Below are 58866 nucleotides of genomic sequence, written 5' to 3'. Positions count from 1 at the left end.
CCCCTCCAGCAGTCCACTCAACATACTGCAAAGGAACTAACATGCGTAAAAATGAGCATTTAGTGGTCCAGTTTGTGCTGCCACTTTGAGCCCCTTGCCAACAGCACCTTGGTAACCCTTGATCTGTCATGAGGTTAAGCTCAAGCCCTAGACATCCAGAGACGGCTATACACACACAAAGAAAAGCTTACACTTTCTTAAACCAGAAAAAACTCCCAACACACAATTTAAAGGAAAATGCAACAAGTTGAAGACTTTTGTTTTGAAAGAACTGGAAGTGCAGTATTGGGAAAATGCTGTAATTCCTGATGGTAATGAAAATTATATATTGTATCTTGTTTGCATTCAAATAGTCTGGTTCATAGGGTTTCATTTGTCACATGTAGCCAGTGAAAGTTTGACGCATACAAAGCTTGACCCATGCATTTGTTCTTTGTTCTTTAGCCAAAGGTTTATGTATTTCGAAAACTGACCCAAATATTTCCACAAAAAAGTGTAGATACATTTTGCGTAAAACTATACAAAAAATTATAAATAACTTCCCCTGAAATTAAAATATTTAGATCATAAACCCCAAAATACTTGTGATTATTTGTCATTATTTGATGAAGCTGTTAGGGTCATTATATGAAAATGGAACATTGTCCATGTAGTTTAGCTTTTTCCTGGCATATATAGCACAAAGAAATCTCCTCTGGAGGAAGTGTTCAATCTCTAGGTGAATTTACATCCTGTGTGCTCTGAGATATGAGTGTTATCACAATTTGGATGATAATTTACTTGATTTAGGAACTTAGACTCATTTGTGTTATAGGGAGGTGGTCATATCAGGCCAATGTACAACTATTGAGGCTCTCATGTAGGTTTTTTCGCCCCACTGCAAACATTTTGTAACATTGCAAATTCACCGATAGAGGGAGATCCCGTTGGATTCACCTTTCACCTGTTCTGATCTAGAGCTGGGCAATATGGACAAAAATTCATATTGTGATAAATTGCCCGAATTGATGTGATAATGATAAATAGAACGGGTCCCAGGTCTATTCTGATCTATATCCTTAAAAATGGGTCATAACATCAAGCTTAAAGTTCAAATAATGAAATACAAAACAATACATCTAAAAATAAGATCAATCAAACAGGTGTATTTTTGGGGGGAGGATACATTTTTTTGGATAAATTGTCATAACATTTGACATACTTCCGCAGATTTTAGAGCTCATAAAGGTTTAAAATGATACCAGGACGAATTTAATTGTTGCAGATGACGGGACGTAAGGGGACTGCCCATTTCAAAATCAAGAATAAACTCCCTCCTCCATCCAGGAATCACGGTGAAAACCAAATGCAACCTACCATGTGGAAATCCACCATCTCCAACGGTTGAATTCTGGACCAAGAACAGGTCTGGATAATCAACACATTCGGAATTCTATAACATTACAAACAATTCTAAAACTGATCAGCTGATGAAGGTGAAAGCAAAAAAAATTAAATAAAAAAAAAATTGGCAAAAATTGCTGATCCAGCTAACCTTGACATTGTCTGTAGGATGCCACGCCATCTTTTTTGACATGGCTGCCTCCTCAGTCTCTCACAGCTGAGTACAGCACATTCAAACTTAGCTTTTTCGTTTTTTACACCCATCTTATTATTTTGAGTGCCACTTCTTCCTCCTGCATTTTTAAGATATGTATAATTTATAAGTTAGGCCTACTAGGATTACCTAAAGAAACACACCTGACTTTCTATCTCATGATACAATTCCGTGTATCTGACAACATTATTCCAGCATCTCAATTCAAAATAGAAAACTTTATTTAAAAGAATGCAACTTGATTGATACAATATCCTTCAAGTATTATTTCTTCATTTGAAATATATATCTAAACTGGTCCAATCACCCGCAGCAGAGACGCATGTAAAACTATAGTTCGTCACTCTGGAATTTGGTGCCTTTACAGTGATCTGAAAATGAAATATTGACAAAAATTAGTCCGCCATCTTGTCAGATGGCCTGTTGAAAATAACTATCAATATTTGCAGACATCCAGTAGGTGACACACCATTTACTGCAATGACACTCGCAGAAAAACAAACTACATCATATTGACAAACATACGAGATACGAGCGGTGGTTTCTATTCAGATGATAAATTCCAAATAACTCATACATCACATAGCACATTCAAACTATCGGCCTACAACCTCAATCTTGTTAAACAAAAAATGGTCTTTTGCTCATCTAATAGAGTATCAGTGTCATATAAGTCCACAACATCATCCTCCAAGACTCTATACCGATTCAATAACAAACTGTTAAAAATGTTACGCTGCTCTGTTTCAGAACCCTCACTTAACAGGGTTGAAACAAAATGGCGGATCAAAGACGATAGTTATGTAAGGGGGAAATCATGACACTACAAATAGATCTGTTTTAAATGGTAATTGTCTGGATGTATCCATTTTCATATTCTATTTTAGGATGCATAATAAACAAAAGTGGTCATGTTTGTATTCCCTGGTAGGCACACACGGTACTCATCTAAACATGTTTGGGGTAGCGCCATGAAAAATTGCGATATTAAAATGTTACGATAACCAAATTGAGTATTCGTAGGGCAACTGTACTCTGTTCTTTACAAATCAAAGCTCTCCAAAGCCCAAACACCCAGATACTATTTTCTATTAACAAATAATCATTGTAAGTCATTTAAATAAATTCATATAAAAAAGCTAATCAAAACCCAATGGTGTTATACATTTGGGTAATAATGTTAGTAATAACATAGTATCTACGCAGAAAGGGGCAAACAGGAGGCCTGGTGAGTAAGAAACCACAACATGTCTGAAACCGTACCTGATACTTCATTGCATAACTTCTCGACCACATGGTCTGTCTCTTTGGCAAAAAGAGAGATGATATCATCTTCAAATTCCTCCACAATGCTTTCACACTGTAACAGAAGAGAGGGGATGGGTTACCACACAACAGACAGCACACCAGGTCCTCCGCACATGAGAGGTTCACAAGCATGTAGTTTCACACAATAGTGGGCACAGCAGTGAGTGAGACTGCCATTTTTCCTCTCGCCATGCTGTTCAGCCATCTTAGATGACTCATGTAACATAGATAGGCAACACGATTCCAAGTTAGCGATTCCACACACACATCTTTGCGCATCATAAGATTACTTGCTTGTGGTGCCTAACTTGATCTTAAATATGTGCAATTTACATGCAAGAGCTCAAGATAATTGTAAAGGAACAAAGGAAAATACGTTATCGTCTGCATTTTGGGTTAACCCCTGGCACGTCTCCAGAATGAATAACTTCAACACTGAATGTTACTGTAAAACAAATTATAATCCTAATAATGACAATTTAAAATGCAAGCTTTAATACACATATTTCCAGATGTATTGTCTTTCTATATTACAGACTACGGCGCATGCAATATACCTTAACCAAAGTAAAGTGGAAAAACAATATCAATGTACAGTTTAAAAAGTTACCTGCCCAATTATCAAGAACGTAACTGGATTTTCAGATAAAATGAAGCTGTGATATCAACGACCAAGGCATAACATTGACTTCTGTGCTTTCAAAATTAAACCGAAGTTTACCTCAGTTAACCAAACATAAGAGGCAGTTACCCACCGCTACCAATATTTCAATTCATTTTGAAAGTCTAATACTTGAAAAAGTATGTGGACATGCAAAACATAGGAAATCATTTAGCTACATCACATACTAATCTGAATGTTGTATGAAAGCATGACTAAAAATAAATACATTAATATGTGAGTAAATTAATAAATTATTGCCAAACTAACCGCAAATTTTAGGGCATTGGATCCCTCTGGGCCATCAAACTTGAAATTGTTAAAATCAGGAAAATCCCCGGCATCAGAACTTCTTGGAGCAAATCTTTTGTATTGCTTTTTCTTGGTGTCTGGGTCCACATGAAGAGCATAGTCACTCATGCTACCACAAACTCCATCCAGAAGCTCACTCAAGTTGGTCTCAGATCTAGCAAGAGGGACCTGGTGGATAAAGACACAAAAGTATAAAAAAATGTATCAGGTTTAATCTAAATTAAACTTAATTGAGTCCAGTTCTATGACGTTGCTTAGGATCCGTCTGGGTCATGTTGGTGACCCCTAACTACTATTCCCATCACACAAACAACCCCTACTTCCCCTATGCTGGAACTATGACATTTAACCTGTAGAAGTATACCCCTTCCCCTTGGAAACAGGACAAAACATGCAATAGTGTCTAGACAGGTCAAGGTGCACTATGCTCCCGCCCCCGTGGCCTCCCCAGAAGGAGAGAGGGGAAAGGGTGACTGGGTGCAGTGAAAGGGCCAGGGAGGGGGGCTGAGTTAAGGAGCAGGGGGAGGCCTAAACAGCAGCCAAGTGCAGGGTAAACAGTTCAGTCTCATCCTTTGGTCTCTTTTGGTGGTTCATCTTCTCCACCCTCGAATGATCAAAGCAGGAAGTTTTCCTTGTCAATCCCGGTCAAAAGATGCTGGGTGAGGGGAAGGGGGGGCATATTGCAGATGAACTGAATTTTGTGCAATGTAGATATATCCCTGACCCTATTGTCCCCTTTCATCCTCAGTATGGACCCTTCCGGACCCACTGATTACATTACAGAAGCATTTCCCCCTCCTCCTTTTTTATATCTGACTCTTAGTGACACAAAGGGGCTTCCATGGCTCACTGCCATCTGCTCACAAATAAGATAAAAAGGTCTCAGGGAACTGCCTGAACCCTGCCACACATTTTTCTCCTTTTTCAATGTAAAGGGCAGGAAGCTAGTTGAATGTAGAGAGAGAAATAGTTTACATTGAGGATGGTCTATCAAAGAAAACAAAGGTTTGACGACTTCAACATTAATGTTGAACTGTTAACTAATAAGTTATTGCAAAACAAAAACCAAACAAAGTGGAATATCAAGTGTGCACTGCATTCAACCATAACAGCAATTATTGGGCTAAAGATGCTAACATGCAATTTTGATATTCTTAGTTTCTATATTTTTATTTTACACCATTAGTGAATTTTATGAATATGTATGATGAGATCTTGACTTAGTTGTTAAGAAACATCTACCTTAAATGTAAAAAATATATAAATAAATAAAAACGTCCAGTATTAAAAAAAGTCCAACCTAAAGCAGAACCTTATCAAGCAATCCTGAAAATGTTGTGGAATTAAATTCCTTCCTTACCAGTATGAGGGGTTTGAAAGGGACCAGTCAATCACACATTTCCTGAAGAATGAGGAGGGGACTAGGCAGGCCTGGCAGAGAAAAGGCTTCTCAGGGATGCTATCCTCCATTGAATTCCCATTGGAAAACCAGCCATTATTGTAACACTGAGGAAAGGGGCTTTCAATTTCTTGTGAGAATAATATGGACCAATGAAAAACACAAATTAATAAAAACTAGAACCTATTAATGCCACCATTTACAACAATGTGTAACGTTGTTATAGTCTTCAGAAAAGCGATTGCCACAGAATGTACCTTTATCATGACAATCCAGAAATTGAATTTAATGAAGAGTGACAGCAATTTCTCTCTATGGTCCAACCAGAATCATTAAAAGCCATTCATTGAGAATGAATAAATGAATGAAAAAAAACTAATATATATGTACAGAAAAAGGTAAGACATTAACAACTTCCATCAACTTATTCAATTAAGTTTAATGTCTTTGGCTTAATGATTCATTGTTGTAGGTTTAACATTGTGGTGTGAACCTTGCCTTCAGGGAGCCCCACTGGTTGCTGGAGAGCAAAGGAGACTTAAGACCAGCTAATCTCGTATGATGGAATCTAAGCTTGGACACCCCTCCCTCCTTGATTCAGACAGGGTCAAAAGCCGGTGGGGTGGGGGAGGGTTTCTTTGATTTATGCCCAGAAGTCAAAACAAGCCATTGATTAGCGCAACAGGTAGGCCTACACTTCCATAGGGCAGTTAGTATAGAAGTTGATCAGCCATCACTGTCTGTTGGCCGTTTCACTTCAAGGGCCAATCAGCAGTTAAAACAACAACAAAGTGTTCTCCCCGCCAGCTTGAAGTAAAAAGCTGAGGGATGGGGCTGGAGAAATGTAATCACTCAAATTCATACACAGAGCTATGGATGGTCTGACCATCCATGATATCAAAATTATAGTTTTAACCATGTTGAGGATAAACAGTGTTTGTTTACATTTACTTTGTTTCTAAACATTGGAGTAAAACAAGCTTTTATTTGGGGTTCTGATGAGTTACTACAGTTCAACTAAGCTCAAGGCATTTTTATGTTATATTTTTCAAGAATCAAATGGGTACATATCATTAATTTATAAGTCCAAAAATGGACGTAGCAACTGCTGATTGCCCCTTTAAAAGTCAGTGTGCTTACTGTTCAGAGCACGGAAATACCAAACTACTTAAGTCATTACTTAACTCTTCTCTTACGAACATTCATTTTGATTCAGTAATTATAGTTGCGCTATATCATTGCATTCATACACTCTCTCTCCACAAACAACAACAGGGGTAATGCAGAGGCACACCCCCACAGCTTGAGGGCAAACAAAATGGAATATGAACCAAGACTCACATGGGTATAGGAACTGTAATTAGCATTTTTCAAACGAACCCTCTTTTAGAAAACACTTAATGAGAGTCTGTGAATATGACATACACAGTTGATCCATAGATTGAGCATAATGAACAGGAAGGAATGAGACAATTTGATGTCAAGAGAAGATCAAAACAACTAACATCTTTATAATACTATGCCTATGGAATGTTTGATTACATTCAAACCAACATGAATGAGAGAACTGGATTTGTCATATTAGGAAATATGTCATAATCCCTTTTACTTGAAAATTAACTTGAAAATGGCTAAGGGGAAGAGGAAAACATGAAGCAGCCTAGCTAAATAAACAGCATGTTATTAGCTATCAATTACCATCAAAAGGGGATTAACCCCTGAGATCAATAGGTGAGCTGACCAGCTAATGACAGTCCCTGGACACAAGGGATATGACACTGGAACACTACCAGGCCTGACCTCTTCACACTACAACAATGCTTGGTTAGGAAAAGAGGAGAAGACAGTGGTTTGAATTTCCAGAGGGTTAACCAATAAGCAAAGCTTCTGATTTTGGAAATGTAGGTGAAACACTGTGATAAAGCATTTACCAATGCTTACAATGACACAAACTGAAATGAAGTTACATACTGATCTTACTTTTCTTATTTTCTTCTGCCGGTATATTTCACAATACACTAAATTCCATTTCTCAAGGTACGAGATCCAGGAAATCGAGCCACGTAATTACCAGACGATTACCGCTGCGCGGCGAACATTCATGTAAGCTCACAAGATTAGGTGGCTTGCGAGGCTACAGGAAACCAGGAACTACTATAAAACCACTAGGCCTAGCCTATGTTTTGTCAAGTATTTTAACTATAAATATGCATTCTATATGAATGATGCATCTATCCAATCTCTAAATTCATAAAATATTTTATTTCCAGGAAGTTCAATCAATAGCTGTATGTGTACTATGAGATGTTTGTCTTCAGTGGAGCGCACTTTGGCAACAAGCTTTTACTTAGGTAGCTACCTTTTTATCAGCCAGGCTCCCATCAGGCTTGAGTCTGAAGGCTCCCACATTGATGGTCTTCTTCGGATCAATCTGACGGATTGAATAATTGAGCTCATCAACAATAGCCCTGCATGCTAAAAGAAACAGATATAGGTTAGTACAATATAGGTCAGGGATATATACAGTTGAAGTCGGAAGTTTACATACACTTAGGTCAGAGTCATTAAAACCTGTTTTTCAACCACTCCACAAATGTCTTGTCATTTTTCCAACAATTGTTTACAGACAGATTGTTTCACTTATAATTCACTGTATCACAATTCCAGTGGGTCAGAAGTTTACAAACACTAAGTTGACTGTGCCTTTAAACAGCTTGGAAAATTCCAGAAAATTATGTCATGGCTTTAGAAGCTTCTGATAGGCTAATTGACATAATTTGAGTCAATTGGAGGTGTACCTGTGGATGTATTTCAAGGCCTACCTTCAAACTCAGTGCCTCTTTGCGTGACATCATGGGAAAATGAAAAGAAATCAGCCAAGACCTCAGAAAAAAAATGTAGACCTCCACAAGTCTGGTTCATCCTTGGGAGCAATTTCCAAATGCCTGAAGGTACCACGTTCATCTGTACAAACAATAGTACGCAAGTATAAACACCATGGGACCACGCAGCCATCATACTGCTCAGAAAGGAGACGCGTTCTGTCTCCTAGAGATGATGCGAAAAGTGGTGCGAAAAGTGCAAATCAATCCCAGAACAACAGCAAAGGACCTTGTGAAGACGCTGGATGAAACAGGTACAAACGTATCTATATCCACAGTAAAACGAGTCCTATATCAACTTAACCTGAAAGGCCGCTCTGCAAGGAAGAAGCCACTGCTCCAAAACCTCCATAAAAAAAGCCGGACTACGGTTTGCAACTGTACATGGGGACAAAGATCGTACTTTTTGGAGAAATGTCCTCTGGTCTGATGAAACAAAAATGGAACTGTTTGACCATAATGACCATCGTTATGTTTGGAGGAAAAGGGGGAGGCTTGCAAGCCGAAGAACACCATCCCAACCGTGAAGCACGGGGGTGGCAGCATCATGTTGTGGGGGTGCTTTGCTGCAGGAGGGACTGGTGCACTTCACAAAATAGATGGCATCATGAGGATGGAAAATTATGTGTATATATTGAAGCAACATCTCAAGACATCAGTCAGGAAGTTAAAGCTTGGTCGCAAATGGGTCTTCCAAATAGACAATGACCCCAAGCATACTTCCAAAGTTGTGGCAAAATGGCTTAAGGACAACAAAGTCAAGGTATTGGAGTGGCCATCACAAAGCCCTGACCTCAACACTATAGAAAATGTGTGGGCAGAACTGAAAAAGCGTGTGCGAGCAAGGAGACCTACAAACCTGACTCAGTTACACCAGCTCTGTCAGGAGGAATGGGCCAAAATTCACCCAACTTATTGTGGGAAGCTTGTGGAAGGCTACCCGAAACATTTGACCCAAGTTAAACCAGTTAAAGGCAATGCTACCAAAAACTAATTGAGTGTATGTAAACTTCTGACCCACTGGGAATGTGATGAAAGAAATAAAAGCTGAAATAAATCATTCTCTCTACTATTATTCTGACATTTCACATTCTTAAAATAAAGTGGTGATCCTAACTGACCTAAGACAGGGAATTCTTACTAGGATTAAATGTCAGGAATTGTGAAAAGTTTAAATGTAATTGGCTAAGGTGTATGTAAACTTCCGACTTAAACTGTAGATCCATAGTATGCCCACAGATAAAGAAAAGTAAAACTGTTCAAATAAAATAAGCTTGACAGACTGATGATTAACAGAATGACAGCAACATTGAGATACTACTAGAAACACAAGTAAATAAGCAATTACATTTACAGAACTGTTGATAAGAAAACATACAGTATTTAGCTCAAAATATGATAACATTTTTAATAAAATGTTACTAAAATGCTACTTTTGTTACTTTTCCATTTAAGAAAAGTCTTAATACTAGCATAAGCATCAAAGGAAATGCAAAAACATGACTAGAGCCATGCAATATTATTTTGTATACTGAAATCTCCTTATGTGTCCACATTCCACACTCTCGAATCAGCTATCCATTACAATTTATTCAAGACCATTTCAATTATTAAGTGTTACGATCAAGCAAAGCTCAATTCAATGAGTATGTATGAAAACTGCTGTAAAAAGTGTTAAAGCCTCGTCTTTTTACGAGGTCCAAATAAAATTTATATAAATTATATCAACACCAAAGTAAATGAACCTCTTACCCCTGAGAATGGTTAAGTTAGATAGCATCCAGTCACTCTTTAATTAAAAATGGAGGCTTTGGTCGTTGTTTATTTATTTTAATCAGACCTACAATTGGGGGTAATGCTTCACTAAGAATTGTACAGGATTTTCATGCCAGATGTCAGACTGTGCCTGGAGGGCTTCTAACAGTTCTTAAAATGTCATTGATACTATGATGCACAGTAGGCTACACTAATGGCGTACTGTGCTGAGAGTTTGCATTGGTAGCTTGACAAGTGTTACAGTCATGCAAGGATGACTCCAAGGTTTGTTAAGACTAGTGTTGGTGTTGCTGTAGTGTTCAAAGAAAGAAAATGGCCATGTGACGAGCTGCCTTTCACCAAGTTTAATTTGGCTTTGTAAAATAAAATTACTAAAACTATGTATTAACTGAAAAAGTTGAGTTTTCCATAGTGCTCCTTTTATATTTTTAGATAAAGAACATTGGAACTTGTCTCTGTCATTCGTACACTTTTGAAATTCAACAGAAATATTTTCAAACTGCACAAAAAAAACACTTCAAATTAAATGATTGTCCAGAATTGTATGTGTAAATTGTGTTTAGCAAAGGTTAAAAACTAAACGGTTGATAATCAAGAAAACGATCAAATCTAGAATAGGAAATTGCTGCCCTGGCAGGTCAAATGATATGAAACGAGCTTACAAGACATTCGTTTCTTGAGTCAACTTTCACAAAAGTTTATATTTTATGACAATACTTGTTCACTATGCAAATCTGTAGTCTGCATTGGCTATAAATAAGTATTGCATTACATGTACATCCTGAAAACCCCATATCTAATAGGTAGAAAAGGATGAAGTGGACAAATAAACATCCCAATTTACCTGAACAATACAGCACCTTGTCTTTTTTCCCTTCAGTAGTTTCGATTAAGATACTCATTGCCATCAAGGCAATTTTTATAATCCATGATGCCATATTTGTTGCCTGAGGGAAAGAGATATGTATAAAGCAAACAAGCAAAGCCAATTCATTATACGAATACAAAAAAGGTATTTGCCATTCATCGCCTCTCCCGCAGTCTATATAGAAAGTCATATTCTGAAATCAGTTTGGGAGGCAAATAACTGTAAAAGTTGCCTTTCTTAAAAAAGAAAATATAAAAAAATAAAGGATTTTCACAAACTGTCTAGAAAAAAAAATAAAAAAAATGTTGCGCTTCAATGTGTTACTCAATCTGTGAAGGGGTATAATTGTACAGAGGCCGAGTATAAGTAGGTTTAACATGGGCCACAAAACTGACTGCCTCTCCACAAGTGTGTCAGGGGATAGCCACAGCTTGGCCAAGTTGGCCAATCTTTAGACAAAATATTCAAACAGAACTTAGTCTACAACTTCAAGCTGGTAGTGAAAAGCAGGCTATTGAAAAATAGCGGCACTGGAAGAGAGTGGCCATGGATGTAAACAAATACTGAATATAAAATAAAATGGTTATTTGTCACATGCGCCGAATACAACAGGTGTAGGTAGACCTTACCGTGAAATGCTTACTTACAAGCCCTTAACCAACAATGCAGTTAAGAAAATAGAGTTAAGAAAATATTGACTAAATAAACTAAAGTAAAACAATTTTTTTTTATAAATAAATAAAATTTAACACAATAAAATAACAATAACGAGGCTATATACAGGGGGTACCGGTACAGAGTCAAATCAAATTGTATTGGTCACATACACGTGTTTAGCAGGCTGTATCACATCCGGCTGTGATTGGGAGTCCCATAGGGCGGCGCACAACTGGCCCAGCGTCATCCGGGTTTGGTCGGGGTAGGCCATCATTGTAAAGAAGAATTTGTTCTTAACTGACTTGCGTAGTTAAATAAAAGTTACACACATTGCGGGTGTAGTGAAATGGTGGTGCTTCTAGTTCCGACAATGCAGCAATATCTAACAAGTAATATTCAACAATTCTACAACATATACCCAATGCACACAAATCTAAGTAAGGAATGGAATTAAGAATATATAAATATATGGACGAGCAATGTCAGAGCGGCATAGACTAAGATACAGTAGAATAGTATAGAATACAAATATACATATGAGATGAGTAATGCAAGATATGCAAACATCATTAAGTGACATTATTAAAGTGACTAGTGTTCCATTTATTAAAGTGGCCAATGATTTAAAATCTGTGTATATAGGCAGCAGCCTCTCTGTGTTAGTGATGGCTATTTAACAGTCTGATGGCCTTGAGATAGAAGCTGTTTTTCAGTCTCTCGGTCCCAGCTTTGATGCACCTGTACTGACCTCGTCTTCTGAATGATGGTGAACAGGCAGTGGCTTGGGTGGTTGTTGTCCTTGATGATCTTTTTGGCCTTCCTGTGACATCGGGTGCTGTAGGTGTCCTGGAGGGCAGGTAGTTTGCCCCCGGTGATGCGTTGTGCAGACCGCACCACCCTCTGGAGAGCCCTGTGGTTGTGGGCGGTGCAGTTGCTGTACCAGGCGGTGATACAGCCCGACAAGATGCTCTCAATTGTGCATCTGTAAAAGTTTGTGAGGCTTTTAAGTGACAAGAAAAATGTATTCAGCCTCCCGAGGTTGAAGAGGCGCTGTTGTGCCTTCTTCACCACATTATCTGTGTGGGTGGACAATTTCAGTTTGTCAGTGATGTAACACGCCGAACAACTTAAAACTTTCCACCTTCTCCACTGCTGTCCTGTCGATGTGGATGCTCCCTCTGCTGTTTGCTTTAGTCCACGATCATCTCCTTTGTTTAGTTGACGTTGAGTGATAAGTTATTTTCCTGGCACCACATTCCCAGAGCCTTGTCGCCGTTGTTGGTAATCAAGCCTACTACTGTTGTGTCGTCTGCGAACTTGATGACTGAGTTAGAGGCGTGCTTGGCCACGCAGGCATGGATGAACAGGGAGTAAAGAAGGGGGCGGAGTACGCACCCTTGTGGGGTGCCAGGGTTGAGGATCAACGTGCGGGGATACAGGTTAGTCGAGGTAATTTGTACATGTAGTTAGATAGATAGATAATAAACAGCGAGTACCAACAGTGTAAAAACAAAACAAATGCAAATAGTCCGGGTGGCCATTTGATTAATTGTAGAAGCTGTTTTGGACCTTGACTTGGTGCTCCGGTACCACTAGCTGTGCGGTAGCAGAAAGAACAGTCTATGACTTGTGTGACTGGAGTCTTTGGCAATTTTTAGGGCCTTCCTCTGACACTGCCTAGTATATAGGTCCTGGATGGCAGGAAGCTTGGCCCCAATGATGTACTGGGCTGTACACACTACCCTCTGTAGCGCCTTACAGTCGGATGCCGAGCTGTTGCCATACCAGGCAGTGATGCAACCGGTCAGGATGCTCTCGATGGTGCAGCTGTAGAAATTTTAGCATCTCGGGACACATGCCAAATCTTTTCAGTCTCCTGAACGGGAAAAGGCGTTATCGTGCCCTCTTCACAAATTTCTTGGTGTGTTTGGACCATGATAGTTTGTTGGTGATGTGGACACCAAGGAACTTGAAGCTCTCAACCTGCTCCACTACAGCCTTGTAGATGACAATGGGGGTGTGCTCGGTCCTCCTTTTCATGTAGTCCACGATCATCTCCTTTGTCTTGCTCACGTTGAGGGAGAAGTGGTTGTCTCTGACCTCCTCGCTATAGGCTGTCTCATCGTTGTCGGTGATAAGGCCTACCACCGTTGTGTCATCAGCAAACTTAATGATGGTGTTGGAGTTGTGTTTGGCCATGCACTCTTGGGTGAACAAGGAGCGCAGTTGGGGACTAAGCACTCACCCCTGAGGGGGCCCTGTGTTGAGGATCAGCGTGGCAGATGTGTTGTTGCCTACCCTTACCACCTGGGTGCGACCCATCAGGAAGAACAGGATCCAGTTGCTGAGGCAGGTGTTTAGTCCCAGGGTCCTTAGCTTAGTGATGAGCTTTGTGGGCACTGTGGTGTTGAACGCTAAGCTGTAGTCAATGAACAACATTATCACATAGGTGTTCCTTCTGTCCAGGTGGGCAAGGGCAGTGTGGTGTGCAATTGAGATTGCGTCAATTGTGGATCTGTTGTGGCAGTATGTGAATTGGAGTGGGTCTAGGGTTTCCGTGATGTTGATGTGAGCCATGACCAGCTTTTCAAAACACTTCATGGCTACCGATGTGAGTGCTACGGGGCGGTAGTCATTTAGGAAGGTTACCTTTGCTTTCTTGGGCACAGGGACTATGGTGGTCTGCTTGAAAGACGTAGGTATTACAGACTCGGCCAGGGAGAGATTGAAAATGTCAGTGAAGACACTTGTCAGTTGGTCCGTGCATGCTCTGTGTACCCGTCCTGGTAATCCGTCTGGCCCTGCGGCCTTGTGAATGTTGACCTGTTTAAAAGGTCTTACTCACGTCGGCTACGGACAGCGTGATCACAGTCGACCGGAACATCTGGCGCTTTCATGCATGCTTCAGTGTTAATTTCCTCGAAGCAAGCATAAAAGGCATTTAGCCCGCTGGTAGGCTCATGTCACTGGACAGCTCACGGCTGGGTTTCCCTTTGTAGTTTGTAATAGTTTGCAAGCCCTGCCACATCCGACGAGTGTCAGAGCTGGTGTAGTAGGAGTCAATCTTGTGTCCTGTATTGACGCTTTGCCTGTTTGATGGTTCGTCTGAGGGCATAGCGGAATTTCTTCTAAGCGTCCGGATTAGGGTCCCACTCGTTGAAAGCGGCAGCTCTCGCCTTTAGCTTGGTGCGGATGTTGCCTGTAATCCATGGCTTCTGGTTGGGATATGTACGTACGGTCACTGTGGGGATATGCATGTCGTCGATGCACTTATTGATGAAGCCGGTGACTGAGGTGGTATTCTCCTCAATGCCATTGGATGAATCCCGGAACATATTCCAGTCTGTGCTAGCAAAACAGTCCTGTAGCGTAGCATCCGCATCATCTGACCACTTCCGTATTGAGCGAGTCACTGGTACTTCTTGCTTAAGTTTTTGCTTGTAAACAGGAAGTTAGAATTATGGTCAGATTATTTAATTGGAGGGTGAGGTAGAGCTTTGTACACATCTTTGTGTCTGGAGTAAAGTTGATTTTGTTTTATTCCCTATGGCTACACATGTGACATGCTGGTAGAAATGAGGTAAAACGGATATAAGTTTGCCTGCATTAAAGTCCCTGGCCACTAGGAGCGCCACTTCTGGATGAGCATTTTCTTGTTTGCTTATGGCCTTAATCAGCTTGTTGAGTGCGGTGTTGTGGTGGTAAATATACGGCTACAAAAAATATAGATGAAAACTCTCTTGGTAGATAGAGTACCTCATGATTAGCTGTAGACCACACTACCTCAGGTGAGCAATACCTCGAGACTACCTTAATATTAGACATTGCGCACCAGCTGCTGTCTTGCCGATGCACGGAAAACCCAGCCAACTGTATATTATCCATGTCGTCGTTCAGACACGACTCGGTGAAACATAATATATTACAGTTTGTCCCGTTAGTAGGCTAGTCTTGAACGGAGCTTCTCCAGTTTATTCTCCAGTGATTGCACGTTGGCCAATAGAATGGATGGTAGAGGCGGGTTACCCACTCGCCGACAAATTCTCACAAGGCACCCTGATCTCCGCTCCCTGTATTTCCTTATTTTCTTCATGCGAATGAATACTACCACAACGTGGTCGTTTTGCACCTTGGTCTAGCAAAAAGTTAAGAGTGTGGTCAATGATGAATGTTTGTAGAGTTTGTGGATAAACTAGTGGAGTGTAAATAGACCCTTAAACTAGTCACACCAAGTCCCTCACTCCAGTGCAAAATTCTATATTTATGTCTTCGGTGATGTATTTTGAGTGGATGCTGAAGCTGAACAACGTTTGAATGAGAGAAAACATAATTGTAATCTACCAGTGTTGTTATGGGGTTGTTAGCCTAGATCTTTTGGAGGCCTGCAGATCAAAATCTCCCGCTCATGCTGTAAACACAGTCCAGTTCAAAGTAAATGGCACAGATCTATATATGGCAATGGTCTATTTGCATATAGGCCTACTGCAGCTCTGATTGTTTATGCCGCACAAGTCTGTGTAGAGTACGGACTGAGCCGTGCATGTCAATGCAATAGAATCCTACTCCTATGCGTTCTGTCTACAACAAAATCTCTTGAATAGTTTGTTTTGTTTCAGTATGTTGCATTGAAAGTGGCTAATATTGTGTTGATTAGATCACAATTGCCACAGAGATGTTGAGTGTTAACAGGGAAAACTCCAGAACAGTGGTCACCAACCTTTTCTGAGTTAAGATCACTTTGAGTCTGAACACATAAAAAGCGTTCAGACTCAAAGCGTAAGCCTATACAACATTAACCAATAAAAAACAGCACTGTAGCAATGACGTTTGTCAGTAAGCTATAGGCCCAATACATTATCACCGCATTTTGACTTTACTTGAATTGCCCTGCCAATGCATTGCTGTTCTGACATTTTTTAAATTATATTTCAACATTTGAGTTAGGCTGTATGATCACACCAGTGATAGATCCATTGTTGTATTACTTGTGAGGCACAGCTGAGTGAGCATACATTTAAAACATTTGCTTTTTATTTTACAGGGCTGATGGTGCATGCATCTGATGGTCAGTCTCAGTGGAGGGAGAGAGCAGCATCCCTCCGCTCTCCCTTTCCTCTACTGACACTGACCAAAAAGGAACACCGTCTTCCAGCTGATGGTGAAACTCGAGTCTCACCACATTATTTCTGCCTCACGCACAAATTCATGTTGTTACTCCTATGAACAGAGAAAGTGAAATATTCCTTGATATTAAAAAAGACCCAAGTCGCTAATAATTACAACAACGCAAGCCTATAGATAAACTTTCCTACTCATTCATTACTTCTGAAGTGCTTGTTGTAGCGCTGAGTGGAAATAGGAAGAACGCACATTATGGCTTATAAAAGTGTTGAATACAAAGTATTGACACTTCTGAGTAAGAACTTAAACATGAAGTCACTCATAAAAACAGCAGCTCTTCGCTGTATTCGTTGGCTCTCTCTCTAGTCGTGGTTTTTAAACGTTTTGAAATCTCACAGTATCAACTTTGCTGTAGCTTTCTTTGATGCCTGCTACGTTACTGCAGACACGGTAATCTGAGCCCATCCGATTGGCCAGCGGAAGGCCTATAGTGCACTTGATTTGCCCTCTGGGCCCGCTTGGAAGGCAAAGTTTGTACCTTCAGACACACGAAATGGTTCGAAATGGTTCAAAATGGCAACAGTTGCCTACCCAGCTTAATCACCAACAGCCCGAGACGAAAATAAAATAAAATAGGAACACAAGGCTTTCTAGTTTTGTTTTTTACAGAAATGTTTGTCAAACGACTACGAAGGCCTTGGCTATCGACCGGTTGGTGACCCCTGTTCTAGAAAGTTGTGTGAAGTTCGATCTCGTGCTTCTCTCTGTGGGCTAATATGTGTTCTGCACAGCAGTCCCGGGGGAGCTGTGCGGCATTATCGAAGCTACTGCATGCCTTTGCACAGCTTAGAGGGAACATTGATTATGACCCCTCTATGGAAAGATGAGACACTCACGAACAAGACAGTCTTCTCAGTTTTTGCGGTACAGCTGATCTGCCAACTTCTGTCTGTAGCGGCCTGAACAGTTTGGGCTACACACTAACATGATCCATCTGTGTAAAGGTGAAACTCATGAACACGTACATCAGTCGTTTTGCTTTAGGATGCCCACAGGCCTCACAAGACTCATCTGAAGGTCCTCCATTACCAGTCAAAAAAGTTATGTAAGTATATATGAAGACTGTTCAGTGACAAAAAAATGGGTTTGTAAGGGCTAATAGCAGTAAGGCCAAATAAAACATTTCATCAAATACATGTTTTATATATATTTTTGATACTTTAAGGGGTTTTACAATTCAAAATCAAATAGCAAAATGATCCTTGGTATGACCTTCTTAAAACAATTCCATTTAGCTTAGTACAACCTCCCCGGCTTAGACAGGGCTAAAACTGTTTAGTGCCAAAAAAGAAGAGGTTAAATTATTATATCTTTTATAGGACACACACACTTCAGAACAAACTTCCTTTAGATTTTTTTTGGGGGGGGGACTATCTGTTGCTCCATGTAGTGAATCTGTTATTGACTGCGTTTGTATGGGCTAATAGCAGTAAAGCCAAACATATTTTTCATAAAATAAATATTTTGGGATACTTCAAGGGGTCTTAAAATTCAAAATCAAAATGATCCTAGGTATGACCTTAAAACAATTCCATATAGCTTAGTAGTAACCCCAAGCTTAGACAGGGTTTAGACAGAAATATATATTGTTAGAGTAGACGACCTTGTGCATTTCTGGTAAAATAACAACCCAATGTTTATATCCCAGGACAAATTAGCTAGCAACAGCAAGTCAGCTAAATTGCCATATATTATTAATGCTTTTCGACCTGTCCCCAAATTAATATAGTTGGTTCAGAGTTCGTTTTGATATTTCAACCTGCGTGTCCTGATCGCGTCAGGTGTTGATGGACAAAATAATCATGCGCGCGATGGACGCACGCCCGCGAGAGGCCACGCAGACGCGCGCGAGCAATGTGGGTGCAATGATTGAATAACATGTATGTGTACATTTATTTTGTGACGCAAGCGGTGAGGCCTATACATACTGATCAACATGTCACTGGCGTCCAGTCGACGTTTTGAACGCGTCAAAATACGAAGACTGCGTTGAATGCAGCATAGAGCCAAAATAAAGTTGTCGGGCAGCCTTTTTTCATGTAGCCTTCGTAGGCTAAAAACATTATGAAGACAGACCAAAAGCTATCCTGACATGAACGAACAATTCCATCAGTCAAGTAGCATAATAGGCGACTAGCTTGCAATAGACCCTTGGCTAGACGTGAACTTACCTGTTTCAACGGTCAGGTAAGTGAGAATGAGGAACAACTTTTCAGCACGGTAGGCTATAGCGGTGAGTCGGACTTCAGACCCCTGGGACAACGTTGTGGATTCTGACTGAACATAAAACAAACGGCTAAAGTGAAGTTCTTTTTTTATTATTCATCTGTTTTGAATGAAACATGATCGTCTACCTTAGTCACTGACAGTGTATGCTTTACATGCTTGTTCCAGGAGTTGCCACGTTCAGCTAGGAAACAACAATGACATCTGAGTGAGCCAATGGTATTGTGTAAACTCAGCACATTATAGCCAATGACTGAACGCTGCCTCTTGAATGAACATGCTGAGAACACCGGCGTCTAGTTGCTCTGAGGTTTGTTCAAGATCGACAAACAATCACATGCTTTTGAGCTAACTTTAAATTGATGCTTGTTCGTGAGGGAGTCATTAGCTAGTCATAACCCGCAGTCTCCGCGGTTATAACTGACCGGGCAGAAAAAGTCAACGTCAATCCAAGGAGGCAAAAAGGACAGTTTCTGAGTTTAATTCAATAAAAGAAAATCTGCGAAAGTAGATTTGAAAATAAAGAGAAGGTTGGGCAAGAAAAGTAATGTTTAAGATGTACTTGGTGAAGTGGTAAACAATGTTGACACCCCTTGTCAAAAAATTGTTCTGCTGTATTTGACTGTAGCCTATAGTGCATTATCTTTATTTGCGGGTTCGGTTCGGGTACAGGCCTTAGATTTTCACTTCATCACATAGCCTGTTAGGGCGGTTGCAGATGGGTTATTAACAATTACGGGCAGGTGCAGGTAAACAAACCTAACTTGTAGCAGTGTCATGGATGACCTGCCTGACAATTTTGGGGCGGGAAACAGCTAACTTCCTACAATTCTACACATTTTGCCATGGGGCAAATAGAAAACTGTACAATTATATATACAATCTCATGCTATTCTACACATTTTGCAATGAGGCTGAGAGAATTTGGAATGTTTAAAGCTAATTTCCTGCAATTCTTCACATTGCCATGGTGCAGAGAGAAAAATGTGCAAAATTCTGTAATTCTAAATATTGTTGCAGTGCTTATTACCTGTTCATATGCTATCTGGGGGGGGGGGGGGGGGGCTCCAGGCAGCCCATGCCCCCTCCCCCGCCCCCCACCTTGTGGGGGCTGTGGGGTGTGTTGTTCGTCAGTGAGTAGCTCCTCAGTCAATAACAATAACACAATTTCAACAATGTGCTATAATAGTTTGTTTACATCTCCTTATAAACAAATAATTAACAGTTTATAAACTTTATATTATCCCTTTATCATTCATCCTACAGGTAATGGTCAATACCGTAACCCTACTTTATTGTATAATAACCATGGGGGTGCTGGTATCATTCTTCCTTGCAGGCTTTTAGGATTTCCCTTTCACCCTAGTCCATTCTATTAGAAATGAACAATTAGTTATGTTAGCTTAGCTTAATTGTGGTCCTATGATAAAGGAGATTTCATTGCTTGTGTTGATTTAGACATCATTCTTTTGCATTAATGGACAAAGTGATGATATCATGGTGCTCCTTTTCTATACATAAAAATGTTTTGTCTCTTAATTGTGGTGGTTAGTAATTCAAAGTAGTCAAGCACTATCAGCAAACTAGAGGTGTGCTAGAGTGACTGTTGGTTTCACATTGTGCCTCCAGCTAGTGACAGGTGGTCCCTTCACAGGGGAATTCAACCTGGTTTTCTGGTTTTCTCACCAGTAACAGCATATTATCCACAAATCACCTTCTCTTATGAATGGGGAGTATGTGTACATTGAGAAGTCTCAATAGAAATGAAACATTGTGATATGATTGAGTTGGTTCTTTATTCTGAAAGAGAATAGTATTATTACTCAAGTGTTAGTTGAAATAGACACTTTTGATATATTTTTATCCATCAATGTGAAGCTTTCTACAGAGCCCCATAGAATGGATCTTGAATTGCATTTCAGCATATAGTGTGTAAAAATGGCTGATAGTGATATAATTCTGATGGTAAATTATTATCTACTTGGTCTTCAGTAATGACTGATAGTGATATACTGATCGTAGGTCTTGCTCCCCAGAACTGTGCTGGTATGTCATATGAAGAGCTGAATGATGACCTTTAGCACAATGGGCAGGAGGCCCAAACTAAGAGGTTGGATGAACTTTTCCCCCATCTGCAGCCGTCAGTGGTAAAGGTAAGCATTTAGTTTAAAGGTTGCTTTTTGATGTCCCAGAGAGCTTCTGGATGAGAACAAGGTCAGAGTAAACACACAATACGATGTGTTATCTACTCCTGACAAATCAGCAAACAGGGATTACGTGACTGCGTTGACCAACAGGAGGAGCATGCCAGTGCTCAGTTTTCACATGGATTGATAGTATTTTGGGGGGAAGTTAGTGTACATCACTGGAGTTGAATTACAGCATAATGAACAGGTGTCAGTGATGTCCCCCCTCTTCTAGCCATGGCCTAACAGTAGGCCTATAGCCCACCTTTGGTCTTCATAGGACCCGAATAGGAACCTTTGGGGGACACATATTACTAGATGTCTATGTGAACTAAAGATGGGAAGATTCTGGAAAATACTGAAGAATATTGAGATGCGAGGACGATGAGGCAGAGGAGGATGGAGACCATACTACTCACACTGAAACACAAACTACAAACTACTCACACATTCGGAAACATAATGTTAACTTTCACTGCTATTCGGATGACACACAGCTGTACATTTCGATGAAACATGGTGAAGCCCCAAAATTGCCCTCCCTGTTTCAGACATAAGGAAGTGAGTGGATGGCTGCAAATGTTCTACTTTTAAACTTGTTCTAGGTCCCAAGAAACAAAGAGATCTTCTGTTGAATCTGACAATTAATCTTGATGGTTGTTCAGTCGTCTCAAATAAATCTGTGAAGGACCTCTGCGTTACTCTGGACCCAGATCTCTCTTTTGACGAACATATCAAGACTGTTTCAAGGACAGCTTTTTTTCCATCTATGTAACATTGCAAAAATCTGAAACTTTCTGTCCAAAAATGATGCAGAAAAATGAATCCATGCTTTTGTCACTCCTATGTTAGACTACAGCAACGCTCTACTTTCCGGCTACCCGGATAAAGCACTAACTAAACTTAAGTTAGTGCTAAACACGGCTGCTAGAATCTTGACAAGAACCACAAAATTTGATCATATTACCCCAGTGCTAGCCTCTCTACACTGGCTTCCTGTTAAGGCAAGGGTTGATTTCAAGGTTTTACTGCTAACCTACAAAGCATTACATGGGCATGCTCCTACCTATCTTTCCGATTTGGTCCTGCCGTACATACCTACACGTACGCTACGGTCACAAGACGCAGGCCTCCTTACTGTCCCTAGAATTTCTAAGCAAACAGCTGGAGGCAGGGATTTCTCCTATAGAGCTCCATTTTTATGGAATGGTCTAGCTACCCATGTGAGAGACGCAGACTCGGTCTCAACATTTAAGTCTTTATTGAAGACTAATCTCTTCAGTAGGTCCTATGATTGAGTGTAGTCTGGCCCAGGAGTGTGAAGGTGAACGGAAAGGCACTGGAGCAACAAACCGCCCTTGCTGTCTCTGCCTGGCCGGGTCCCCTCTCTCCACTGGGATTCTCTGCCTCTAACCCTATTACAGGGGCTGAGTCATTGACTTACTGGTGCTCTTCCTAGGAGGGGTGCGTCACTTGAGTGGGTTGAGTCACTGACATGATCTTCCTGTCCGGGTTGGCGCCCCCCTTGGGTTGTGCCGTGGTGGAGATCTTTGTGGGCTATACTCGGCCTTGTCTCAGGATGGTAAGTTGGTGGTTGAAGATATCCCTCTAGTTGTGTGGGGGCTGTGCTTTGGCAAAGTGGATGGGGTTATATCCTGCCTGTTTGGCCCTGTCCGGGGGTAACGGCCGATGGGGCCACAGTGTCTCCCGACCCCTCCTGTCTCAGCCTCCAGTATTTATGCTGCAGTAGTTTATGTGTCGGGGTACTAGGGTCAGTCTGTTATATCAGGAGTATTTCTCCTGTCTTATCCGGTGTCCTGTGTGAATTTAAGTATTCTCTCTCTCTCCCCCCTCTCTCTCTTTTTTTTGAGCCCTAGGACCATGCCTCAGGACTACCTGGCCTGATGACTCCTTGTTTCCCCCAGTCCACCTGGCCATGCTGCTGCTCCAGTTTCAACTGTTCTGCCTGCGGCTATGAAACCCTGAGCTGTTCACCAGACGTGCTACCTGTCCCAGACCTGCTGTTTTCAACTCTCTAGAGACAGCAGGAGCGGTAGAGATACTCTGAATGATCGGCTATGAAAAGCCAACTGACATTTACTCCTGAGGTGCTGACCTGTTGCACACTCGACAACCACTGTGATTGTTATTATTTGACCCTGCTGATCATCTATGAACATCTTGGCCATGTTCTGTTATAATCTCCACCTGGCACAGCCAGAAGAGGACTGGCCACCCCTCATAGCCTGGTTCCTCTCTAGGATTCTTCCTAAGTTCTGGCCTCTCTAGGGATTTTTTCCTAGCCACCGTGCTTCTACACCTGCATTGCTTGCTGTTTGGGGTTTTAGGCTGGGTTTCTCTACAGCACTTTGTGACATCAGATGATGTAAGAAGGGCTTTATAAATACATTTGATTGACTGAAGGACAAATGTCCAAGCCAGGGTGAAACCCATCATATATGTATTAACCCTAGATGACTGATAAGGTGTGCTGTTTTGAACCTACCACATAATTTTTTCGTATTGGCTAAAAAAAAAAAAATTCTGAACCCATTTCCGTTTGTTGGCCAGCTCAATTAGTGTTGTAACGGTTGTCGTCGGGAATGGAGGACCAAAACGCAGCAGGAATGTGGATGCTCATCTTGTATTTGTTTTAAAATAAAGAGAACAACAAAACAGTCTTGTCACGCTCACACAGGCAAACCAAGAAACAATCTCCCACAACACTACACCAAACAATTACCCATATATAGGACTCTCAATCAGAGGCAATGAGAAAGCACCTGCCTCCAATTTAGAGTCCAACCCCCCATTAACCTACACAGAAATACCACAAACCAGAAAGAACATAGAAATACAAAACATAGAACATAGACCAAAACCCGGAAATAATAAATCAAACACCCTACTACATAAATCACCACCCCGAACCACATAAACAAAATACCCTCTGCCACGTCCTGACCAAACTACAATAACAAATAACCCTTATACTGGTCAGGACGTGACAAGTGTACATTTTTCGGAAAACTAAACTAAAATGTCATAAGTTGATGAGGCAAATGGTACGGAGTACTAAACCGCAAACCAATCAAAATGTGTTTAATCTTCGTGTGACCTGGAGTCTGCCAATCATATTCGTCAAAACAGGATGTAAACAAGCTCAGCGAAGAAGGAATTAAGTACTTTCAGGTAAGGCGTTTTAGGATCATGTTCCATCATTTTAGTATTGAAATATGATATAAAAGTTGTGTGTACAGTCTATGTAAGCAAGCTGTTTAATGCAGTGTATTCAAGAGTGTGACCGAGGAGATAAAGGAGGTCAGGGAAAGATGAGTGCCTCCCACACATGTCAAATGCTGACTTCCAGCTGCTGAGGAATTCACCAGGGTTTGAGCACAATTTGTTACATAACGTTTCGGAATGTTACATGTTGGTAACTTTATGTTTGTTTGCTATTAGTAGTAAGTTAATGGTAGGCCGTGGTACTAATATTATGTAATGTAACCTTATATTCTATGTCAGAATGCTATTTTCTCTGTAGGCCTACATGGTAAATACAATGTCACATCACTTTTTATTCTTCAAGGTTCTCTGTATATACAGTTGAAGTCGGAAGTTTACATACACCTTAGCGAAATACATTTAAACTCAGTTTTTCACAATTCCTGACATTTAATCCAAGTAAAAATTCCCTGTCTTAGGTCAGTTAGGATCACACACTTTATTTTAAGAATGTGAAATGTCAGAATAATAGTAGAGAGAATTATTTATTTCAGCTTTTATTTCTTTCATCACATTCCCAGTGGGTCAGAAGTTTACACACTCAATTCGTATTTGGTAGAATCACCTTTAAATTGTTTAGCTTGGGTCAAGCATTTCGTGTAGCCTTCCACAAGCTTCCCACAATAAGTTGGGTGAATTTTGGCCCATTCCTCCTGACAGAGCTGGTGTAACTCAGTCAGGGTTGTAGACTTTGCTCGCACACACTTTTTCAATTCTGCCCTCAAATGTTCTATAGGATTGAGGTCAGGGCTTTGTGATGGCCACTCCAATACCTTGACTTTGTTGTCCTTAAGCCATTTTGCCACAACTTCGGAAGTATGCTTGGGGTCATTGTCTATTTGGAAGACCCATTTGCGACCAAGCTTTAACTTCCTGACTGATGTCTTGAGATCTTGCTTCAATATATCCACATAATTTTCCATCCTCATGATCTCATCTATTTTGTGAAGTGCACCAGTCCCTCCTGCAGCAAAGCACCCCCACAGCAAGATAATGCCACTCCCGTGCTTCATGTTTGGGATGGTGTTCTTCGGCTTGCAAACCTCCCCCTTTTTCCTCCAAACATAACGATGGTCATTATGGCCAAACAGTTCTATTTTTGTTTCATCAAACCAGAGGACATTTCTCCAAAAAGTATGATCTTTGTCCCCATGTGCAGTTGCAAACCGTAGTCTGGCTTTTTTATGGCGATTTTGGAGCAGTGGCTTCTTCTTTGCTGAGCGGCCTTTCAGGTTATGTCGATATAGGACTCGTTTTACTGTGGATATAGATACTTTTCTCCTGTTTCCTCCAGCATCTTCACAAAGTGCCTTGCTGTTATTCTGAGATTGATTTGCACTTTTCGCACCAAAGTACGTTCATCTCTAGGAGACAGACTGCGTCTCCTTCCTGAGCGGTATGATGGCTGCATGGTCCCATGGTGTTTATACTTGCGTACTATTGTTTGTACAGATGAACGTGGTACCTTCAGGCGTTTGGAAATTGCTCCCAAGGATGAACCAGACTTGTGGAGGTCTACAATTATTTTTTGAGGTCTACAGGGTTTTTCTAATGATCAATTAGCCTTTTAAAATGAAAAACTTGGATTAGCTAACACAACGTGCCATTGGAACACAGGAGTGATGGTTGCTGATAACGGTCCTCTGTACACCTATGTAGATATTCCATCAAAAACTGCAGTTTCCAGCTACAATAGTCATTTACAACATTAACAATGTCTACACTGTATTTCTGATCAATTTGATGATATTTTAATGGACAAAAAAATGTGCTTTTCTTTCAAAAACAAGGACATTTCTTAGTGACCCCAAACTTTTGAACGGTAGTGTATGTGTGTGTGTGTGGATATTCCTGGAAGGTACTGCTTGTTTCAAGTGCAGACCTGTAAGGGCCCAGTTCCATGTGAAGGCTGGGGCTTTGGAGAACATGATCAGATAGTAGAGACATAATCCACAATTTTGTAAGTAGTGTAAAATGTATAATTCTTCACTTGCCTTACCTATGGTTGACCAGACATAAATTATAGTGGAACAAGTAACATATAATTGAACAGAAGTTTGTCAACATCATTTTCCTATTCAAGAACAGATCAACTTTGTCACTGTCATGTGATAAAGGCTACACTTCGATGTGCAGTTTGCACAGTTCACACAAAGACACATATCTGTACATGGTAGCTTGTTCGATTTGCAGGTACATCTCCCTTTTACACATTGAGTTTTCTTGCAGGAGCAGTGCACAAGCTCCAAGATGCTAACTGGGGCTGGAGGGAGTGTTATCCAGTTGATCACAAAGAAGTCTCTCTCAATCTTCCAGCCATAGGCCATTGGTGGGGGGATGTCTGGCTGGCTCTGCAGGCTTCTCCTGTGTATGCCTGCTTGGTAGTTTGTCCATTGGATGTGTTTATGCAAGGAGTCTTTGTTTGGTTGTAGACTTCTGTCTGAGCGTCTTCTGTTCCTGAACATCTGACAACTTTCTTGATTTACATCCCTGCATTCTTTTTGATCATACAGGTCACACGTGAAAGCTTTTATGGATTATTGGTCTGGTGGCTGTTGAAAAGCTGTTCCCAACTATATGAAGGTAGAGCAATGTTCATGGCTAGAGAGTAGTGTATTTGCTGCCTTCACTTTGCCAATGCCATGCAGAGCGCTAGAGCACTCACTGTGCCACAGCCAGAGAAGCAGTGGAGATCGATCAGAGCATTAGACTTCTTCATCCAGGTGGTCGTTTGTCCTTTGGACATGTATAGTGTGTGTCTTTGCCCCTTTCCCTGTGTGGAGTACAGGTTTTCTCCAACCTTGCAGAAAGTGACTGCCAGTACAAACACATCATTGTCAGGACTCTTGATCACTACATGTGTGCTGTACTGTGATGCATGCGCACAATCCAGTAATAGCCAAGTGACGGCCTCTTGTATTGTGAACAGTGCTGGCAGTGGTAAAACCTCAAGATATGTGCCGCTGCTGTTCATTCTGAGCGCATGGCACTCAGATCCATGTCCATCTATTAGGGTAATGTCCTCAATCAGATCTTTCCTGGTCTTGGATCATGTCACAAAGACCAAATGTTGCAGACATTCTTTGTTATCGCCACACAACAAGAATTTGGACCATTGTTTGGGAGTTTTTCTGGTCGTCCGAATATATTTTAGTCACCTGACACCCTTTTGTTGCTCAACGACCTCCTTCAGCGTTCTTGATGTCCATTGTTTTGTATGTGTCTGGGACAAAATGCACCACTTTAGATTAGCTGGCTATGTCTGTAGTTATCAGGAACTTTAGTGCCCTGTTGGCAAACATCCCAAATGTATCTTGCTGTTTCATAACTTGAACAAGTGTCATTGCATCCCACACCCAGGTTGAGCCATCAGGGATGCTTTCAACTGTGGCTGGTGGGTTTACTGATCCCTCTAGAAAGTACATGAACTTTGCTTTATCAGTTTTCACGAGGGAGCCATGCTTGTTGGCAATTGCTGCAGGCAAGGGCCCCAGACTATTAGATGAGCATTTCACTGTTGATCTTTCTCACTGTGCCTACCACAATGAGCCTTGCAAAAAGATCTCGAGGAACAGTGCCCGGGAGGAACAGTGCCCGAGAGGAACAGTGCCCGAGACCATTCAATAAACCTATCAGCTAAGCGGATCCTGTCATGTGTCAAACAGCCATGGCTAATGAGGAATGCTTGGGTATGAGCCATCTCCCTTTCATTATGAGATTCATAACATCCTGGCAAGTTGTATACAATCTTCTGACTCTCCTCCTCTAACATTCACACGTACATTGTCAGTAGAGGGGTCTGTTGTCATGCCTGTTGTCCAGGCAATGAAATTTAAAAGCTCATTTGGGACCAGATTTGAGGCAGAGAGAGATGAGGACTGTCAGTTCTTGTAGTAATGCTGCCACAGTTGTATAATGCTAATTTAGTCATCTAGCTCTTAATCTGCAATGGTTTTTAACTTAGAAACTAGTCAAAGTAAGGAATATAATAGCTATTGAATATCTTTATTCGTTCTTTGTTCATAATAAAATATGATTAGCAATTTACACTGCAGGATGAAGACATTACCGAACATATTTTTTATAAAGTGCAACTGTAAAAAAAAATTTGGCTCTTGTACAATACAACAGTAACACATGCAAATGTAAAAAAAAAAAAATCCTGGTTAGGCGATATGCTATTGCTTGCTTTTTCTATGATGTAGTGTACTAGAGTTCTGATTGGATCATCGGATAGTGGTGGCATTTAGCAGTACCGGGATTTTGCCTGACCAGACAGATAATTATAAGATATGTTTTTAGATAAATGTGCACAAACTAGAGGTGCCAGCATATTTTACAAGTCTTGTAGAAATTATTTAATGTCATATACAAAAAAACAGCTCCTCCACAGATCGATCGACTTCACTTTTTTTTGGCCTCGGCCCACCACCGAACTCCTCCATTGTAAAAAATATATATTTTGGAAGCTATAGAAAGATATTTATTAATGTCTACACTCGTTTTTGACAGGTATATTTTATTTCAGACACCTTACTACATGCTTTTACATTATGTTAAGTGAACTGAAAATGAAAAGAAAACATTAAAAAAACATATACAAACATATTCCTTGAAGTTTTTTTTTTTAAAGTCTATAAGAAATAAATACTTAAATACATTTTGCTGAAATACTGTAGAATTCCATTAATTCCTTTGGAGGACTGCTCTTTCTGTGGAGTACCAATATGGCCTCCAGTGGCTTCAAAGCCTCGCATTGGCCAATACATAGCATCAGCAATCCAGGATTTATACACATCATTGGGTGAAATCCACATAGATGACATCAAAATCAATGACTCAAGGTAATGAATTTCAAGTAAGTATTCTTGTCTTTTGTATCACGAAAGATAACATTACATTGGATTTTTATAGAAGGTAAGATTTCAGATCTATTCTAATCCCTGGGGAGGGAGGGAGGGATGGAGGGAGGGAGGGAGGAAGTGCTGGGTTTGGGGAGGGGGACGATCACATCTATTATTACTATCTAGCAGTTTATTTGTCTATCTGTGCCCTGACTGACAAAGTTTGTCCTGACAGCTTGTTTGGCAGGAGCCGACGTTCCTCTGTCGTCCTTCTTGCTGCTTTCCGCACTGACCTTGGGAGCTGTGGCCCTTTGGAGAGAGATGCATTGTGCTGCAGAGATTCACTGCCAATTACAAGTGACAGGTAATACAATGGCCTCTGTCTACACTAAGACTAGATCTGATAAAGATCTTCACTGGATAAAAGAGTATCGACCTCTTTAGATGGATGTAATGAGGATAATTGTTGCTCCTCTGACTTTGTTTTTACATTCTCATGAGACACTAGATTACCCCGCTGGTGTCAGAGTGATACCTCTCCAATGTGGTCGATGTTCTGTTACTCGCATACGATGTGGTGCAAGGACACTGTAGAAATCCCTCTCTCAAACTCTCTCTCTTTATCTACACCATGGATAAAGATGTGTCGCTTCCCATAACACCAAGATAAGATGTCACTTTTTCATTCGCGGGATACTGCTGCAAAGTGTTGTAATGCTTTTTGAATCCTTGCATGCAACCAGATAATAAGGTATGACTTATATTATCACTTTATATTTAGCTAACTGTCCTGACCATAGACTGTATCTTGACATTCTGTAGAATTGAATCATACACAGTGTCTATGATGTTACCCCTAGTTTGAGTGATTCTTTTCTTTTTTATGAAACTGCCAACTCATGGTCTCCAGTCAATCTTTAAAAAATATTTTGTTACTCAAAGTTGGACCTCTTTTAGTGACAGGCTCTAGAGTCCTGATAAACATGTACAGATCGCTTCTGCAGTGAGATCTACAGTGTGGGCGTGCAGCAGGCTCTATGCTAAGCTAGGTTGCCATCATCTGTAGCAGGGAGCCACGTTGTTTGTGTCTGGAGTGGGGAACAAAAGGGCAGGGAGAGGGGGATTTTGGGGTGGGTGAGAGGGGTTGGTGGTTCATCGAGGGAGGGGGGTAGTAGGGAGATTGGTCGCTTTACAAATGTGACAGGCACATTGCTGTAGTTGATGTACTCTGTCATCTTTACTTTTAGGAATGCCATCAATTTTTACACTTCTGTTAATAAGTATTTCAAAAAAGTGGGCTGACTGTCACATATCTGTTTAAATGAAACCCAGATGTGTCATTTTTTGTCTGAAAAACAGGGGCACCTCTCTGGATGTAGGCAGCTGAGACATAGTGTTAACTCATGATACAACCCATCTTAAGAGGAGCCAAATTCACTTTATGTGACGGGTTTTTTTATCGGTTGGAAGCATTTCAAGCCTACTGATTTGAAGATGTCATCTGAAATCATCTTATTACGTAGGGTGGTGGAATTAATCTTGACATTTAGTATCAGAGAAATACTTGTTGATTCGCAGTATTAAAGAAGATTGCCTGTCAGTTTAAATAATATGCTATGTTTTTGCTATGTATTCAAGCTTCCATCTATGATTCCGGACCTATTCCCATTTGAACCAGGTTATTTTCATAAATTGTGTTATTGATTTGAACCAGTACTTCTAGGGAATATTTTCTCCTCAGATGCTGATTTCTGAAATGTTATAAGCACTTCTCTTTTTCCATCTTTTTGTTACAGTATTTTAAGAATGACTATTGGTGTGTGAAGCTGCAGGAACCCATATGGCAGGGTTCCCCAGTAGGCTGCCCGCGGGCGATTCTATTTGGCCCCCTGAGTTTTTTAGGCCCCAAATTGTTTTACTTTTTTATTTTATTTTCGATGTTGGACATAAAAGACTAGGAAATCATCTAAAGTGGTTTTAAATTAGGAAATCTGTTTCCAAGTATTCCCACACATAAATACAGGGGCATAGTATGTGATTATGCCATATTATGTGATTGTATCCCAGTATAATCAAGGTTTGAAATTACTCTGTTTTTGTCATACTTTCTCAGTTTGGGCTTCTTGTGATCATTTTGCAGTGTACAAATGATTTATAACTATGTTCCGGCCCCCGACCATCCGCTCAGCCTGCGGATGAATGTAATTGCCCTATGGGATGCCCTTCAATTTTTATTTCAACCATGTTTATATAGAGGCAATGTTTGCCATCCTCTCAGAAGTATTTTTTTTTTCAGGTAGCTTCTACCCTTCTATTGACATGTCCTTGTGGGTGTAGTGTGAGTTTGCTTTAGAAAAAGACAATTAAACCAAGTAATTTCCTTCTCTTATCCATGTTGATACATGGATTATATTAGATGACTTGGCAATCGTCCATTGTGTGAGCACATGACATGAAAGGAAATGTGTGCTTTGCCTGTGATTTAGCATATTCTTTCTTGTTTTTAGGATTTTAATGAAATATCTGTTAGAGCTAGGAATATGCTCGTTTGAAAACTTTCATGGGGTTTAATTAAGACAGTTGTCTACCATAACCGGCTTAAACATGTATACGATTATGATACATTTCATTCCCATTCCATAGTCCCTTTAGTCATACTCTGAGTTTTCAGGTGGTGTGTAAAAGAGGTAGTCTTGCAATAGCAGAGTCAAGTGGAGGAGGAGCAGCATGGATGAACAGTCAACATCTGTATTCCCTGTTGAATAATACTGTACACTCGTTTACTGTGGCAGTTCTCAGTCTGATGGCTACTTGTATGTGAAGTATCCAGGTACATGAACAATATATGGAGCATGTCAGGGTTGTTGGCTTTCTTCAGTGCTCCAGGTGATGTTCACTAAAGGGATGTCACTGGATATTCAACTGTAGGCCTGCAGTCATTGATCTTTACACCACTGCTGTACAAGGTATAGCTTCCACAGACAGTGACATGTTCATTATAATGTTGGCCAAAAACAAGTCAAATACAGCATACAGTTTCACAAAGAATGAATATGCTGCTCCATTCCAAAATGAAGCTTTGCTTTGCGATGTATTTCACTAGTTGCCCATTCTAAACAGCTGTGTTGTATGTGTAGTATCTGTCCCTCCGTCTACAGTTTGTGTCTACGCTGATGGTCCACTGATGAGTCCTTATGATCAGTATTGTCCTGCTCCTGGGTTCAGTTCAGGGCTAATATCCAATCACAGCTTTAATATACACACACAGCCGAGGGACTTGTTCAGCGCGTCAGACCAAAATATACCCCCGCTCCTTCACCCCTCGACTGGCTCAATTTAAGCATGGGGCTGTGTTCTCCTCCTATCTGCCCTGGGGTTTTTTACATATCTGATGTCCTATGTGTTCCTTGGTTTAATGTGTATGATCTGAGTGTGATCGTAACGGTGAGGAATAACATGTGTGCTGTTATTTCACCAACCAACACAGCACACAGGGATCAACTATTTATGTGAAACGTGTTTTGGGAAGAGGTTGTGTGGGATAGGGTTTAAAAGTGAACAACGAATATGAAACACCTAAAAATGAACGCAAAGGGACAATATTGAAAAGATATTGTAATGTTGAGATATTTAATAAATATAATTAAGTGCTTTCTCCCCAACACCTAGTTTGCACAGCTCTGTTCCAAAACAGTGTTACATTTACAAACCTATAATGTATAAAGACCATTTATACAATCAACATTTTCATCCCATGTTACAGTACCCTCTGCCTCAGAGGACTGCACGTCCTTGGCTTACCTCTATCTCTCAGGTGAAATGGAAGATGTGTATCTAGGCCTATAGCTACTACAGCCCGTATACTTTACAGAGAGAGAGAATGTTCTGTTCATTGTATCTATAAAGATCTCTTCCTCTCATTGGTGTGCCCTTGATTTGCTCACAAAGCAAACCCAGGCCTGCTGTGGGTCCCCAGAGACACCCAGAGAGTAGCAGCTGCTCGCTCTTTCTCCAAACCAACATGGGCAGCACACACATGGGGTGGGGGGTGACGGATGAGGGGGTACTATTTAACGCTCCGCCATGGCTAAACACTGTAAACATCGATAGGCATCCTTGCACAACTGGAAATGTTTGATATGAGCATCAGGGATGTAATTATTTATTTCATTTAGAGGGCAAGGGGCGGGGGCTTAGTTTTGCTGTGAAGGATGAAGGATGCACACTCGTGGGTTTAGCATATCAAGGCGTACCCCAATGACGGAAACTAAAAAGAGGCTCTAAAAAAGTAGTTGTTTTGTATCACTCTCTTTTGGTTCTCTGCCTATAAGCTTTTCCATGTATGTCCAAAAAGTGGTGTGATCAAAGTTTGACAAAAATATATATTATTGAGCTTTCCCTGGCTCAGTAAATTAAATTAATTACAACCTTATAAAGAGTCTAAATGGGCTGTGGGGATCTAATGTCTAGCCCCCTCCAGCGTGCAGTAGGCTAGGCTGCATTTCCCTGGTATCAGGTGGCTCTGATTGACACATTGTGGGGCAAGCTTATTAATGCCAAAGGGGATGGAGAAAATTTGATTCCAGTCTGTGTCACAGCCAGGCTATGTATGCCAAGCCAAGTCCAGGCACGTATATTTACACATATCAGGGAAAAGGGGATGCTTCCTCATTTTGAGTGTTTTATTCCCCCTATGAATGTGAGTGAAGCGGGTAATACATTGACTGTATGTTGATTCCACAGTAGTGAAAGGAAGGCAAGACAGGCATTTATTGCTGTCTAATCAGATTGTGAAATTAATTATGCAGACAGCATCAAGCTCAATTGCAGTTCATTTCTCTCCAATTAATTGTAATGCAAGCCAATTTCAAGATGTGAAAGATCTGAGAGCACTAACAGAAACTGTCCTCTCCATACAAATTGCTTGTGTTTCCACTCTGCCCATCCCACACCTCACCCCAAAGAGTCCCATTGACCAGATTTATATTTTTGTAAATGGGGGGGGATTAGCCATCAGGAGGGCATGCTTGGTTATCACATTTTCACAATGCATTGTTGTGGTTCTTTTCATTTAAATCCTACTGTGGGTTGGAGCTGACCTTTTTAGAGGGGATAATTAAGACCATAATGGCGAGGTGCTCCTCTTGTCTGTCTGTCTGCATAGAGTGGATGATTAACTGAGTCTCTGTTAATGGGGACAAGGCTGGACACTGAAGGCTAGATTTGTTCAGTCAGTGGAGGTGTATTATTCAATCACCATTGCAGATCACCTCCCTCACCTGTCTGCTGGAAGTACATTAAGGGCCGTTCTGTTTGGTATTTTTTAGCATGTCAGATGACCTGCTTTGCCTTTGCTGTCGTTGAACCAAACTGGTGGTCAATCAGAAATGATATTTTTTTATCAATCACTTAAACACTCTTGTGATGAATCTGTGGGTGAGCATTTGAGGGCATCACTGTATTCTAGTGTTGTCTCCCTTTGTGGAGACACTTACATTGATCTCCTGCTGAGTGTTGTCCTGCACCTAAGGTGCAACAGAAGTAGAGCTGTCACATCAGATCAGCGGAAGTGTTGCAGTACAGCGCCTCATGTTCACTTCCCCTCTTTTTATCTTGTCTGGCATTCAGAGTGCCAAGGTTCCCAGGACAGCATATGTTTGATCAGCAGATCCCAGCTCCACTCATGAATAGTAATGTCCCCCTCCCTGGCCAGGGTCCCATAGATTTTAGCCAGCCTGGGACTGGAGTTTTACCAACAGGGCCAGCCCCCCATGCTCCGTGGGGACACTGGGGGGGCCCCAGCTTCCTGCCGAGGAGGTCCGTCAACGCCAAGCCTCCATGCATCACTGTCTGATGCATGGAGTCCCAGTCTGAGTGGGACTGGGTTGGCCAACCCCAGACATTGTCTCCCCCCTAGACACAGTAGGATGCACCCCCAGGCCTCGCTTTATGTCCCACAGCACAGGGTCATGGCAGAGGTACTGAATGACCAATAACTCGGTGTTATCTCCTGTACTTAATGTTGTCAATACTTTGTTGTCAATACTTTATGTTGCTTATGTATTGAGGAAGTAGTCATTGACACAACGAAATGACACAACTGTGACAGATATGTAGGGATTAGGGATCACCATATTGAGGTTCTCAACTGAGGTTCAAACTATTTTAAATTGTTACCTTCTGGATAATGTGCGCTAAGATACATTTTTCCGTCTTTACACTTGTTTTCGGTTTAATTCTCTGTTCAGATAAACCATTAATTAATCAAATGTAACAGTCTTTAAAATGTCATGGTGTCTTTGTATCACAGCTATAATAAATGCCACATAGCTGGGTAAGAGCTATACTGCCCTCTAGTGCTGCCTTGAAACAAATGTATTGTCCATGCTATTTTACTGAGAGAAAGGTATTACAGTAGTAACATTTTAAAAGATCTGTAGATAAAGTATAGCTTTTCATCTTGCCCACCACCGAAGGTTTAGCTCTCTCCTTTTCTAAATCTTGCTATCTCTGAATAAATGTTAGTATTGTAGGGTTGAGCTCACCACAACAACAGCTGCAGCATTTGTTTGCCTTGGCTCTGGCGAAGGTGAGAGCCAGTTATGCTTATACTCCACCATGCAGACTCCCTCCTGCCTGACAGGCTAGGCCCGTTGCCAGGCCAGACCACGGTCCTTGCCAGGGGAATGCCCATTACTGGAGAGCAGCCCTCCACCCACACCATAGCCCTCTGCCAAGGCGCTAGCTGTCAGTGCCCAAAGTGCCAGAGTGGAATTGGGTTCAAAAAGTCAAGGAGGAGGAGTGCCTTTCCTCTTACCAACCTCAAGCGAGACTACCCATCTGTGCTAACCTCTGTGCCCCGTGAGAATAACATCTTTATATGTGTTTCTGTTCAGTGTGAAACTGAATTGTAATGCAGTGATAGGTCAATCCTAATAACCTTTATTTTTCATTATCTTACCAAAGAGCTGGATAAAGTAACAAATATTTATGTCATAAGAAACCACATTTGTTTTTCTCCGAATACCTTTGTCAGCTAATAGTAATGTAGAATCTGTACCTCTCATTCGAAGATGTGAAGACGAGGGCTTCTTCCTACAACGTAAACCATTGTGAGATACATGTATTCTCAGCACATAGATCCTACAGCTCAAGGTCAAGAGGATTCAATGAGGGCTTATCATTAGAGCCAATTATTAGGTCTGACAATGCGTTTCAAACAAATCAATAGCCCTGGTCAAAGCTCTTTCAGAGGGCTGGTCTTCCAATCAATCTCACTCAGGGCCAGACATCTTTTCTCCAATGTTGATGATGGATATTGATGCAACCCTTCTAGCCCATAGTAATCTGTATATATACATGTATGTTTTCAGTCTGTGAAGGAAATGCATTCAGCAATATAACACAATTGTTACCATTTTAGCTGGCATACTAGACTGTTTTTAGGGAGAAGGTTTTCGAAGAAGAAGTTATTGCAGAGTATCTCCTACATCAGCGTCCAAGCCAGCACCACAGAGGGTGGAGGAGTGGGCACCTGAGAAGGGCTCTGGCACGGTAGTATGTCCCAGGCCAGCATTGCAGTGCCCTCTGGCATCATCATGGATATTATACAGGGCTCAACCCAACCCTGAGGCTTGCTGAGGGAGCACCTTGATTAATGCATTTCAAATGGTCCAAGCTAGATTAGATTAAATGAGGTAAAGATGCCTCTACGGTAGTGTATCAGAGTGGGAGAAAGAGGAAAGGGATGGGCATTGCATTTAATGCACACGTTAGGTATGTCATTTGGGAATTTGCTCTTCCCAATCCTAACGATTACAACAATTATCTCTTATAGGTGGGAGATTTTTTTTCAGTTATCATATGCATGTTGAATTCATTCTTCGGTTCAATGCAATCATTCTCAAATGAGCCGCCACTCTTGTCAAATAGCCTGGAGAATAAAGGCTGCGTGCGTTTTACTGGCAATGAAGATAACACAGTGCCAGTCTTCAGATTGGTAGAGGTGGATGTCTGTAGACAGCCAAATCAATGGGGTTTCCTTTGACGTGAAGGTGTAGGCTTGCTGAAAGGCAGATTTGTGAGATGCTGCTACCTTGGGACATTGTTCTCCTGTCAGTCTCGGCAACCTAACAATGTAATCTCTCTCTTCTCTGCTCTCTTCTTCTCCTCTCTCCCGAGGAGCAAATATCCTTCAGGTAAACAGCAATACACGTCACCCCCTGAAGATGTACAATTAATATTTTGTGTGTGCCAGTTAGGAGGCTTTAGATTGAGAGGTTTAGCTGCAGATAAAGGAAATACATTTTTCATCAGGAATAATACAACGCTTAGAGAAAGCACAAGGAGCAGGTGAAAGAGGACAGGGAATTTGTCAAGTGTTGTCACTTCAGGATAATACTGCTTAGCGTTTGATCGGAGTAATCAAGGGGTGTGATGTCTAAGGATGGGGGATTAAACCAGTGTTCACTGGGCTGATGGGAGCCGGTTGAATGCTGCCGTTTCACTGGGCTCAATGGAATTCGCAGGAGTTTTGTTCAGTCTGATTTTAGTTATGTCTCTGGATCTGTTGGAGTGTTTCCAACAGCTGGAACTGAAGGTGTGGACTGCAATGTTGAACACAACACATGAATCGAATCCTTTTTCATTGTTTGATTCAAGATGATAACCTGTACGTAGGTTGGAAAGGGTGTCCTCTGGGATAGTCTACTATGAAAGGAAATTATCAATCTATTCCAATGACTTTCTTGTCCTGCTTTTTTGTTAAGATGCCGGTTGCTGAAGTTTGCTGTAAGTCTACTGCCCCTGCAGTGCTAACGACGAGTCTCACCTTTTGCTCTTTCTCAATTTCATGATCTTAATATCTCCCTTGATGTTTTCAATGGAGTAACTAACTTGTGTGGGTTCAGTGGTACAGTCTGGCACGGTGTGGTGTGGTGGGTGGATGCTTACATGGAGTCCTCTCTAATTTGTTTCTGCTCCAAGGGTTCTCATTAAGGACATGTGGTGGGAGGGCTCACAGTGAGAGGAGGAGAGGCCATGCAGCTTGGGAAGGTCACAAAAACAACAGTATGTTGGGATTACTGGTTGTATGGCTGCGTCCCAAATGGCACCCCATTCCCTATTTACTGCAGCCCACGACTTTTAACCAGAGCCCCTATAGACCCTGGTTAGAAGTAGTGCATTATAAATTGACAAAGCAAATGATAATGATGATTAAAAATGTAATGTTGTCCTATTATGTGCCTGTTTTGAATCTCCGTGCTTTCTGTACCTGCCTACTGTGACCACCTGATGGCAGAAAACACCACAACCACAGAAGCTGTTAATGCCACACACTGAGAACCACAGAGGGCCCTCTCCATGAGGTGAGGTGGTAGTGGCTTATTCACTGGTGTGAAAACATGGGATATGAAATGAATGTCCAGGGGATTTTGTACTAGCCTACTATAGCTTATCAAAATTTACAGGAGCAAGTGTAATTTGAATTGTTCATCTCACCTCTCTCAATCAGTGTCTCAACAAGTAATTAAGAAATGACCTACAAGAATGTGGATATTTTTTGGCCCTTCTCTTATCTCCCACGTATTGAAACATCACAAGACGCCAGAAGGGCAAACTAAATTGGTTGGCTCAGTACACTCCTGGCTCTCGTGGCAGGTCGTTGTTCAGGGGCGCGGCAGTGCCGGAGTGAGCCAGATGGGCTGCGGCCGCCCGGTGCCAAACAAACAGATGAGAGTGAGGGAGGGAGCAAAGTAGTAATGAGCATTCCGAGTCTTTTCGGTGAACCTGCTCATTTGGCTCCCAAATGGCTTTTCATTCAAAATGCTTACATTTTTTCCCAGAACCATGAAAAGATTGTAAAGCTCAAAGGGTAAGCTACCATTATGCCAGATAGTGAAATGCAGCTTCAAATACATTTTTACCTGGAAAATTAGTAGATGGCTTGCAAAAAATATAAAATGCACTGAAAAAAATATACGTGGACCAGACTGACGCGCTCTCCACCCTATTTATTGTTTCTTCAGTCAGGCTTCACACGTTTTAGATCATTATTTTGTAAATTATCTGCAGAAGAACTTTGGTTTGAGCAGTAGTAACAGTATGCAAATCAGGGAGCCAAATGAACGGCTCTTTCACAGATGTGATTCGGTTTCCGACGTTCACAAAAAAGATCCGTTCAAAAAGAGCCGTTCGTTTGCGAACGAACCATCACTTGAGCAAAGGGACGGCGCAGCGGACATTCGCCCGTCCGCCATGTCAATTGAAGGGCTTTCTTTGTCAGCAGCTGATGTCCAACTGAAAAACCTGCTGATGTCAGTTAGACCCATTGAGGTAGGTCAAACCTGCTCTGCGTGTCATACTGTGAGCCTGTCTTTTCAATCGAGAAGGTTGATACGATCAGTGCAATTTACTGTGAAACAGGTTAACCCCTCTAATGAAGGATCTCTTTTTTGGGAATAGATTCCCCTTACACCTTAAACACAGTCTATCTACAGACTCCATGAAAGCTGTGTGTGTGTTTGGTTTTACTATCCTTGTCGCTGGTCCCCACAAGGAAAAATGCTATTACAGGTTTAAGGGTTATGTTTAAGGTTAGGGTTACAATTAGGGTTAGTAGTAGGCTAAGGGTTAGGGCAAGGTTTAGGGTTAGGGGTTTGGGAAAATAGAATTTTGAATGGGAATCAATTGTTTGGTCCCCACAAGGATAGTACAACAAACGTGTGTGTGTAGGAGGAATTTTGGCCTTATGTGCTCATGTAATGTGTTGTGTATATGTTATCTGTCTAGGGATGTTTTAACTTATTTTGTACACTAGGGGCACTCTCGCATGGAGTTATAGGTCACTGGTCACATGTATATAGGTGCACAGCCCACTCGGCACACCACAGTCATTTCAATGTGGACAATTGGGTAATATTTGGTTGAGATGTTGATCAATGAGATTACAGCCTATATTCACACACTCAAAAAGACAGCCAAAAGTTTGTTGAATTCCCGATGTGCCATCTAAAAGCACAACCAAACTCCAATGGAAAACAATGTTTAGGTTTTGGTTTAGTTGTCACCTAAATGTGTTATCACTGCACTTTCAATCATTTAAAAGCACTTCAAAGTTCAAATCTGAATGCATTGTCAACTTAATGTGTTGTTACTGTGCTTCATCTAATAGTAGAACCAAATTACCTGGTTTGCAGTTGAGATTACATTAAAAGTACATGGTACAGGTGATCAGTGCTTGAGATTCTGTGCAGATTATTACATAAATTGTAAAGAACTCCACAGACCTGCGACTTTGCATGACATATGGTAGGTAACAGCATCTCCACCCCGCTGATCCTCAACACTGGGGCCCCACAAGGGTGCGTTCTCAGCCCTCTCCTGTACTCCCTGTTCACCCACGGCTGCGTGGCCATGCACGCCTCCAACTCAATCATCAAGTTGCAGACGACACTACAGTGGTAGGCTTGATTACCAACAACGACGAGACGGCCTACAGGGAGGAGGTGAGGGCCCTCGGAGTGTGGTGTCAGGAAAATAACCTCACACTCAATGTCAACAAAACAAAGGAGATGATCGTGGACTTCAGGAAGCAGCAGAGGGAGCACCCCCCTATCCACATCGACGGGACAGTAGTGGAGAAGGTGGAAAGTTTTAAGTTCCTCTGCGTACACATCACGGACAAACTGAAATGGTCCACCCACACAGACAGCGTGGTGAAGAAGGCGCAGCAGCGCCTCTTCAACCTCAGGAGGCTGAAGAAATTCGGCTTGTCACCAAAAACACTCACAAACTTTTACATATGCACAATCGAGAGCATCCTGTCGGGCTGTATCACCGCCTGGTACGGCAACTGCTCCGCCCATAACCGTAAGGCTCTCCAGAGGGTAGTGAGGTCTGCACAACGCATCACTGGGGGCAAAATACCTGCCCTCGAGGACACCTTCACCACCTGATGTCACAGGAAGGCCAAAAAGATCAAATATTTTTTTCCCTCACTGTACATTACTCATCTCATATGTATATACTGTACTCTATACCATCCACTGCATCTTGCCTATGCCGTTCTATACCATCACTGTCACGCCCTGACCTGAGAGAGACGGTTTATTTCTCTATTTTGTTAGGTCAGGGTGTGGGGTGGGCATTCTATGTTTTGTATTTCTTTGTTTTGGGCCGAGTATGGTTCCTAATCAGAGGCAGCTGTCTATCGTTGTCTCTGATTAGGAATCATACTTAGGCAGCCTTTTCCCACCTGTGCTTGTGGGTAGTTGTTTTCTGTTTAGTTTTCTGTACCTGACAGAACTGTTGGCTTGTTTTGTTTTGTTATTTTGTTCAAGTGTTTCATAGTGGAATAAAATCATGGGCACTCAACACGTGCACCTTGGTCCCCTCATTACGACAGCCGTTACAATCACTCATTCATATATATATATATTTTTTTATGTACGTATTCTTATTCATTCCTTTACACTTGTGTGTGTGTGTGTGTGTGTGTATAAGGTAATTTTGTGAAATTGTTAGGTTAGATTACTCGTTGGATATTACTGCATTGTCGGGACTAGAAGCACAAGCATTTCGCTACACTCGCATTAACATCTGCTAACCATGTGTATGTGACAAATAAAATTTGATTTGATATCTTGAACATGCACTCTTTCTATAATTACAAGAAGACAATTATAGTTACGGTAACCTAAATGTGGCTATGGGATGTTTTACTAATTTTAAGGTTGAATAAATAATGTTACATTCGTTTGTAAGATCGCCTTAACTTCAGGCTATTTACTGTATTAAACAAGTAATATTGAATTGTGTTTGGTTGACAACACAACCAAATAGCCTACATCTCCTTTAAATGTTGATATTTGGTTGTGTTGTCAACCAAACACAACTCAATATCACTTTTGCAATACAGTAAATAGCCTAAAGTTAAGGCTATCTTACAAAATAATGTAACATTATTTATTCAACCTTAAAATTAGTAAAACATCCCATTGTCGACAAGTTAACAAATTATACTGTATGTTGGATTCACGTATCCAACTCAACCAAAAATACAAGTTAAAGAAAAAGATGAAACCATTAGCTGAAATGGAACTATCCAAGCAGCAGATAGCCTACATCAACATTTAAAGGAGATGTAGGTTATTTACTGTTTGGATAGTTCCATTTCAGCTAATGGTTTCATCTTTTTCTTTAACTTGTATTTTTGGTTGAGTTAGAGACATGAATCCAACATACGTTATTATTTGTTAAATCGTTGACAAGTTAATAGGCTATTTACTGTATTGCAAAAGTGATATTGAATTGTGTTTGGTTATCAATGCAACCAAAAATTAACATTTGAAGGAGATGTAGCTTCTGCTTGGATAGTTCCATCTGTGCCACTGACTTTGTCAGGCTTTAATTTCAGTTTGTCTACAAATTAATAACTGTTATGTTGGATTCATGTCTCCATTTCAACCAAAAATCTAAGTTAAAGATTAGGACTAAATCAAATTAAACTTGAAATTCACTTTAAATAAAGTTTGATTGGATTTTTAAACCCATAAGAGTCTAAACCCTGTCTAAGCCTGGCGAGGGGGTTCTTCTAAGATATATGGAATTGTTTTAAGCAGGTCATACCAAGTATAATTTTGCTATTTATTTGAGAATTTTAAGACTCCTTGAAACAATTATTTTATGAAAAATGTTTTGGGGCCTTACTGCTATTAGCCCAAAATGCTACAAACACATTGAATAACAGATGCACGACATGGAACAACAGATAGTCACAAAAATAAATCAAAAGGAAGGTTGTTCTGAATTGTCTTTCATATATCTGAGAGATACAAGAAAGATCAGTAAAAAACATTTTTACATTACTTTTGGCGCTAAACAGTCTCCAACATTGGATGCTACTGAGGGGAGGATGGCTCATAATAATGGCTGGAATGGAGTCAATGGAATGCTAACACCTCAAACACCTCAAACACGTGGTTTGTATGTGGTTGATACCATTACATTGACTCCCTTCCAGACATTATTATGAGCCGTCCAACCCTCAGCAGCCTCCACTGGTCTCCATATATACTTCTGTAAATGTTTAAGGCGGATGCAGTGGATTGAGATGCATCCAATGCAAAAAGACAGAAATCTCTAGTTTAAACGGACAGATTTTTATGGGGATTTTTTTGTATCATGCTAATTAGATTTCCGCAGGGGCAAGGACATCGACCTTAGGGGGTTGAATTAACTTTGATTTGTGGTTGAGATGGAGACGTACTGTATATCTAACATATAAATATAACTTTTGAATCAACCAAAGCTTTAAACTCTAGACCTACAGTGTATTCGGAAAGTATTCAGACCCCTTGACCTTTTCCACAATCTGTTACGTTACAGGCTTATTCTGAAATGGATTAAATAAAACATTTTCCTCATCAATCTTCACACAATACCCCATAATGACAAAGCAAAAACAGGTTTTTAGAAATATTTGCAAATATATTAAAAATAAAAAACAGAAATAACTTATTTACATAAGTATTCAGACCCTTTGCTATGAGACTAAATTGAGCTCAGGTGCATCCTGTTTCCAATGATCATCCTTGAGATATTTCTACAACTTGATTGGAGTCCACCTGTGGTAAATGAAATTGATTGGACATGATTTGGAAAGGCACACACCGGTCTATATAAGGTCCCACAGTTGACAGTGCATGTCAGAGCAAAAACCAAGCCATTAGGTCGAAGGAATTGTCCATAGAGGTCCGACAGGATTGTGTCGAGGCACAGACCTGGCGAAGTGTACCAAAACATTTCTGCAGCATTGAAGGTCCCCAAGAACACAGTGACCTTCATCTTTCTTAAATGGAAGAAGTTTTGGAACCACCAAGACTCTTCCTAGAGCTGGCTGCCCGACCAAACTGAGCAATCGGGGGAGAAGGACCTTGGTCAGGGAGGTGACCAAGAACCTGATGGTGACAGAGCTCCAGAGTTCCTCTGTGGAAATGGGAAACCTTCCAGAAGGACAAACATCCCTGCAGCACTCCTCTATGCTAGAGTGGCCAGACGGAAGCCACTCCTCAGTAAAAGGCACATGACAGCCCACTTGGAGTTTGCCAAAAGGCCTAAAGGACTCTGACTATGAGAAACAAGATACTCTGGTTTGATGAAACCAAAATTAAACTCTTTGGCCTGAATGCCAAGCGTCACGTCTGGAGGAAACCTGGCACCATCCCTACGGTGAAGCATGGTGGTGGCAGCATCATGCTGTGGGGATGTTTGTCAGTAGCAGGGACCGGGAGACTAGTCAGGATCGAGGGAAAAATGAACAAAGCAAAGTACAGAGAGATTATTGATGAAAACCTGCTCCAGAGTGCCCAGGACCTCAGACTTGGACAACGGTTTACCTTCCAACAGAACAACAACCTTAAGCACACAACCAAGACAACGAAGGAGTGACCTAGTCTCTGAATGTCCATAAGCCTGGACTTGAACCCGATGGAACATCTCTGGAGAGACCTGGAAACAGCTGTGCAGTGACGCTCCCCGTTATGGGTATTGCGTGTAGATTGATAAGGGGAAAAACGATTTAACCCATTTTAGAATAAGACTGTAATGTAACAATGTGGAAAAAGTCAAGGGGTCTGAGTACTCTATGTATTGTCTATTTTTAGTTGAATCCTGGGTTAAATTTAAATAATAGCTGCTGATGACTTCACAAATGATATATAGGCCTAAATAGAATTATTGATATATGACTGATATAGTGTAGCGTTTACACTTAATTTGCTCGGTCCCGCATGGCTCAGTTGGTAGAGCCTGGCACTTGCAACGCCAGGGTTGTGGGTTTGAGTTCCACGGGGGATCAGTACTAATGAAACTGTACAGTATGCACTCACTACTGTAAGTCGCTCTGGATAATAGCATCTGCTAAATGTAAAAAAATTTAAACCTAGCCTTTTGGAATTACTTTGGCAGCAACAGTGAATCTTTTCAGTTTTTAAGTTGAGGTTTCTCAACAATTATTCTCATGATAGCATATTAGTAATAGTCAGTGACAAATATCGATGCCAAGCAGGGCTGAGCTTGGTTAAAACCCTGGATAGGAGACCAATGGGATAGCTCCAGATAAATCGATTTTCCAGTATTATTTGCTGCCCAGCCAATAGTTTTTTTTTCTTATAGTGGATGTAATGTTGGAGATCTGCTATTTCAAAGGTATAAATTCAACCTATTTTATACAAGATTTGTCTATGTTGAAAATTGGTTACCATGATGACATAATCCTGTTTTTGACATTTCACTCTCATAAAAACTGCCTAAACTGTTTTTGTACATTGATGACTTTTTGCAAATCCAATGTATTTTGTATTTAGATTCCACACCACAATACTGTATGTTGAAAAATTACATTGAAACAATGTTGATTCAACCAGTTTGTGCTCAGTGGGAGGTGAACAGGATATGTTAGCACAGGTGAGAGGAGAGAGCATATGGTTCTTGTTTTTGTGTGTGGTTCAAGCAAGAACACCGAGGTAACCTGCTTAAATGACTACCGACCCATAGCACTCCCATTTGTAGCCATTAAGTGCTTTGAAAGGCTGGTTATAGCTCACATCAACACCATCATCCCAGAAACCCTAGACCCACTCCAATTTGCATACCGCCCCAACAGATCCACATATGATGCAATCTCTTTCCCACCTGGATAAAAGGAACACCTACTGTACATGATAATGGTGTTCATTGACTACAGCTCAGTGTTCAACACCATAGTGCCCTCAAAGGTCATCACTAAGCTAAGGACCCTGGGACTAAACACCTCCCTCTGCAACTGGATCATGGACTTCCTGACAGGGCCGCCCCCAGGTGGTAAGGGTAGGCATCAACACATCTGCCACGCTGATCCTCAACACGGGGGCCCCTCAGGGGTGCATGCTTAGTCCCCTCCTCTACTCCCTGTTCAGCCATGACTGCGTGGCCAAGCACGACTCCAACACCATCATTAAGTCTGCCGACAACGCAATAGTGGTAGGCCTGATCACCGACAACGATGAGACAGCCTATAGGGAGGAGGTCAGAGACCTGGAAGTGTGTTGCCAGGACAACAGCCTCTCTCTCAACGTGATCAAGACAAAGGAGATGATTGTGGACTACATGAAAAGGAGGGCCAAGCACACCCCCATTCTCATCGACGGGGCTGTAGTGGAGCAGGTTGAGAGCTTCAAGTTCCTAGGTGTCCACATCACCAACAAACTATCATGGTCCAAACACACCAAGACATTCGTGAAGAGGGCATGACAACGCCTATTCCCCCTCAGGAGACTGAAAACATTTGGCATGGGTCCTCAGATCCTCAAAAAGTTCTACAGCTGCACTATCGAGAGCATCCTGACTGGTTGCATCACTGCCTGGTATGGAAACTGCTCGGCCTCTGACCGCAAGGCGTCACAAGGGGTAATGCGTACGGCCCAGTACATCACTGGGGCCAAGCTTCCTGCCATCCAGGACCTCTATACCAAGCGGTGTCAGAGGAAGGCCATAAAAATTGCCAAAGACTCCAGCCACCCTAGTCATAGACTGTTCTCTCTGCTACGGCAAGAGGTACCGGAGTGCCAAGTCTAGGTCGAAAAGGCTTCTTAACAACTTCTACACCCAAGCCATAAGACTGGCTTCCTGGACTATTTGAATTGACCCCCCCCCCCCCCCCCCCGTTTTTTTACGCTGCTGCTACTCGCTGTTTATTATCTATTATCTATTATCTATGCATAGTCACTTTACCCCTACCTACATGTACATATTACATCAATTAACTCAACTAACCTGTACACCCGCATTTTACGGTAACGTCTACTACACCTGTTGGATTCAACACATGTGAAAAATAACATTTGATTTGAATTGTTATATGCAATGTTGCTCCTTGTTTCTTGTCTTCTATATCTTCAATTCAGATCTAAGGCTGGAAAGACAATTCTATGTGGATGCGTCCTGAATTGCTCTCATCTTGTGCTAGTGGAGTTTCATAGGTAATTACCTCAACAGGAGCCAACAGGGCCTTCTTTCATGCCACAACAGACTTCACATTACTACTGGTGGGCCATAAACTTCTCAAGATAGAATGGCTCCTGAATAGAGCAGGTGGAGAGGTGGTGAAAACATGTAGCTACTGGGGGTATTTTTATATAGTGTTTGCTTTTTATGGGATTGGCCTATTTATTTTTCAGTGACAATGCCCTGTTTAAATTGGCCCAACACCCCCATTACACCCACAACAGAAATGCTCCCTGGACGATTTTATGTTTAGTGCATAGCACCACCTTGTGGGCAATGCTGCATGGTACTGAAGGAAACAGAAAATACTGCTGGTTCACATTCTGAACAGAAAAAAAGTAATGTGAAAATGACCAGTGGTGGAAGAAGTACTCAAATGTCATACTTAAAAGTAAAGATACCAGTAAATGACTCAAGTAAAATTGAAAGTCACCCAGTAAAATACTACTTGAGTAAAAGTCTGAAAGTATTTGGTTTAAAATATACTTAAGTATCATAATTAAATGGAATTGCTCAAATATATTTAAGTATCTAAAGTAAAAGTATTAATAATTACAAATTCCTTATATTATGTAAACTCAGATGGCACAATTTTGATTAGATTTTGTATTTACGGATAGCCAGGGGCACACTCCAACACTCAGACATGAATTTACAAATGAAGTGTTTGTGTTTAGTGAGTCCTCCAGATCAGAGGCAGTAGGGATGACCAGGGATGTTCTCTTTATAAGTGCATGAATTTGACCATTTTCCTGCCAAAATGTAACGAGTACTTTTGGGTGTCAGGGAAAATGTATGGAGTAAAACATACATTAGTGAAGTAAAAGTAAAAGTTGTCAAAAAGACAAACAGCAAAGTAAAGTACAGATACCCCCAAAAACGACTTAAGTATTACTTTAAAGTATTTTTACTTAAGTACTTTACACCACTGAAAATGACACAGTTCTGGAAGAGAGGGGATTAAGTTACGGGAATACCAACGTCTTACTCTGTCTAAGGCCATATTCTGCTCAAACATCTAATATAATGCTGTACTCTATAAATTGACAAATATAGTGACTTTAAAAGTTATTGGATTTTTTGTGTGTGATTTATGTCGGTTAAAGAGGCAGGCAGTGCAGTTAACGTGATTTTCCTGTTTTTTTATATACATATATTTCCACACTGAATTTGTGAAAATTATGAAAATGACTTTTTTTGTGTAAGAGCTGTTTGAAAAAAATGGCTGGAATTTCAACCTGTTCAGGTGGGATAGGGTTTTTGGCCCAGATCATGACATCACAATCTGATCTGATTATTCTGACCAATGACCATTCATCTTTTATTTGCATATGTATCCTTCTACTTTGAAGGGGTAAGCAGGGTACGCTCTAGTCATCCAATCTGCCAATCAGGGCTGTGTATGTAAATATATTCCAATTTGTATTGAAGCGCACACGATCAGACTGAGCATTTCAATGGCATAAGGAGGATCAGGGAAATAATTGATAAAAAAATATATTTGGAGTTCTTTTAATGAAATAAACACACACAGTGATTTATTAGACATACAGTGATGATTTACAAATACAACATGGGAGCTGTAAGAAAATGTCTGCCATTAGTTTTGCAAAGCATGTTGGAGGTCAGGGTTGATGATAATAGACTGAGCAATTATTGATTAAGTTGTGTGATTCAGTTCTTAACATGACATCTGTTTGACCAACTGCCAAGTGTGTCAAAAGGGAGCAGTATTATTGTGAGCATCATAATACTGGTTAGGCAATGTAGCCAAGTCTAGCACTCTAGGGCAGCGGTTTTCTTGACTTCGTAACCTGACCAATTTAAGAAAATCGAGTCAACCTGTTAGGTTGGGCTATGGGCTCCCTGATGCATTCTCTCATTAATTTATTCATTAACTTTATTCATTCAGAATTTGAAAGCCATTTTGAAGGACCAATAAAAGAACTGAGAATATTATAATATCAGTAGGCCTACATCGAACAGGTGTTTTCTTGCAGGCTCAAAGTGGTAGCTTTGACCAGATCAGATGATGGGTGGTTCATGGCCACTAGAGGCTCCAGTTGCTCCATGGATTGATTTAGAATCAGCAGGCACATTTCTGATAGTACGAAATAACTCTGAGGGGACACAAGTTGAGCTATGCGTATAGAAATACTGATTTTTAAACAATGCTTCATCTGAAAGGTATTTGGCAAAATTAGCCTACTGTAGACTATTATACCAACTATTTACAAAGTTTTATTGCACTTTTTGAATTCGACTAATCGTTTTCGGTAGGCTTGAGCATTTATGCATTTACATACATAAAGGCACTTATTTCATAGGATAACTAATTTCACTGTTGCTAAACTATGTATTGTCGATTTTGGTAAACGAAATGTGAGAATGTATTTGTTCAGGCTGACATACAAGCTACATGTACACAAATATAATTTATTGAGGCAATACTTCATGTTCATCCATGAAAATATAAGTCAGTTCACATAACATTAAACAATCATCAAAAAAAATATGTTTAGAAATACATTTTTCACAGATTGTTCACACTATTCTAGACGAATAAATTCGACTGGCTCATGATAAGAGGAATACATAAGAGAATAAATAAGAATATACATGTATGGCTCCAGTGCCCAGAAGTATTTCCATCTTTAAGAACATTCATATGTGTCTTTGAAATGGTCTCAACTTTGTGACATTCCAAGAGGATGAAAGGAGTTTCTGTCCAGCAGAAATGTCCCTATGTGGTATAGAATGTCTGAGTACCAGTCTATTCCATCTCTCTGAGGGATTTCCTCTCGCTCTTTGACTAGACCTGTCAAAGACATCAACGAGTGACCCAACCGGACTGGTGCAAAGGCCCAGTGCGCCCATTTGTGGTCCTCGATTACCGCGTAACAGCTCGCCAAAACATGGTCAACTATGATGGTTCCTTGTGAAGTCATTGGGGCATAAGATCCCTCGTATTCTTCCACGTAAATCCTTTCCACAGTGACCGCCTTTAGGTGGTCTAGTGCCTTGTCCACGACAAACACCTGTTGCCCAGGTTTTACATTACTGGCAAACACTGCAGTCATATCGCCATCTGTAACGTTATTGGTGACGAAGACAAGGTGTGCCGGCGTCAGTCTTAACTTTCTGTTGGGCTTCTCCGTTTCAAAAACATAAAATTCTCGACTTGTTACTGGATCTCTGTCCATGAACATAAGGAAATCGCTAGATACAATATGTCCTTCTTTGTCTGCGGCTAACACTTTGTCGCCCACCTCCAGTTCTTTTACCAGCTTGCTCCGACCATCCTCGAGAAGAACTGAGGCGGATCCTGGGAAGCAGCCACCCGATTTGGCAGCAACTGAGTTTTCTAGAGAAGAGCAGAGAATAAATATAATTAAATAATACAGCATTTGGACCAAGTCACTATTGCCATATACAATTCTAAATGTAAACCGAATGACCTACTGCTCTAACAAATGGGGTATAGCAGTTGATCGGCTACATAGCAACATGAGTCACAGGCATTGTCTTATAACTTTGTAACAATATGGCACATACATAGGCCTATCGAACACAAATCCTAACGAATAAATTGTTTTCTTGGCATAGCTACGTACCACGTATGAAATAAACAGTTCATGAACGGTTGTGGAAATAATGTTTACATTTTTTTGGACAACATTTGAAATGTACATACCAGTATTATTATTATTAATTAATTTTTGTTCATTTGTTATTTACCTGCTTTCACAGAACAATGAATATGGGCTTTGGATTCATAATTGACCCAGTCGAATCCCGCCTCCACCGCGAGCCGGGATAACATTCCATACTTGTTTTTATCTCTGTCAGAAGTGGTGATATCCACAGCCCTTCCTTCATAGTGTAAAGATTCCTCGAAATGGTGTCCATCCTCGTCCCAGCCTTCTGTCACCCTCAGCTTCACTCCCGGCCACTGATTCATGACTGAAATAGCCAAAGAGTTCAGTTTGTCCTTACATCTCTGAAAAGGAGAGAAAGATAATTGAGATATCAGGAAACACAAGGGGTTAAACAGGAGGGTCCCACACACGCACAGACGCACACACTCAATATCGGTCTATAGCATGTACAAGACAGGGTGGAGACAGTCGTGTATAGAAGCACCTGTTGATTAAGTTTTCGATTTGAAAGGCACGGCCTTTGAGGTCAGAAAAAAATGTAACATAATTTTTTATGATTCTTATCATATGTGTGTGGCTCATAGATATATGTAGAGGTTGCATAACTTTCATTGCACGCTTGAACGAGCATCAAATGCAACTGACCGCCCCAGAGACCCTGCGGCTGTCATCGGTCAAATTAAAACATACAAATCCCAAGCCACTTTCGGTCGATAACTGAGTGGTACTAAAAAGTAGGCTATTGCTCAGTCAGATTTTACCAAGTCATAATTAGAGGAAAAAGTTGTTTCTATGTAGGGCTTGGGCTCCTGCCTCCGAACTATGCAAATTAAGCATAGATCCACAGGCAGTACATAACGTAACTGTTTAGGATATAATTACAAATGACATCTACTATTACATCAGCTGCAATCAGTTGAACCATCTACACATCAGAATTAAGTTTAAATATCAGAGTCAACTTCAGAAGGAATCATTCTCTCTCTCTCTCTCTCTCTCTCTCTCTCTCTCTCTCTCTCTTTCTGCGCCTGTGTGTGTAAGTGAGCGAGATAGAGAGAAATAAAGAAAGAAAGAGAGCGATATTCACGCAGAGACATAGATGTAGGCTATTGTTAATGCCTATTGTTATGGGTCCAGCTGAAATGATTACTTGTTATTGATAGATCATAGACTTACTGAACGACTGAGAGAGGGATGGGAGGGGGGTAGTCTATAGTACAAGTGTATCATAGCCTAACATTAACCGTCTAGAACCAACCCCTGTAATGAGTTGTAGCAGTCGTGCGCAGGGCATCCATAACGACGTCTTAATTTGCATGCTCGGATAAGCCCAACTGGAGACATACATGGTAGAACTGTCCATAGATTGAAATAGTACGACATGGTGCATAGATAGTTTGAAATTGCTTAAAATATATCATAGCCTACATAGGTTTGCATAGTAACCATAAATGTCATTCATCGATGTTTAACAACTGCCACTTCAAACTGAGCTGTCATTCATTGTTCTCGTGCCAAATGATCACTCAGGACTCACAAGATGCATCTCCATGCGCTTTCTCAGTATCTCACTATACGTCTTACTATCCCCACCTGTGTCATAAGTCTGTCAGCATTAGTGTTTTCCTCATCTTTGAAAATAATGTCAGGATTGTAGTTTGGTGTCAGGTCTTTAAATCTTTCAGAGTTCCTTGTGATCTTCCCTTCGTATTTGCCACTGGCCCCAAGGGTCTTCTCTGCCACGTTGGGAATGAACTGCTTGTAAGCCAAAGGCTTCAGTTTTCTCGGATGTCTTCGTTTTCCATATCCCCTACCTGGACCACAGGCGAAACCAGCGGATACTAAAGACAGGCAGATGAAGCCCACAAGCGCAAGTCTTATCGACATCAGCATCATGTCCATTGGATTAATTGTCTTTAGGTTCCTATGGTGTAGGCTGACTCTATCCTCTCGCTTATCTCGGAGTATCTCACTCTCTAGCCTGTATCCGTTTCCTCGTTTCTCTCTCTCTACTCTAGAAGGAGGATATCAAACGACCCTCTACTGAAGCAGGTGCCGTAATGACAGTTATATTGTATGGCGCTGCGCTCAGAGCACATTGGAGCTGTGCTGCTGCTGCTTCAGAAATCGCTGTTCGCCGGTGGATAGCCGTAGCCAGACTCCGGTCCAGACGCGTGAATGACTTGGCTTCATTCTGCTCTAGTGCTCTACATTACGATAGCTCAGCAATGTATGTGAAGTAAAGAACCTGATTGGCTCCACTTGACAACCCGTTTTTGCTCCATGCTATTCAAATAGCAGGGTTGACAGTGTCAATAGGCCACTTAACATGAATTCCTAATTAATGACACTTTTTTTGTATTATTATGAGATACACTTGGATTATATTCATATTGAAAGAAATGATTGGGGGGTGGGACGCTCGAAAGGAGCCTCAAGCGCATACATTATTTAAAAAATATATTACTGGTATGTTTTCATTATAATGCCCGGCTCACGAATCCCGTTGATGATGTGATGCCTGGGGCAATTGCCTCTTACGCCTACAGTTAAAAGTCTGCCACTATGGTCTGCATAGTCATTTCGATGCAGGTTAGTTGCACAGAGAGCATATGCAGGTCAGAATACATTAACTAAGGAGGATGTGAAGTGAGGCACACAGTCGTCAAAAGTAGTGCATTATATAGGGAATAGGGTGCCATTTGGGACGCAAACGGAATGTCCCTCAATGGGGATTAACATGTAGGAGAGTTTATTGCAATCTCCGAGTTTCCCTCTCTGCCTCTGGACTTCTGTGCCTATCACCACCAGCCTTCCAATGGCAAGCATCTGTAGGGCCAGCTGAACTTTATGGGTCAGAAACTGCCCTTCCACCAACAATAGCTACTAATTCCAGTGTGACAGTAAAACAAGTGAATGGGATTTCTGTGATCAGATGTATGTGGTTGACATTTCAGAAGGTTTCTTGTCCCCAAGTTGAATTCGGTCCTGGTTTGCACTGGTTCAATGACATTACATTGAACCAACGTGGAATAGATGTTGAATTGATGTCTGTGCCCAGTGGAATGTGTTCATGACTTTAGTACAAAATGTGTTTTCTAGAGGAAGCATTGCTACCTGTATTACTCTGGCATTAATATGTATTCACCTTGCTTAACCACATTTTGTACTAAAGTCATGAACACATCCCACTGGGCACAGATACTTTTTTTGTAGAATGACATATGAACAAAGCCATAGGGTAACCGGTGTGAAATGGCTAGCTCGGGGATGGGCAACTTGTGGCCCATGCGACCCGCATTTTGAAGGCCCTCGGATCAATACCCACCCCCCAAAAAAGTATGTTGTTTTTAAATGATTATTATTTTTAGGAACTCAGTCGTGGTCTCAACTTACTGTTGTGAGTTAGAATAGTAGAATACACAAGGTGCAATTTTGAAATTTGGTTAATCAGAAGTTTTTCTCTTGTTTTGTCAGTTACTGATAGTCACTCAATTAGCCCATGTCAGCTAACATTTTTTACATTGCTAAGTTAGTTTAGCGGCAGCCATCTAAACTTGTTATCATGGTCGAATTACCAGCTGGGGCCCCCATTGATTTTGATAGTCAGTCTCACTCAGATATCATATTAAAAACTGCAAACATTTCTCTCCACCCTATGGCAAAATGTGTAGAATTGCAGAAAATGTGCTGTAAAACAACAAATTTTCCTCTTCGCTCCATGGCAAAATGAGTAGAATTGCATGAAATGTGTTATAAAATTGCTAAATCTTCTCTCAACCAGTATTGCATGGTATACCGAAACTTCGGTACTTTTTCGATATTAGAACATGAAAATGATTCGATACAAGAATTTTTGTTTCTTCCGGTACTTCTGTCAAATGTGTCTCATGTCATATACGGATTGAGAGGATCGATTCTATTAAGTTGCCCATCCCTGAGATAGCTATTAGCGATGCACACTAGTAGCGTTTCAATCGGTGAGGTCGGGCACTGATGTTGGGTGATTAGGCCTGGCTCGCAATCAGCGTTCCAATTCATCCCAAAGGTGTTCGAAGAGGTGGAGGTCAGGGCTCTGTGCAGGCCAGTCAATATCTTCCACACTGATCTCGACAAACCATTTCTATATGGACATCTCTTTGTGCACAGGGGCATTGTCATGCTGAAACAGGAAAGGGCCTTCTCCAAACTGTTGCCACAAAGTTGGAAGCACAGAATCGTCTAGAATGTCAATGTATGCTGTAGCGTTAAAGATTTCCCTTCACTGGAACAAAGGGGCCTAGCCCGAACCATGAAAATCAGCTCCAGAGCATTATTCCTCCTCCACCAATCCTCCACCAACATTTACAGTTGGCACTATGCAATAAGGCAGCTAGCGTTCTCCTGGCATCTGCCAAACCCAGATTCATCCGTTGGACTGCCAGATGGTGAATGCGATTCCACTGCTCCAATGATGGCAAACTTTACACCACTCCAGCTGAAGCTTGGCATTGCGCATGGGGATCTTAGGCTTGTGTGCAGCAGCTCGACCATGGAAACCCATTTCACGAAGCTCCTGACGAGCAGTTCTTGTGCTGGTGTTGCTTCCAAAGGTAATTTGGAACTCGGTAGTGAGTGTTGCAACCGAGGACAGACAATTTTTATGCGCTACATGCTTCAGCACACCGAGGCAGCTCTAGCATGGCAGAAAGTTGATGAACTGACTTGTTGGGAAGGTGGCATCCTATGACGGTGCCACGTTGAAAGTCACTGAGCTCTTCAGTATGAGCCATTCTACTTCCAATGTTTGTCTATGGAGATTGCATGGCTCCATTTTATACACCTGCCAGCAACAGGTGTGTCTGAAATAGCCAAATCCACTAATTTGAAGGGGTGTCCACATACTAGTGTACTATGATGTTAAAAAAACTGTGGGGGCAATGATTTTTTTGTGGTGCAGCACCATAGCTAACTTAATGCTGTGGAAACACTGACAACTAGGCCCACATATGTTCTTTTTTTAATAAAAAATATATATAATTATTAACCCCTCTTCAGAGGACAAATATATTTTCGTTTTTTTAGAGCTTTTTTGCTACATCGACATACATTTTATATACACTGCTCAAAAAAATAAAGGGAACACTTAAACAACACAATGTAACTCCAAGTCAATCACACTTCTGTGAAATCAAACTGTCCACTTAGGAAGCAACACCGATTGACAATACATTTCACATGCTGTTGTGCAAATGGAATAGACAACACGTGGAAATTATAGGCAATTAGCAAGACACCCCCAATAAAGGAGTGGTTCTGCAGGTGGGGATCACAGACCACTTCTCAGTTCCTATGCTTCCTGGCTGATGTTTTCGTCACTTTTGAATGCTGGCGGTGCTTTCACTCTAGTGGTAGCATGAGATGGAGTCTACAACCCACACAAGTGGCTCAGGTATTGCAGCTCATCCAGGATGGCACATCAATGCGAGCTGTGGCAAGAAGGTTTGCTGTGTCTGTCAGCGTAGTGTCCAGAGCATGGAGGCGCTACCAGGAGACAGGCCAGTACATCAGGAGACGTGGAGGAGGCCGTAGGAGGGCAACAACCCAGCAGCAGGACCGCTACCTCCGCCTTTGTGTAAGGAGGAGCAGGAGGAGCACTGCCAGAGCCCTGCAAAATGACCTCCAGCAGGCCACAAATGTGCATGTGTCTGCTCAAACGGTCAGAAACAGACTCCATGAGGGTGGTATGAGGGCCCGACATCCACAGGTGGGGGTTGTGCTTACAGCCCAACACCGTGCAGGACGTTTGGCATTTGCCAGAGAACACCAAGATTGGCAAATTCGCCACTGGCGCCCTGTGCTCTTCACAGATGAAAGCAGGTTCATACTGAGCACATGTGACAGAGTCTGGAGACGCCGTGGAGAACGTTCTGCTGCCAATTGAGCACATCTGGGACATCATGTCTCGCTCCATCCACCAACGCCACGTTGCACCACAGACTGTCCAGGAGTTGGCGGATGCTTTAGTCCAGGTCTGGGAGGAGATCCCTCAGGAGACCATCCGCCACCTCATCAGGAGCATGCCCAGGCGTTGTAGGGAGGTCATACAGGCACGTGGCCACACACACACTACTGAGCCTCATCTTGACTTGTTTTAAGGACATTACATCAAAGTTGGATCAGCCTGTAGTATGGTTTTCCACTTTAATTTTGAGTGTGACTCCAAATCCAGACCTCCATGGGTTGATAAATTGGATTTCCATTGATTATTTTTGTGTGATTTTGTTGTCAGCACATTCAACTATGTATTTAATAAGATTATTTCATTCATTCAGATCTAGGATGTGTTATTTTAGTGTTCCCTTTATTTTTTTGAGCAGTATATTCATTTTACATACATATTTTGCATACACATTTTACATACAGTTGAAGTCGGATGTCACAGGTTATGTCGTGGTGTTGAAGAGAGGACCAAAATGCAGCAGAGTTGTGGATACTCATTTTCTTTTAATGAGACACACGCAAAGCATCCACAGTGAAAAAACAAAACAATAAATGATACTCACGACAGCAACAGTTTTGCAGGCTATACAAAACGCAGTGCAAAACAACTACCCACAACCCCAAAGAAAAACACACACCACTATATAGGACTTCCAATCAAAGGCAACTCAACACACCTGCCTTCAATTGGGAGTCTAATCACCAACACAAACAACCTTAACATACAAAAAACCTGCCACATCCTGACCCAAAACTGATACCATACCTCCCTCTGCTGGTCAGGACGTGACAGTACCCCCCCCCTCAAGGTGCAGACCCCGGAATGCACCTAACAACAGAAAATACCCCAAAAAATTTAACCCCAACAAAACCAATAAACAATAAGGGAGGGAAGGGAGGGTGGCTGCCGTCAACAACGGCACTGTGCTACACCCTCCCTCCCCAACCCACCTATCCTGGAGGTGGCTCAGGTGCAGGACGTGGACCTCGCTCCACCTTCGGCGTCGCCCACTTCGGTGGCGCCGATAGCTGCGCCGGGCAGACGGGCCACTCGGGCTGACCCTGGCAGACGGACGACTTGGGCTGGGCCGGAGGACAGGCGGGCCACTCGGGCTGGGCCGGAGGACAGGAGGGCCACTCGGGCTGGGCCGGAGGACAGGAGGGCCACTCGGGCTGGGCCGGAGGACAGGAGGGCCACTCGGGCTGGGCCGGAGGACAGGAGGGCCACTCGGGCTGGGCCGGAGGACAGGAGGGCCACTCTGGCTGGGCCGGAGGACAGGAGGGCCACTCTGGCAGCTCCGGACAGTCGGGCCACTCTGGCAGCTCCAGGCAGTCGGGCCACTCTGGCAGCTCCGGGCAGTCGGGCCACTCTGGCAGCTCCGGGCAGTCGGGCCACTCTGGCAGCTCCGGGCAGTCGGGCCACTCTGGCAGCTCCGGGCAGTCGGGCCACTCTGGCGGCTCCTGACTAGCAGGCGGCTCTGGCGGCTCCTGACTAGCGGGCGGCTCTGGCAGCTCCTGACTGGCAGGCAGCTCTGGCGACTTACGACTGGCGGGCAGCTCTGGCTTCTCTTGACTGGCGGGCAGCTCTGGTGACTCTTGACTGGCGGGCAGCTCTGGTGACTCTTGACTGGCGGGCAGCTCTGGCAACTTACGACTGGCGGGCAGCTCTGGCGACTCTTGACTGGCGGGCAGCTCTGGTGACTCTTGACTGGCGGGCAGCTCTGGTGACTGTTGACTGGCGAGGCTGGGCTGACGCACTAGACTCCTGATGCGTGGGGCTGGTACTGGACGTGCCAGCCTGGAGACACGCACCTCCATGCTAGTGCGTTTAGCAGGAAACACCGGACCGTAGAGGCGCACTGGCGGTCTTGAGCGCAGAGTTGGCATCACCCCTTCCGGCTCGATGCCTACTTCGCCCTGGCACATGCGGGCCGCTGGTACTGTGCCTACCGGCCTGAAAATCCCAGGCCTCACCACAGCCCCAACCCCAAAGACCTG

The 58866-nt window shown here is 41.8% G+C and overlaps 2 protein-coding genes and 1 long non-coding RNA gene across 3 annotated transcripts; 1 reads left to right on the top strand and 2 right to left on the bottom strand.

Annotated features, from left to right (window-relative positions):
• Positions 1–338: 338 nt before the first annotated feature.
• Positions 339–19042, bottom strand: LOC115169727 (protein canopy-1). Its single transcript, XM_029725633.1, has 6 exons — positions 18813–19042; positions 10780–10882; positions 7637–7752; positions 3837–4046; positions 2861–2957; positions 339–1968 (listed from the first exon to the last, which is right to left on the bottom strand). Exons 2-6 carry the CDS (start codon positions 10871–10873, stop codon positions 1928–1930), a joined length of 558 nt encoding a protein of 185 aa, XP_029581493.1. The 5' UTR covers positions 10874–10882; positions 18813–19042; the 3' UTR covers positions 339–1927.
• Positions 17367–22964, top strand: LOC115169729 (uncharacterized). Its single transcript, XR_003870910.1, has 3 exons — positions 17367–17686; positions 20904–21020; positions 22925–22964. It is a non-coding gene; the product is annotated as an uncharacterized LOC115169729 (long non-coding RNA).
• A 26823-nt stretch (positions 22965–49787) lies between these two features.
• On the bottom strand, positions 49788–52984 carry LOC115169248 (tiggy-winkle hedgehog protein-like). Its single transcript, XM_029724717.1, has 3 exons — positions 52480–52984; positions 50966–51227; positions 49788–50591 (listed from the first exon to the last, which is right to left on the bottom strand). Exons 1-3 carry the CDS (start codon positions 52786–52788, stop codon positions 49915–49917), a joined length of 1248 nt encoding a protein of 415 aa, XP_029580577.1. The 5' UTR covers positions 52789–52984; the 3' UTR covers positions 49788–49914.
• Positions 52985–58866: the final 5882 nt, after the last annotated feature.

This window comes from Salmo trutta, chromosome 31 (genome assembly GCF_901001165.1).
Source record: "Salmo trutta chromosome 31, fSalTru1.1, whole genome shotgun sequence".
NCBI classification, from domain to species: domain Eukaryota; kingdom Metazoa; phylum Chordata; class Actinopteri; order Salmoniformes; family Salmonidae; genus Salmo; species Salmo trutta.
Note: the sequence above shows the minus strand (reverse complement) of the source record. Positions and strands in the feature narration are given on the sequence as shown.

Bases quoted from the DNA above. Each gene is read 5' to 3' on its own strand.
- LOC115169727 (XM_029725633.1), bottom strand. From the start codon at position 10,873: ATGGCATCATGGATTATAAAAATTGCCTTGATGGCAATGAGTATCTTA. The intron at 7,753-10,779 runs GTAAATTGGGAT...TGTTTCTTTTAG, and splicing joins CAAGGTGCTGTATTGTTCAG to CATGCAGGGCTATTGTTGAT. The intron at 4,047-7,636 runs GTAGCTACCTAA...TTTATCCACCAG, and splicing joins GGAGCCTGGCTGATAAAAAG to GTCCCTCTTGCTAGATCTGA.
- LOC115169248 (XM_029724717.1), bottom strand. From the start codon at position 52,788: ATGGACATGATGCTGATGTCGATAAGACTTGCGCTTGTGGGCTTCATC. The intron at 51,228-52,479 runs GTGGGGATAGTA...TCTCCTTTTCAG, and splicing joins CTGACAGACTTATGACACAG to AGATGTAAGGACAAACTGAA. The intron at 50,592-50,965 runs GTAAATAACAAA...GCTCTTCTCTAG, and splicing joins TCATTGTTCTGTGAAAGCAG to AAAACTCAGTTGCTGCCAAA.